Source organism: Panicum virgatum, chromosome 9N (assembly GCF_016808335.1).
Source record: "Panicum virgatum strain AP13 chromosome 9N, P.virgatum_v5, whole genome shotgun sequence".
Classification (NCBI taxonomy): Eukaryota; Viridiplantae; Streptophyta; class Magnoliopsida; order Poales; family Poaceae; genus Panicum; species Panicum virgatum.
The window spans coordinates 40808296-40880384 of NC_053153.1; the positions used below are offsets into that span (position 1 = coordinate 40808296).

General features: G+C 44.0%; 2 protein-coding genes, 2 long non-coding RNA genes and 2 pseudogenes across 4 annotated transcripts; 2 read left to right on the forward strand and 4 right to left on the reverse strand.

The window, feature by feature from the left end:
- Positions 1-14171: 14171 nt before the first annotated feature.
- Positions 14172-14935, reverse strand: LOC120692435. Its single transcript, XR_005682627.1, has 3 exons — positions 14831-14935; positions 14652-14757; positions 14172-14581 (listed from the first exon to the last, which is right to left on the reverse strand). It is a non-coding gene; the product is annotated as an uncharacterized LOC120692435 (long non-coding RNA).
- A 254-nt stretch (positions 14936-15189) lies between these two features.
- Positions 15190-16665, reverse strand: LOC120692436. The gene is made up of 4 exons (XR_005682628.1): positions 16485-16665; positions 16224-16300; positions 15583-16141; positions 15190-15496 (listed from the first exon to the last, which is right to left on the reverse strand). It is a non-coding gene; the product is annotated as an uncharacterized LOC120692436 (long non-coding RNA).
- A 2819-nt stretch (positions 16666-19484) lies between these two features.
- On the forward strand, positions 19485-22699 carry LOC120689012 (annotated as a pseudogene).
- A 4480-nt stretch (positions 22700-27179) lies between these two features.
- Positions 27180-29781, reverse strand: LOC120687643 (endo-1,4-beta-xylanase 4-like). Its single transcript, XM_039969674.1, has 4 exons — positions 29724-29781; positions 29541-29587; positions 28834-29083; positions 27180-28752 (listed from the first exon to the last, which is right to left on the reverse strand). Exons 1-4 carry the CDS (start codon positions 29779-29781, stop codon positions 27353-27355), a joined length of 1755 nt encoding a protein of 584 aa, XP_039825608.1. The 3' UTR covers positions 27180-27352.
- Positions 29782-37524: 7743 nt separating this feature from the next.
- LOC120692696 (endo-1,4-beta-xylanase 4-like) lies at positions 37525-40446 on the forward strand. The gene is made up of 4 exons (XM_039976070.1): positions 37525-37582; positions 37729-37775; positions 38505-38754; positions 38850-40446. Exons 1-4 carry the CDS (start codon positions 37525-37527, stop codon positions 40244-40246), a joined length of 1752 nt encoding a protein of 583 aa, XP_039832004.1. The 3' UTR covers positions 40247-40446.
- A 5926-nt stretch (positions 40447-46372) lies between these two features.
- On the reverse strand, positions 46373-49248 carry LOC120689013 (annotated as a pseudogene).
- Between the last annotated feature and the right edge of the window lie 22841 nt (positions 49249-72089).

A 72089-nucleotide genomic window follows, 5' to 3' on the forward strand; every position in this document is an offset into this window, starting at 1 on the left:
AAGTCTCTGGACAACTGTACCGACGTTAACTCAAAATAATCGTCGGTTTAACCGGTGAGTACAACTTCAGAAATTCCTGGAAAAACCATCTCACTGGTCAATTGCACCGACGTCTCAATTCAAACATCGTCGGTTTAACCGGTGTATAGAACCTTGAAACACCCTGGAAAAACCAACTCTGGACTAATGCAGCGATGTTCAATTCAAACGTGTCGGTTTAACCGGTGTATTGACTTGTCCAGACTCTGCTGACTTCGTTTAACCGACGTATAGAAAATTGGAGTCGTCGGTTAAACCGGTGTATAGACTTTTTCCTGATTTTGCCTTTTCTGATTTGAGTCTTGAATGAAATCCAAATATTCTTGAGATATAAGTCGAGAACCACTTATTTGAACTTCTGAAAACCTGAGTGACCATAGTGTGCATCCATTTTTGATTGATCATGTCCATGCTCAAGTTACTTGGCCTTAACCCCTCTTAATAGTGCGATCACTACAAAACTATAAAACCTATACTAACCTAAGTCCTTCTCAACCTTATGACACTTAGGACTAGAAAGATCCTTAGTCTTGACATATAATTGAGTTGAATACCGAGATCGCCTTTTTGAATAACGAAATTGAGGGGCCTCTTTTGACATATGACCAAATGAGCGATAATTATCTATTAAGCTGCACAAACTCATTAGTCACAATAATGGTTGTCATTAATCACCGAAACATACCTTGAGGGCCTAGATGCTTACACACCTGTCACGCCCGTGGCCGTCGGCACATTGCCGACGACGTGAGATAGCTGGGTGGATCGAGATCCGATAGGATTGCTTGGGGAAGAGGAAGATCCCCTCTGTTCCCGTCCGCGAGTTTGTTACAAACCAATTTCAACTTATCTCTCCCATTACAATAGATTGGCTTATATCAGCCGGTAACACTGCCCAGCGAGCCCCACTCCACTCTCCACGCGCAGGTGGCAACACACACACGTTTACGCATCCATGCCTCACATTTCCCACCTTCCTTGTGTTGTTGGCATGACAGTCCTCTTGCTCATGGTGGTGGTGGTAGTGGTGGCGGTGATTGTATTTTCCAAAATATAGAACACCCACACCAAGAACAGCTTGTTGATTGGGATACACTGCAAATTGTTGAGAGGCAAGATGAAGAAGAGGGATGGATGGAACTCATTGATGAAGACCAGGTGTATGTGCTTTTAGGTTTAAGGGATGAGGATGAGAAGGCCGAGCAGGCTGCTAAGGAGGCTGTCGCAGCAGCTTGTGCACATGGTGATAAAGGAAAAGCTCCTTCTATGGAAGATACACAAGCCTAGCATGGATCTGGGTACCGTTTACCCATCCATGGAGGAGTTTAGATTGGCAGTCAGACAATTTGCAATAAACGAGGAATTTGAATTAAAAATTGTTAAAACATGCCCCAAAAAATTTGTTGCTAATTGTAAAGTTCAAGGATGCCCATGGCATCTTATTGGGCACAGACAACCGGATGAGAAGACTGTAATGGTATTTATTTGCTGATTAAAATGTGCTTACTGTTTCGTTTTGAGTTATGAGATTTTGTTAATGGTTTTCATTTTATTAATGGTTGCAGGTGACAACTTTGATTGCTGGACACAATTGTACATCCAGTGCAAGGAGGCGGACTACTACACCAACAAGTGCTTGGGTAGCTTCAAAGGCTTTTGTCATCCTTAGAAAGCATACAAATATGGGACCTAAGGAGTTGAGGGACAAGCTACAAGAGGATCATAAATGTGTAATTCATCATGACACAGTTTGTAAGGGAAGACAAATAGCTCTGAAAAAGTTATATGGCAGTTGGGAGGACAGCTTTCAGGTGTTGTTTATTTGGAAGGCTGAGGTCATGAAGAGGTCACCAAGTAGTGTCATCGAGATCGGCATTCAATAGGTAGATGGAAACATGTATTTCCATAGGTTCTTTTGTGCATTAGGGCCTTGCATAGAGGGTTTCCGAAATGGATGCAAGCCATATCTTAGCATAGATTCAACAGCACTTAATGGTAGGTGGAATGGACATTTAGCTGCAGCCACTGCTATAGAGGGCCATAACTGGATGTATCCAGTTGCCTTTGGATTCATAGATGGTGAAACAACAGATAATTGGACTTGGTTCATGACACAGTTACATAATGCTTTAGGTGATATTCCTGTACTTGCTATTTGCACAGATGCAAGCAAAGGCCTGGAAAAGGCAGTTAAGGATGTGTTTCCTAATGCTGAACAAAGAGAATGCTTTAGACATCTAATGCAGAATTTTATAAAGAGGTGGGGTGGGGATGCTTACTCAAAGATGTATCCTGCAGCAAGAGCGTACAGAGTTGAAGTGTTTCAGTATTTCTTCAATTCCGTTGTAGAGTCTTCTACTGAAGTATTGAAGTGGCTGCAGGATCATCATAAGTTAAAGTGGATGAGGAGTGCCTTTGACTCTGCTATCAAATGTGATTATGTTACCAACAATCTTGCTGAATGTTTTAATAATTGGATTAAAGATTGAAAGGACCTTCATGTTGTTGAGCTTGCAGACAAGATTAGAGAGATGATAATGATTTTGTGGAACAAGAGGAGAAGGATTGCAGAAAAGCTTCATGGGAAAATACTACCCGGTGTCCTGCATCAACTGAAAATGAAGACAAGAGGATTAGGCCACTTGTATGTTGTGGAGGCTGATAGTTTGGTTGCTGAGGTATGGGACAGCAGCACAACTCATAATAGGCATGTTGTGAAGCCATATTTGAATGAGTGCACATGTCTCGAGTGGCAACACACTAGTAAGCCTTGTCAACATGCTTTAGCTTTGATTACTGCACAACAAGCTTTGGATGTGAAATTAGAGGATTTTGTGCATGAGTACTACTCAGTTCAGAGATTCAAGAATGCATACTATACAATAAATGAGCCGTTGCCTGAACGGACGCAATGGCCAAATGTGGATTTTCCTTTTGTGGTTGGGGCACCACTAGATAAAAAGACTGCAGGAAGGTACAGAAAACTGAGGATCAAAGGCTTCCTAGAGGGTGGAGGCAGCAAAGGAAAAAGGGATGCCAAGGAGGCTGCCAAGGAGGTTGACAAGGAGGCTGCTAATGAGGCTGACAAATTCTCTTGCAGAAATGCAGGGAAAGGCTGCGTACAAAAAGACCTAAGTGGTCGAACCCTTCCCCGGACCCTGCGCAAGCGGGAGCTACATGCACCGGGCTGCCAAAAAAATGATTAGGGGCAAGAGAAGGTGCAAGGGATGTGGAGAGTTGGGTCATGGTGAAACTTGCTACAAGTGCCGACTTAATGGCACAAAGAAAAGGCAAGTACACAATACATCTCTTTAATTTATTGTTGTGCCAAACTTGCTACAACCATTTTATTTTGATTTTGCAGGAAGAGAAAGCCAAGAAAGAACACCACCAAGTATGGTGAACATGCGAAAGTACCAAGCCAGAAAAAACAAAAGACCAAGACAAATATAGATGACAATGCAACCCCAAATGTCCATGAAAATGAAGCACCTATTGATGACAATGGTGCAGCCCCAAATGTTCAGGAAAACATTGTTGTTGTTCAAAGTCCATTAAAGCCAACTAAAGAGTCAATATTGCAAGACAGCCCCATCAGGGTGACTAGAAGGTTAGGAATACTATCAATTTATTGCTGTTGTGTTGATGTAATTAAAAGCTGAAAATGCCTCACAATATCACTTTTGCAGTTGACTTGCTATGCTAATCGGAGAAGGTGGAGGTGAGCAGGCAACCGTGCAAAATTCACCCCCAAGAGATCACCAGCATGTATCCGTATGTGAACAAGAATTGTGAACTGCACTGTCTATGTGAGAAATGAATTGAACAAGTATAATCTATGTTATTCGATGATAATTTGCAGCTGTATTAAAATCCGGGTTTTCATTCAATTAGAAAATTTGGCTTTGTGAGAACATGGGTCTGCGGCCAGCACTTGCAGGTATCCATGATGACACTACTTTTTTTTGTAATAAGCTGAGCACGTTTGTCCGCACATAACAACGTTCAATCTATTACAAATTGGCCAAGGGCAAAGTAGTAATGTTGTATGGTCATGTTGACTCAGACTGTGTAAATAAGGTTACATAATAGCTATAGTCCTTTCCAGCAGTTTGATCCCATTTGATGCACCCCTTCCAGCGAAGCCCACTCTAAAGGGGTCATTTCAGCGAAGCCCACGTTTGAGAGGCATCAAATACTAATTTTCTCAGCCCCGTGGGGGCAGGTACATCAAGTCTCGAGGCCGGCCGGCGAGGAGCAGCGAGGGCGCGAGGAAGCCGGCGGCGCGAGAAGCAGTGAGGGTGCGGGCGGCGAGGAACAGCGAGACTGGAGTAGTGAGGGCCAGAGAGGGGATAGCTAGAGTTGAGTAGTGAGGACACAGGCAATGCGTGTGCGAGGAGGCCGTCGGCGAGAGGAGTGGCGAGGGGACGCCGGCGAGGGCGCTGGCGGAATGGATGCGAGCAGGCCGTCGGTGTAAGGTGAAGTGAGGGGCGGCGATAGCCTGGCAAGGGTGCGAAAAGGCTGGCATGGCCAGGGCGCAGGAATGGCTGACTGAAGAGGACGACGCAAGGAGGCTGGCCGAGTGGCAGCGCAAGCAAGGATGGTCTTGACCAACGCAAGCTCAGGTAGGGATTGCAGGAATTTTTTTTTATTTTTTTCGATTTATAAAATATATATGCCGAATTTTTTTTTGCAAAAATGTCACCCAGCCGCCGGTTCATCCGGCGGAAGGTAGGTACCGGCGGATGAACCGGCGGTAAGTTCGTTGGCCCACGGCCCATGTAACATACCGCCGGTTCATCCGGCGGTAGCTACCTACCGCCGGATGAACTGGCGGTAGGCGCTACCGCCGCGCTACAGCTGACTATAGCCGTGCTATAGCCGGACTGTAGACCGATACTGTCTATCGCCGTTTCAAACGGCGGTAGGTCCTCCCATATTTTTTTTAATTATTTTGTATGCTTTCTGGGCTGTATTTATTTGTTTAATTATTTTATAGGCTCTCTGTGCTGTAATTATTTTCTTTACGCTTAGAGATATTTCAAAAAACAATAGAGATAGCAGAGGTTATGGGAATATTTTTTAAAATCTAATACAAATTAGATTTAACTCTAGGAGAATGTGAAAATATATTTTCATAAGATATTATCATGAGCTCCAATTATAATTTCGATGTCCTGTCACCTTGCATCGGATTCTTCTGCACCCCCACTCGTTCACTGTGTGTGGATGTGATGGTACGTCAATTGACAGCTGTGTGCTTTTCAGATTGTGTGAACCATGCTTATAGACCAAATACCTTCATATATAAATAGGGATGTTGCACCTCTTTTTTGGAATTCCTCGATATTCTTGCAGCACCAATACCTCTGTCCAAAAGTCTCGTAATCACGAGATATGTTCGGAACACAACGCATCTGGCAATAGCAATCGGGTGGCTCTACACCTTTAGGCCATACCTTGCAATCTGTAATACATCTATTGGGATCGTTAGGAGAGGGTCCTAAATTAGCCTCCATTTCCCGACGGAAAGCTGCTCGGGAGAATGAGGAGCTCATAGCTGTTTGTTTGGACTAACTAAAAATATATGGAACATGAATTGCAAGTCTGGGCTCTCGGCAACCACATGGTCGCCTTTTATACACGCAGGGCTGCCTGCATCGTCCAAGCACTTTAAACACAGATACGATCTCTCGCTGATCCTAACTTCTGCTCTTGCACGCTCCGCACCGCTCACTCCTCCCACTTTAAACAACGACACGACGCCTCACTGGTCATGACTTCAGCACTTGCACGGTCCACAGCGCTCACTGGTAGCACTTTAAACACCGACACGACCTCTCACTGCTATACGCCAGGACAGTAAAAGCTGTGTCCGTTCACTGTGGCACAGTACTGCACTCGCACGCCAGGACAGGCAAAGCAATCAATGAGCGTCCTTTGAACGTGACCTTATGTCACTTCACTTCATAGTCGAATCCAATGCACGAATAAATGAGCCCGACGCAACTGTGCAGCGGGAAATGACAAATGTATGCATCCTATGTCGGCCACAACGTTCAACACATTCATATTCGAATCCAATGCATGGCACCGGCCTAATTGTCATAATGTCACTACACGGATACATCCCATCGTCCATCATAGTCTACACAGGCCTACATAACATAGTCTGACGGAACAAAGTAATTAACAAGCTACAACTTGTACACTAAATGCGTCCGCGCTTGCCCCCTCTCCTCCTGCCACGAGAGTCCCACGTCCTCTGCACCCACGGCTCGTCCAGCACACGGCAAGCCTAGAAGCATCGCCACGTCCTGAAGAGTAGGAGTCATCTCACCGACCGGGAGGTGAAACTTGTGCGTCTCCGGACGCCAACGGTCGAGAAGTGCCGCGAGGAGGGACATGTCGAACTGAAACCGTGGAGCCCTATCCCTAGGTCGACGTGCAGGGTCGGCCATATCTCCCTCCACAAGTCGCGCAATCGGGAGAAGACCCGAAGCGCGTAGCTTGTATCACGAAAATGAAATATCAAGTTAGAACAAACAGTGACGGAAACAATTAAAATATGTGACAAATGTAACCCATACCTAGGAACCCAACGACGGTGTATCGGCATCGTCGACATGGGCACAGGAGACCGAAACGTCCCTAAGCTTATGCCACGGACCGCAGACATGTACGACCGGTGGCTCTTGTCGACGAGAGCATCAAGCAACTCAGGGGTGGCTCCTTCCTCGTGCGTCGTACCTGCATAATAGGATTTATTAAAAAGAAATTCAAAACATAAATAAGAATATTAAGCGTAATAACATTAAATAATACAATAAATACTAAATAAAATACTAAATGAAGCGTAACGTAATAAACTAATAAATGATGCACAACAAATTACATATCATATAACTTCAATTTCCAATTAGAGCAACAAAGTTCAACATACGATTGCGACACACATTACAACAAATATTCGTACGTCATCACAAATTAAGTTTATGACATAGTAGTTCTTAACATTACATAATTTAACATCGGACATGATTTAATAGCGAATCACACAGATGACAATCGTCATCGATCACACAAGTCCATCGTTGTTCGAATGGCGGCCACGACGATCCGTTGCCTGCGTTGCTAGATTTGGAGCAGCTTCAGATGGGCCCGATCCATCTGTGCGGCCACCATAACTCAATGCCGTACAATCTTTGTACGTATGACCCGTCTCATGGCACTTCGAGCAGAGGCGCACGTCTCGACCAGCCTCCGATCGATCCATGTTATTCCGAATGCGTTTCTTTTTGCGTCGGCCCACCCCTTGAAACATTTCTGGATCTGGATCCGGAATGTAAGTTGCATTGTGTCCAGGATCAGTTATGAAGTCTCCCAGGATGCGGAACCCATAAATCTCGTGCCTCCAAGTCATCCAAATGGTTTCCTTCATGAAGTAATTTGAGACATACATACGAGGCTGTAGTCCACCAGCTTCAAAACAAGCAGCAATGACATGTGTGCACGGCAGGTGCAGCAGCTTTGGCTTATGGCATGAGAAAATACAAGCATCGGGACGGAGAACACACTCCTGCACATGCTTCTCACGCTGGCCCCCCATTCGGGCTTTGTCCCTACACATCACTTTGTAATGGCATTCCATAGAGCCAACTGGAGTCACCCGGTGTAAACGGGCCTTTTTAAAAGCTGCCTCCATATACTCCGTAATCTTGTATCCGTAAACTTTGCGATTATCGATCATATCCTTCTGTGCCACAGCGTAACGGTCTCTAAAGTACTCGCAAGTGCGATACAAGAAGAACTCGACGATCCCAACAAGTGGCATTGATCTTACACCACGCAGCACCCAATTGTATACCTCGGCTAGGTTCGTAGTCATTAAACCGTACCTAGCACCTCCTTCATCAAATAGCAAAGCACATTTCTCTTTTGATTCGTGCTCAATCCACTCCGAGAATGTCTTAATTGCCATTCTCCTTTTGCGCCTGACATTCGGACCGTCCAAGCCCACGTCTTCAAGTGGGACCTGGTCGTCCTCCTCTGTATTGAATTTCCTTTCCTGATTCTGGCTGCATAACAGCTTAAACAACTTCATAAGAGTTTTGTTCTTGAATTGGCTATGAAAGTTTGCCCTCATATGCCTCATGCACCACCTACTCTTTAGGTCCGGCCAAAGTGCAGTCCTACGACGCTCAGTAGAACCATTCTATATGTCATCAATTGCTTGTAATATACCCTTGTGCCGATCATGAATTAAACACACATTCTCTACATCTATGACAATCATCTGCTTGACCCTCTGTAAAAACCAATACCAAGTATCCCCTGATTCTTTCTTCACGAAGGCAATTGCCAAAGGCAACAATTGCCTGTTGCCATCAGCTGCAACAGCTGTGAGGATTGTGCATTTATACCTTCCTGTCAAAAATGTCCCATCTATACAAATGACTGGCCGGCAGTGCGGAAACGCCTCAATGCAAGCGCCCAAACGCCTCAATATAAATTACTAATATTTCTATGCGACTAATATGTCTATTTCAAGTCATTAATATATATATAAACTAATATTCGTATTTAAACTAATAATTTTAATTTCATGTACTACAATTTATATCTAAAATAATTATATCCAAACCAATAATATTCATTAAAACTATTTCTACACCCAATACTCTACACATGCATATATTTCCTAGTACTAGGCTACCTACTATTATTCATAAAACTAGATTTTAAAGTGTACCTAAGACAAAACACGCCGGACCTCGCTTCTTTCTTGCGCAGGGGCGGGCGGGCGACCGAGGCGCGCCCCGGCGTCCGGCCTGGGCGAGCGGCGCCGCGCAGTGGTGGGCGGGGGACTGCCGACGCGCAAGGGAGCGGGCGACGCGGGTGAGCGGAGGAGCATGGCGGCGCTGGAAGTGCGAGCGGAGGCGCTAGCCGGAGCGCGGCCACTTTAAGAGAGGGGTCCTTCCGCCGGTTGGTTCGGCGGTAGCAGCCTACCACCGGATGGCTCAAAAACCGCCGTTTCAACCGGCGGTAGGTTCCCGGCCCGCCACGGCCCACCGACCCGGCCACATACCGCCGATTGAAACGGCGGTATGAACCTACCGCCGGTCCATCCAGCGGTACCTATCTTCCGCCGGATGAACCGGCGGCTGGGTCACATTTTTGCAAAAAAAAAATTCACCGTATATTTTTGATAAATCGAAAAAAAATAATATACAAATAAAAAAATTCGAATTGCAGGACCAGCTAGCGTTCTTTTATATACATGAGTGGGCAATTGTTGGGCCGCAATCTGTGGGCCAAAATTACACATACTAATGAATTTTGGGTCCTTGACAGAGCCCCGGGGGGCAATTTCAATCCCCATCTCCCGCTCCGCTATGATTTGGGGCCCCGCCCCGTTATCCCCACGGGGCAAAATCTGCACTCGTCCCCATTTTTAACGGGGCAGATCTCACGGATTCCCGCCCCCACATGGAATTCAGCCACCCTGACTCTAGCGGGTGTAGTTGCTGGACTTCTAGTTGAGGACGAGTGGACGAGAGAACAACCTGAGCTTGGAGATTGATGATGGGTCGATGGCGGCCACCTCATGAACCATTAGGGTGTGTCGAACGGTGTGAGCATTGGAAGCGTTGGAGTCAACGTCATCATCTACCTCAGCATGCTTGGGTGGGTTGGCATGCAACGACACGGTCGTGGGTGGCCCAGTCCAGGGCAGCACGAACGCAAGCTGTGGCGGCGACATTTTCCTTGGTGACCTTAGTCGCGTCATGCTCAGCTTGGAGCGCATGTGCGAGTGCTACCATGCAAGCGGCAGAACACGCCTTCCTGGCCTCGTGCTTAGTCGTGAGCCATGGCCTGAGCATCAGCTGTGGCCTTGGCGGTGCCTACCTCAGTGGGAGAGGGAGGCGTCGTCATTGCTCCAGCCATGTATGCAGCATGGGGGTACGTCGTGTGCAGGTGGCGGCATCTGGGATTCAGGATGCAGGCAGGCGCAGGTGGGCCTGCCAGCCTGCTAGACCCGCCCTGCGATAATAGCCTTTTTTTCTATTTTTATATTTTTTAAAAACATTTTTTATATAAATATATTTTTTATTTCACAATTTACAGTTCTATACCCCTACCGCCCGGCAGGGGGCGGCAGGCCGCCCCCTGCCGGGCGGTAGGGACCTATATGTAATTAAAATTTGAGTTCTATCGCATGGAGGCCCCTACCGCCCGGTGGAGAGGCGGCAGGCAGGCCGACCGCCCGGCAGGGGGGCGGCAGGCTCCCTCCCCAATATAAAAGCTGAGGTCCCCCCACACCTGCATTTGCAGCAAACAACATCCATAAAGGGAAAAAGGAGAGACGTGGGGTGAGGGAGGGAGTTGCAACAGCGAAGCCCTGCCGGATTTTAGATCCGAACCACAGATAACCAATATTTCTCAACTTTGTCATTCTAAATTTTTTATATTTTTAATTCTTTGATTAGAGTTTTTTTATAATTATAACCGCTTAGGGTTCGGATTAGTGGTTATAATTGAAGTCGTACCATGGTTTTAAAAACTGGTTTAATTAAAATTAATTTTTTGAATGGCCAGATATGTCGAGCAAGGTGGCGTTTCAAATTCATTACGGTGATTTCTATATAATTACTCATGATTCCTATGGAGTAAATCTATCAGCATTGGAACGAAGACAGTGCAGTCTATAAAACCCTAGAGAGGAGTTTCGGTTCCATACGCAAATGACTTCACGGGAAGTTCAATGTGAATCCAAAGACCCATTTGCTTACGGTTCATACCGTGACTTCCTGGGAAACAAATGGGGATTTCTAGGAGTTGACGCTTATAAGTAGTACGGAAGAATGGAAACATTACATGCACGCAGCTCTTCAAAGAGGGTGGCCTCTTGCAATGGTAATTCAGATTCACCAGAAGGTCGGTAATTTAGGTGAAGGATCAACACACACAACATATGACTGGAATGAAGAGTTGGAAGAGGATAAAGAAGAAGAGAACGTACAAGCTTCAGAACCAGAATCAGAACCACAAGGTTTAGCAGATGAAGGCGAGCGGATACCTAGAATTGTGGAGGACATGGAGAAAGAAGACCAGGATGCACAAATAATAGAGCAATGTGGGGACTCATCGGACGATGAGGACGATGAGCGCTTCCCAGTGCTAGGTGAATGGCGTGAATAGGGTTTTGGGAATCCAGTGGTACAAGATATTAGATGTCCGGAGTTTGAATACAGAGTGAATGAGGTCATACAAGGGGCAAAGTATCGTACCATTGAAGATGTGAAGGATGCTGTGAATGTCTGGGCTTTATCTCTGAGGAAGGAATTCAGAGTGTTGAAGTCTAGCAGCAAAGAATACGAGGTGAGGTGTGCAGATAGAGACTGTACATGGCGAGTGCATGCCTACAAAGGGAAGTTCAAAACACACTGGAAATATTCAATTGTTACACCACATACTTGTAGATTGACAGGTGTTGTGGGACATCACCGTAATATCACATCTACTTTCGTGGCCAAAAAGATGTATGGGGTGATTCTTGACAAAATGGATTACGAGCCTGCATTGATAATTAGGGACATTGAACAGAATTTCCAGTATGTGATCAGCTATGCAAAGATTTGGCGGGCTAAACAAAAAGTGTTTGAGATGCGGTTTGGCACTTATGAGGCTTCATATGACAAAGTTGAGAAATATTGGTTACTTGTGGTTCGGATCTAAAATCCAGCAGGACTTCGCTGTTGTAACTCCCTCCCTCACACCACGTCTCTCTTTTTTCCCTCTATGGATGTTGTTTGCTGCAAATGCAGGTGTGGGGGGACCTCAGCTTTTATATTGGGGGGAGCCTGCCGCCCCCCTGCGGGGCGGTCGGCCTGCCTGCCGCCCCTCCACCGGGCGGTAGGGGCCTCCATGCGATAGAACTCAAATTTTAATTACATATAGGTCCCTACCGCCCGGCAGGGGTATAGAACCGTAAATTGTGAAACAAAAATATATTTCTGTAAAAAAAATTCTAAAAAAATATAAAAATAGAAAAAACGCGCGATAATATCTGAGCAGGCCTCTGCAGGTGACCACATTTGGAAATGGGCTCAAGTAGGATCGGCCTGCAAAGCCTGCTGGGGTAAAGCAGGAAGCCGGCGACCACCAGCAGGATATATACGAGCCCCGCGAGAGTGCCTCCGTCGAGATCGAGGGGAGCTGCAGTAGTTGGACAGGGATGGATCAAGCTGCGGTTGCGCCGCCATCACCTCAGTGTCCTCCGCCTCATCCTCGTTGTCTACACCTCAGTGTCCTCTGCCTCGTCGTTGCCGCCGTCGCAACATGCCTCCTCCTCCTCCCCGGTCAGCCCTCAGCACATCCAAGAAGCCGTCTTCGGTTATGTTGGGCCTCTCTCGCCACCGCCGCTGCACTCTTGTTCGCCGACGACCCCGACGTGCTCCACAAGAAGCTAAATCGAGGGCCGTCTCCAGCGATGCTACTCCAAAATAGACAGTCGTCGCTACTACTCCTCCGATTTGACTCGTCCGTATCTAAACTAGGAAAAAAACCCCAAAAGGAGGGTCAGCTGGGCGGCCGGAGGCCAGCCGCCGGGAGGGAGCTTCACTACTACAGATCATATTGTAACACTGTCTTGGAACACATTCATCAATATGTTACAAAAAACACAGTAACACATAATGCTTATTCTATAAAATTGTGTTACAGTAAAAATTCTAGTAACACAAAAATAATGTTACACCTAAGATGTTACAAATATGGTAGTATTTTGTAACGCATATATACAAAATAATGTTACAACTAAAGTGTTACATAGAAACGTATATATTTCGTGGACATCTTGGGACCTATTCTTAACCGTGGACATATGTTTTTTCCTTATAAATTGGTAATGGTTGAGTGGGAATACTATTTAAATTGCTGAAACGACAAAACTTCCTAGAAGTAGAATATGAACCTAAGATATGTTATATGTAGACATTAGCTGAAAGCCTCCGTTGATATAATTATTCATGTTCGTTATTAGCATCAAATCAAATGCCATACAATATTTTTTGTTTGATTTGTTAATTTAATAATGAAAACAATGTACATTTGTTAGTCAAAGTCCTCCCTGAAAATAGTATGATTCACTCGGTTGCATTAATTTTGTGACATGTATTTATTTATCAAAATGTTAATACTAAAGAGTATAAATGTTATCGAGGGCACAAAGAACTGGAGGCTCCAAATTTCACCCGCTACACTAGAAAATATCACAATAAGACAATGATGAATATGGAGAACCAGTACTCTTTTAGTTTTCTACAAGATACATCAATAGATGATAGAGGATCTGCTAGACAGATGATAAAGCAAGGAGTACACGTGTAGAAAAGAAGTCTTTCCACAAACCATATTACATACAGTACAGAATACTAGCTTTTACACATGAAAATTTTGCACTATAGTGAAAGGAAACTATCACATATTTGCAAATTGATTTCAACTCCAAAGTCTGACTGTTCTGCAATAGGAAAAAGATATATTAGTAAATCCCAACGCAGCACATAAACATGAGGTTTTTTCAGCTAACAAGATCAACTGTACCATGTTGACTAAATAATTTTGTTAAATCTGTAAAAAAATTCCATTTTCTTAGAAAAATCTACATTCATTGATACAGTTGACTAGCAAGTAACAAGTCAAAGAAGAACCTCATATGCTACTTTTACTTTTATATGAAACAAAATCCAAGAATTGCAAAAAAAATAATTAATTCAGCTATACAAAACTTATCAAATTTCTATGGCATCATTAAGAATGAAAAGAACGTTTAAATAACTAAACATAGCAGAAAAAAGATAGGAAGTCGAACCATTTATGATTGGTCATTACTTCCACTAGTGCTAGCATCAACAGTTGTTCCCTCAATGTCTATTCTAACCCATTGATGCCTAATCTTTGCATTATTAAATATCTCTCCAAGGTGTGTGACATGGAATGGCTCAGTTTCAAGATCATCTTCCCATTCATCGGAACCAACATCATATATATCCCTTGGTTTCATTTTCATGACCACAGACCACCCAGGGTTTAGTTGATCAGCTTGGTTAGGAAAAATGAAAGGTTCATGCCCAATCTTTTCTCCTGTATGTATCAGGTGTGAGAAGTTGACAAGTGTGTATCCATACTTATCCTTTTTTATTCCTCTTCTAGAAAGAACATCAATCCATTCACATTTGAAAAGTACCACAGGAAAATTCCCAGAGTAGTTCAACTCAATAATATCAATTATCCTCCCATAGTAAGTGACATCACCTAAAACCGGTCTGGCATCACTTGCACTAGCATAACTGGATGTTTTTGCAGTAAGCACTACTCCACTATTTTGAGTCTCCCCATCCAACCGTTTCGGCCTAAATCGAAAACCTCGACTGTTGAAAGCACGATACCTTTTTGCTGCTTCAACTGGGCCACGAGCTAGCCATCTGATGCCATCTTTCAAGCTGTGAATGCCATCTGCCCCCTCAATCCGCATAATCTGTACAACTATACAAGTTTAGTTTCATACTTTAGTGTTAGATGTAAAGGACGTAGGATATGACACTTACATGACCTCTAAACCACAGATGGAACTTCTCATTTTGAATTTTCTCAACTTCTCTATGGCTCACTTGATGTCCAGTATGCTTAGCTGTGATCTCTTCAGCATGAGCTCTATAATATATCTTGTAAGAAAATGTATGATATTAAAAATATTAAATCTATATTTATAAGTTTGAGATATTACCTAAGGTATGGATTGACATCAGAACAATTGAATAACACATATCTATGTGCTTGTACTTTTGCCAGACCTCTTATAACATAACTTCGTGGCTTTCCAATAGGCATTTGATCTAGGGATAAGATACTTGTGTACATAAATAAGGATTGGATATGTATAGCCTACTTTTGCCTCACTTACATGGTACTTAAACTAGTAGAAATATTAGTCTCACTAGGATTGAATTTAATGTATTTGTCAAATGGTGATAAGTCCACTAATGTCTTCAACAAGTAATAGAATAATGCAGCAGCAAAAACAAAGTAACCAGCAAGATGTGTTGCCAACGGAGGATGAAGTACCCAAGTTTTCTTTTAATTACAGCTATTGTAATGTAGTCCTACTATGTAGTCTAAAAAAAAGGAAATCTACATACTTGATAAAAAAAATGTAGTTACATGTCATTTTTCTGCAAAGATGAGAAGATCCTCCTAGGCTCTGAAATTTCAGACTTCGATATGACATATGTGTTGTGATCAGATTGAATGCCTATGTTTTTCTATTGTGGCCATTGGAAAAGAAAAGTGCATACTTGGATCCGAAAAATAGTTTAATACCTGTAGTTTTTCTGCAAAGAAAAGGTGCTCCTGGGCCCTGAATTTTCAGACTTGATTCCAAAAGATGAAAATCCTAATAACATAAAAAAGAATCTTTAAATGAGACCGCAACATGACAAACCCATAACCCTTATTAGATTGGCTAAACGAGACCCTTACTGCATGTTTGCCTAGATCAGAAACAATAGAAGCCAAGATGACCGATGGATCGAGAAAGCATCAATCAAGTTGCAGTCGAAAGTGGTCTGAGATGACGATGGGAAATGAATATCAACTGAATTTTGGAGTATCACCTGGACTAAACATATGCATGTTTTACTTAGACTGAACACATACATGTGTTAGATGGTGAACAGTTCAGAGGTTTCTTAACAATATGCAACAAGTTTTGTTCTCTGAATTTTAAACTAGTCTAACTTGGACTGAACATATGCATGTGTCAGATGGTGAACAATTCATAGTTTGATCCACATATGCTGCAGCAAATATCAACTGAGTTTAAAAATTACAAGTGGATGTATTACTGCAAGAAATTGAGTACTTCTATTATTTCCATTCTCCAACAAAATTTAGAAAGGAAAGCAGCATTAGTGTTACCTTATTCTTTTGACGAGAGACCTGTAAAGAATGATGACCAGTACATCTCCACCCCACTAATCTCTATCACCAGGCAGAACTAATAATTTCTCTTTTCAATTTTCAGGCTGTCATAGTATGACTACATGGGCATTATAAAATAAAATATTGTCACAATATGCAAGCAGGAAGAGCAGTGACCAATCAGCCACAACGTTACCTACCTAATTTGTACAAAGAGGATCATCAGGTCTTGAACTTTTCAGACTTGCATCAAAAGATCAAAACCCTAATGGGATGTCTGAACATCAAAAGATAAAAACTTTCAGACTTGGATCAAAAGATTAAAATGATTACTTACGTGTGTCCCAGCAAGATAACCTGATAACCTACTTGGATGCCTGAACATTATCTTGGGACGTGGTGTGGCTGAGATGAGTAACGAGAGAAGCCAAAGATAACAGGGAAAGAGAAGAGGAATGTACCAGTTGTGGATCGAGGATGAAGTCCTTCCAAACCCTAGCCGCCTTTGGGGTGGTATAGCTCTAATTTGTGATGGGAATCAGGACCTGGGAGGGCGTTGGAGAAAGGTTTGCTGATCTTGTTTCATGGTTAGGGCATCGGCGGCATGGCAAAGCAGGAAGGCTGATATGGACCTCTAACTCTAGCTCGAACTCCAACTTAGATACACGCAAACCAGGTTCGACTCGAGCTCTATAATGTGTCCGACTCAAAGACTCTGTCTGACTCGAACTCAACTTACGTGTTCGAGTGAAGAGCCTGTCTACTCGAGCTCAAATAACGTGTTCGACTCAAAGAACCTGTCCAAGTCGAGCTCAAATAACGTGTTCGAGTCAAAGAACTCAAATAATTTACGTGTCCAACTAGAGCTCTGTACAAATAAGTCAATCAAGGTCACACACGGGTTGGAAAAACTAGAAGCTTACTCACATATATATACATAGGGAATTGATATAGTTTCTAGTTTGAATATGTTTTCTGAATGTGTCTCGTTCAGTGTTATTCAATGCAAAGCTCCAGATTTTGGGCTCTTGATTCTTCAAATTCTAACAGTGAATCTTGAAATCGACCAAAATGAAAGATGTAGCCCTTACATTCCTCTGTACTTTCTCTTTCAGGCACATCCCTTGATTTGGAATCTAAGTTGATCAAAACTCGAACTGAACGCATTGGGTTCAGGCTGTTTTCAGTCAAGCTTTCTCAAACCAGCTGATTGGAATCTATTTTTCTCATGATTCTTTTCATAAAATCCAAAACCTCCCAACAGAAAAATTGTTGAACTAACATTTGGTTACAATTATGCTTTTAGGCACAGGTTCAAATTCAGCCTCTATCATTGCCAAAACTGCTCTGAATTTTACTGTTTGCATTGAGTTGAAGCTGAATGTTTCTGAACCTGAACTTGTATTGCATTTTCCTCCAAATTCTCTCACTGAACTTCAAAATATACAAAAATCAAAGTTGTAGTTTTGAAAATTATCTACAACTTTTGTTTCAGTAACTTTTGCTGGTTTGGCCTCTAAACATTTCAAAACTTGCTCCGAACAGGTCGACTTAAACTGAAATTCAGAGTTTCAATTCTTATTCCTATTAGGTGACTTTGAATTTAATCAAGTACCTTAACCACTCTTTCATGGAAAACAAATAACACATTAGAAAACCCCAAACATCCATCTATATGATTGGGAACTTGTCATCCAATTCCCACATTTAAATATTATTTTATAAGATCCTAAATATTGATGTTTCAACTTCTTTCAGCAAGCAGTTCAGAGTTTCAGCTCTCTTATTCAAACTGACCATCATTTGCAGGTGCTGAATTTTGTGTTCATTTTGTGAAATTTTCTCTTGCTTTTGAATTTATCCATTCATCATTTTCGATGAATTTTAAATGTTTTGTCCAGCCTCTGAGAAAAAGATAAAACAAATAGAAGCCATATTGTGTATGACATACGACAATTATCAGGAGCACTATCACATAACAACAACTTTTCTAGATAGTGCCTTTCGGTTTTGGTACATAATTTTCTCGTCATTGGCACCTAACTTTTGGCACGAGTGTTTCCCTCCAACTTTTTACTGAGATTGGTTTCCCTCCAAATCTTCCCACCGAAAAATGTTCAGCCCACCGCACCTCCCGAGACAAACCCGGCAGTTCAGTTGCATTTCTCCTTCCGATCTCCCTCTATTCGACTCTATCACGACCTCCCCTCTATCCGAGCTCCCACCAATATCATCCTCACCTCCGACCCCAAGTGTGATTAATTCTGCTCTGGACGATGCTCACCTCCTGATTATCCTCACCTCCGATCCCAAGTAGCAGCTCTGGATCTTCTCGTCAATTTGACCCTGCAGCACTTGAACCACACCATCTGAGGAATTCACGGCGCAGAACAGAGAACGACTCCATTATCCCCTACGGTATGCCATCTCTCATCCAATCCCTCTCATCCTCATGACAATTCAACTGGATCTTAATTTATAGCTGTTCCGAATTTGAAGAATCATCTTCTAATACTTCTATACATGTGCAATCAAAGGGTCATCTTCGCCTCTCTCCTGTTAACCCTAGCAATTTCGATTCAGTTTACTTATCATAATGTTGTCAAAATTCTGATCCACTGTCATCTAAAATTGTGCATGGCATGAGGCCTCCATATAACCCTACTGATTTTGATGCTTTCGGTGTAGTCGCCTTCTGACATTGTTGAAGTATCTGATTCTGAAGCACTTTCCCTGCTAATGCCTTTCTTGTTTCTTAGGATATATTTTAGACAAGGATTTATTTCAATACCATGATATGTTCTGTTAACAATAATATTCAGTTGATACTCTTAATATTTTTCTAACCATATTATCTTCTCCCATGGTGCTCATTTGAGATTAGATTGTGCTGTCATGGCTGAGGATATTTGGACCCTGGAACTTGAATGCCATGGAACAGCTGCAGGACAGGAATATGTGCAAAGGGAAATGGACAGAGATGAGATAAGTTATTTCAGCTTAATTGAGTAAATTGAGGAATATGGGTTCACAACAATTGACTATTTATACTATAAGAGAAGAGATAGTTTGGTTCAAATACAGTTGGATGCTGATGTGATGGAAATGCTTAACGAAAATGAGAGGACGAAGAATGTTAGCTTATTTGTGACAAGACAGAGAATGGCCATCATTTCACCAACCAAATCTGCACGAAATAAGACTAAAGGTAGCTTGACCTGTGTATGTTTGAGCATCTAAATAAAACTTATGCATGGTACTCATTCTGTTTTTTTTTTCAACTATCATCTCCTTTGAAATTACTATGTTCTCCATACAGGGAATCAATGACATGGACATCATACTGAACATGTTTTGATTTTTCCAACATTTGATTATAGGTAAAAGGGGTACAAAGAAAAAGCAGAGCATAAATATAATTCAAACAAATGCGGAATATGTCAATGAAATTGACCACCAGCATGATGAACCACCAGGTAAAGATGTGAAACACCATTGTACTTGGATTATTCTAATACATGTGGACTGCATTACTAATGTCAGCTAACTTATAGGTGATGGCAATGACGTAACCATTTGAAAGAAAACCGTTTTGGCACATGTTTGGAATCTACCTGAGGAAAAGTGAATACTAGTAAAGTGCAACCAGCTTGGGCAACCTATTGGAAAAGAAGGTGGTCTTTTAGGGCAATTTTTAGGGACCATAGCACGAAATGGTGGGTATTGTCCTATAGATGTCAATGATTGGAGAAAGGTCAAGAAGGATAGTGCTGAAACAATACTTCAATGCATCCAGGTATGCTCCATTTTACAACTTAGCATGCTAAAACTATACTTCAGTTCATCCTTTGCTCATAGAATGGCTGGAACTTCAAGTATCCTTGTTTGAGCTCATAGTACACTACATTCAGGTGGAGCTGCCAAATAGTTAACTTTACTCATTATATCTATCTGATTTTAGACAAAGTTCTTGTATCCTCACTCGTGTGAGAAGTGGATACTAAAATCAATTGGGAGAGATTGGAGAAAGTACAAGGCAACATTAAAAAAGAAGCTATTTAATCCAAAGAAGAAAAAATCAACTTTGTACAAGCTATGTCCAAATGATATTGATAAAGATCAGTGGAAAGCCCTAATAAGATATTGGAAGTCAACAAAAGCAAAGGTAACTACTGCATAATAATTTGTGATATTCTTTTTTCTTTATAAACATGTTCAATATTTATAAATTCACTATGCTGCAGGACCTTAGTGACAAGAACAAAAGAAGTCGTGAAATGAAGAAGACAACACATACAGTAGGCACAAAGAGTTATGCTCGTTGGTTTGAGGACTTGGTGAGCCCCTATTATATATTCAATATGTTGCTCAATTTTCTCTTATCATTTTGTTCTTATCATCTTTTTAGAGGCAATCTGATCCGGCAAAAAAACCACCACATAGAGCAAAAGTTTACCTAGCTACTCACAGAAAAAGGGTCAAGGGGACAAATGAGGCTACGGTATGATATTTACCACAGACAAACATATGTAAATATCAAGTTCATGTCCTTTAGTAATAGCAGTATTGGTTTATGCATTTCCAATTATAGATGCAGTTGGAAAATATCATAGATAAACAACCAGAGTTAGCACAAAATAGCGAGGGAAGAGTTGCATGGGAAGGTGATGCATTACATCAAATATTAGGAGAAGAGAAACCTGGGCAAGTTCATGGCATGGGATTGCTTCCGGTTCCTAAATAAGTTTATGGCCGAACAACAAGCCATTTAAAGGATATTGATATAGCTACAATAGATGGGTCATCATCTGGCGTAGAGACTCATATGTTGGAGGAAATAAAGCAACTCAAAGAGCATGCAAGAAACCAAGACAAACTTATTGAAGAACTCATAGACAAGAAGAGACACCAGGATGATGATGGACCAACAACAAAGGTACCACTATCTTTCCTCTAACTCTATATTCAGTGGAGGGAACCAAGAAATAAATTTAGGGGGGGGAGGGGATGCAGCTTAACAATTTAGACATCTAGAACTTTGTGTATATGCCCAAAAATAGAGCGTTTACTGATGCAAAAAAATATAGGGACTAGATGTATGTGTAATCAAAATTTCACTATTTATACCATCCTATCAGAATAATCTTATGATGCTACTTGTCTTTGGAGGACATGACAACTTTACCCATGCTAGTTAGGCCAATTGTTGGCCCTACTGTTTCAGCCACTATCCATATTGAAATTGTACTAAAACTCAATATCCTTTCTAGGCCAATTGCATATCAATTGATCATGGCAACTTTCAGCAACCTGCAGTTCATAGAAAGGTATACTTTTCCATTTTTCATGTTTTGACATTCACATAGTATAATCTATCTTGGCTTTAAGATTGTTACAATTTTGCAGAGAGTTCAGTGTGCTCAACCAAACCATGGAGATGAATTATTTCACCAGAGGGAAGGATTGGTAAAATTTACTCCTAGCATTGTGATTTAAGTGCATTCAACTCTTAGATGATTGTATCTCAATATGTTGGAACCAGTGTCAAGATGTTGCTAATTACAAGGTATTATCCAATCACCAGGAAGTAGAGCCCTCATCCCCACAGTGCTCCACTAATTATCCGACACAAAAGGAGGTACATTGCTCCTGCTGATTCATTGAAAAATGATATAATAGTCATGCAATGTTTCATTCATTCCAGAATTTAATAATTGGACTCCCTACCATTGTATAAATGCATTGGTTTCCACTTGCTTTCAGATTCATAGATATACTCAGAATTCAAGTGATGTTAGAAAAATAAGAAACATAAAGGTATGTAATAATCACTATTCTCCTTTCATTACAGCAATATTTTTAGCAAAAACATTGCATGATTTACCGTATGATTTTGTATCTTACTTCAAATGACTAAGAATCAACATGGAGCAGTGACACAACATGCTGCAGCTCATGATAAGGCCACAAGCCATAAGCGTTCAAAATATACACCAACTCTTTCAATTAAGGTGAGCAAACATAAAGAAAATTGTTCAAACCTGTTCCTTTTGTGCAACTCATGCTTGATGGTCAGCAACTGATCAGTTGGTGACTTTGTTAATTCAATGTAGGTTGGATCCACAGTATTGCTTAAGACTGCAAACTATCCAAAGAAGACAACTGTGGCATATGCAACCATTTTGAGCTCTAGTCCAAAAGCAAATGTTGGTGGAGTTGAGATTGGAAATCAGTTCTACAAAGTGCATATCAATCATCCAACTGTACAAGATGAGCCATTAGTAAGGCCCATGACTGGCTGCGAAACCATTGGTGATGCCCATGCCAAAGGAACACCAATTGCTTGGCCATCAATTTGTGTATGTTAAGACTACATTTCGAAATATGTACTGTTACCACTACATTTACTAGGCATACTGAAATTATTAATGTCACAATTCTCTATGCAGGTTGAAATGATCAATGGTTGAAGTCATACATTTCAATGAGCAAAAGAATGGATCAAAAGCAGTGAAGTTCCAGAATAATGCATATTTCTATTTAGATTTCATTTCTACTACTACAAACTTGTAGCATCCACAGCTATGAACATTTGTTGTCTAGGATGTTTTGTAAATATACCACTACACGATGTGAACAAGTACTGTTTTCCCTTCCTAAAATCAATGCAGCTTCCTCTGATTATTGAAAATTGTGTGTTTGTGTGATTCTACAGTATGTCATGCTTCCTCCCAAAATTACATTATATGACATATTGAAGTGTATAATAGTTTATTATTTTAAATAATGGATGTGTTACAATAGGTAAAGCATGTGTTACAAACCATATGTTCTGAAATTTCATAACTTTGTTCACAAAAAGTGTTACTACCATATGTATAAGTGTTGCTATAGCTCAAAAAATGTGTTACACAAGAGAATCGTTGTAACCCATACTAATGTTCTACCATATCAATAATTGTGTTACAAAGTAGTAACAATTTTTCTATGAAAAAGGAACACATTTCTTGTGTTCCAATAGATCATAGTGTTGTAACATCAAACATAGGAACTCATACAATATGTGTTCCTAGGCGACCTAGTAACACATTTATTAAGCTATAGTAACATAAGCTGGTGTTACTAAAGACATGTTATGTACTAGTGCTTGCAGTTGTAGCACACGCCCTTGGATCTCCCTGCCTTCGATTATCTCTGCTAGATCAATTTATCAAGCCCAAAACACAACCGAAGGTATGGGTGTCACTCAACTTACCATCTTTGGACACAAGAAATGGAGAGCTATCGAGTTATAGGGCGCGGAGTGGGTTAAAGTTCATTATTATATCATGCAGGGGAACCTGCTGGTGGGGAAATTGCTACTTAGAACTGCCAATTGATGTAGATTTCTACTGTAGACCCTGATGATTGATGTTGTACACGAGTATTATAACGTCGCAAGCTGAAATCGTGCGGTCGGTGTGGTAGAAATTAGTTCAGAGAGATGAAACATGGTGTGTAGCTATGGATCCTAGTGCTTTATACTACACCTTTCATTTTCCTTTTCCTAGATGTTTGGAACACATGAAACTGAAACTGTTTCACAGTAATTCAGTAGGAACTTACTATGGTTTCGAAAAAGGAGACTAAGAACCTTACTGTGTTGTCTAGATTTGTTTCACACACTATAAATTGTTTTTTGTCAATGTATGTAGATTGCTCGTCATATAAAACTGCACTAATTTAGTATTGGTTTCCTCATTTCAGCTTACAATGGGAGTGATGCCCTCACCATCTGAACTAGCACTACCAGAAACTGCTTATAAACCGTGTGCCCCATCATTTGTCGTGTGCCATTTTTCGGGCACACAGCAAAATACACTTTTGCCGAGTGTCTACAAAGATATAATACACGACAAAACGAAGCTTTGCCATGTGCTATTTCTTGGCACACGGCAAAGACATACTTTGCCATGTGCTTTTTCTTGGTACATGGCAAAGACATACTTTGCCTCTGCTTTTTTCTGGCACATGGCAATTTAATATAATTGCCGTGTGTATTTTTTGCACACGGCAACGTAATAAAAAAATTTCTCTTCTCACCTCGAAACTATCACATACAACATGTGGTAATCTATGTTAATTTTTGGTACATTTTTTATTTATTTGCTATATTTAACTAATTAATTGCATTTCAAGCAATTTTTTGAATCAAGTCAAATTTGAACGACAAGTGATTCAAATAATATAATAAAATGAGTGGAAAAATAATATTCATGTTATTTAACCTAGTTTGAGGCCTTACCTATCAAATGAAATGAAACTTCGAACATCTTGACCAGGAAATATGACCAGGAATGTGTGTTCGAATAATTTTAAAATTCTAAAAAAAGCAAATGAAGTCTGAAAATTATGAGATTTGTCAATGTCTCATTATATCATACGTGGAGGTTGTGGTAAAAATTGGAGTGTGTTTTACAATTTTTTCATATACGAGGCTTACAAATGGAAACATCTTTCATATAGTTTACTGAAACTAGAAGAGAGATATATAAGATTTGTGAATATTGTTACTACCACTATTTCGGATGAACAAATGATCAAAATAAAAGTTCCAGATCTTCAGAAGTTATACAACTTTCTAGTTGAAATTTTTTCTATTTGAATTAATTTACTGCTTCAAAATGTGCTTTAAATTTGTCATTACCTATTTTTAGGTGACGGACTGTCCGCCCCCAATGGCGGACCGTCCCTAGGTCAAGACGTTCAGATGTCTGAACATCTTGAACGGCGGACGGTTCGCCCATTGGTAGAGGATGGTCCACCACCTAAAAATGGGTTATTTGAATTCTGAAATTCTCTTTGCCATGTGCCAGATCCACAGCACACGGCAAATAACCAGGCTTTTGTGTGTGCTCTTGATCTGGCACATGGCAAAGTGAATTTTAAATTATGTAAATGACCTCAGATGGGGAAACAACCGAAATGAAAGTTGTAGATCTCAAAAAGTTATGAAACTTTCTAGTTGATAACTTTTTAATTTGAATTCGTTTAGGGCTTCAAACAACCAATTTACACTCGGTTTGGTATAATATGTGGGGAAAGAAAACGGAGTATAGACACAAGTGAGAGTGTGATGCAGTGGTAGAGGAGGTCAAGCGCGGGCTGGAGGTCGCGGATTTGAATCCCGCTAGCCGCGTAGCCCGTGAATATTACGCGAAAAATATTTATGTTATGTGCATAGTGGGCCTGGGTCTAACAACTTTCGAGCAATCTTTCTTGTATCAAGGCATGGGCCAATTAAACCGGATACATGACAAAAGAAGCCAACTATATATGATTTCTCGAGTTACAAAGTGAAATGTTATGTATCCACTTTAATATTTTGGATAAGTAAAGTTTAAACATGGACTATAATATTATTAAGTGTGTAATTTATGTGATTACTAACAAATATACCTACGGGTACTTCCTTCTCAAGGTAAGTCACGCCTATCCCCGTCCTTCCCCTTTCTCATGTTGCTGAGTTTCTATCTAGCTCGCTTAGTATTTACAAGAGGGAGATAAGACGACCTCGATACCACATCCGATGAGAAGTATAATGAACTAAAGTCAATAATGAACTGATGAGTAAACAATCCTCTCTTTAGAAATAGGTAGAGCTTGGTGCCAATGCGAATTCTATATATTGGTGCAATGAGTAGGTTGTGCAAATATGTGATTCGAATGTGTCTATGTGAATGAACTATATATGCCGCCCCCACTTTTGTTCAATAAATGTAGTTAAGCTCTCCAAGTAACAAATAATTTTGGACCAAAAATGGCTTATTAGTCATTTTGGAGAACTTATTTTGTTGGACTAGAGAAGGGCGGTGGAGGCCTGTAGGAAAAAACTACTGTTGGTTCATGGTTTCAACCGTAGTGATTGTATATATGGTGTACATATGACAACATGTTTCTAAGAAAGCTTTCCTTCCCTGGATCAATCGAGAACAGGGAGTGATATGCCCACTAGCATACTCCTGGTTAAATTTTTCAGAGTGGAGGGGCTAGTGAAAGGTGCTACGGACCGTGTGCGAGGCCCTCTTTAGTTGTGTTGTTTTGCTTCTTGATGCTACACTATAATACTATACAATATTGATTTTTGTTGTGGCATAAGATATTTTATACCAACGACAAAATGCCGGGCGAACACTCCAATTTTCACTAATACAAAAACGATATTTAGGGGTGGGTAAAAATCTATTTTTAGAGGCGGATGTGATACCCGTTCTTAGTTTTTGCAGCTAAAAATCGGATTTGGAGGGACGGATACTATGACCACCCCAGGTCATTGGCTCACCCGTCCCTACATATTATTTTCCAGAACATGAAAAAATAGAAAAACCTCAAAAACAGAAAAATAAAAAATAAAAAATATGCATACTAACCGGTCACCACCACAAGCCCCTCTCTTATCGAGATACAATTTTTTTAATGAGATATGCACACTTGCATAAATCGGGATTCGGACAGGCTATCTCAAGCCTCACGCGTACCTTTCTTACCACCACACTACACAATAACTTGTGACTCTATAGGGTATGCTATTGTTTTATATTAATTCTGAAATTGGTTTGTAGAGGCAGGTGATGCCACCACCAGCCCCTATAAATATTTTTCTATTTTATCTAAAAATTCATTTAATTATTTACATATAGCAAAACAAATTAAAAAAATATGGAAGTTCTACGCTATGGTTATTGTGAACTATAGAAACATAAAAAAATATGCCTAGTATATTTGAGTAAGATTGTGGAAACTTCAAAGTATGACTTGAGTTATATGAGATACTATATAGTTATAACTATTAGAGAACTTATAGTAATTTTTTGGACCATTATATGACCTTAAATGAAAAAGTTGCCAACTACAGAGTTTTAAATGTCATCATTCTCTACAATTTTAGTATAAAGTTTGACTTCGTCAGATCATATGTAAAAGTTATGAATTTTTTTGTGTGGGACCATTTGTAGAGGCGGTCATGCCATCACCTGTCCCTAAAAATGGATTTGTAGAAACGGGTGAGAACATGACCCGCCCCTACAAATGTCACTCATTTTTAGAAGCGAGTGAGGAGGTGACCCGCCCCTAAAAATGTTTTTCTAGGAGTGGGTCGGATGCTACAGTAATTCCGCTCTATTTGTAGCAACGGGTGAAATTTTGGAGCGTTCCCGTTTTTTTATTAGTGTTCGGAGGATCTCCATTGGACCATTCTCTGGTCAATCTCAGCTCTTCAAGTCCAATTATTTACAAAGAGGCAAAAAAAAAGAAAAAAGAATCACTAAATATCACACGGACGTCGAAATTCCTACACTCTGACGGTGATAGTGTGTTCCGACGCGGAGGAAGCAGCATCAACCGTCATGGTGCGGATGGTGGCGCCCATGACCGACGGGTGTGTCACGGTGAAGTTGTACTCGCCGTGCGGGAGGTTAAGCTCAACGATGCCGTTCTCATCTGTGGTGGCAGCCTTGCTATGCGTCTTCCACTCGGCGATGAGCTTGTCGACGACGTTGCCGACGGGGAGGTTCTTGAAGTTGTTGTCCGTCAAGCACATGACATAGCATCCGTTGGCGTGCCACGCCGCCCACATGATCATGCCGTTGACGCTCGGGTGGCCGTACCCTTCCCTGAGCACCTGCTCCAGGAACTTCACCTGGTTGGGGCCCTTGACGACGTCCACCTCGGTGAGCCACATGGGCAGCTTCAGCTTGGCGAGCGTGTCCAGCGCGCTCCTCATGTAAGGGAAGTTGGGCGTGGAGAAGTGGCTCTCCAGGCCGACGCCGAGCTTGAGGCCGCCGTTGCCGGGGTAGCTGCGGATCTGGGTCATCTTGTCCACGTACTTGCTGGGCACCGGGTTGGGGTCGCCGGGTTGCTCCAGCGTGTTGAACTCGTTCATGAAGAGGATGGCGCTGTGGTCGATCTGTCCGACCTGGTTGTAGATCTGCGCCGACGCGGTGGGGCCAAACTTGCCCTCGAAGAAGTTGAAGTGGAGGTTCTCGTTGACCACGTCCCAGTGGATGACCTTGCCGGCGTAGCGCGACACGACGGACTTGAGCCGCTTCTGCATGGCGGCCTTGAGCTGGTCCGTGTTCATGGGCCTCACCCACCGGATTTGGGAGTTCTGGTCGTCCCAGAACACGTTGTGCCCGCGCACCCTGATGCCGTGCTTGTTGGCGAGCTTGAGCATGGCGTCCGGGATGCGGTAGTCCTCCTGGTTCTGGTTCCACTCGGTGCTGTACCACTTCATCTCGTTCTCGAAGGTGGCCACGGTGAAGCGCGACGTGAACCACTTCTCATAGGCGGGGAGGTTGAGGATCTCCTTGGTCATCGTGTTGCCGAACGGGAAGCCGGCCCGGAGGAGCTCGATGATCACGGTGGCGTTCGCCATCGGCTTGTCGTCGTGGGCGCTCTTGGCCACGAACCGGATGGTGCTCCTCCGCGTCGCGTTGGCGGAGCGGCGGGCGTGGGCGTCCCACTCGTCGAAGCTGAAGGGCTGCAGCGAGACGCTGTCCACCCAGATGTCCACGGGGGCGTCGCTCTCGAAATAGATCTCTCCGTGTCCGGAAGAGGAGGCGGTCATGCCTCCCTTGAGCATGCTCCAGCAGCCGGATTGCGCGACGACGGAGCCTGCGATGATGCGCTCTCCATGCGGGGCCTTGACCACTGCCTTCACGTGGGCCGAGCCGGCGTGCACCTGCAGCCATGCTGCGCGCAAGATGCTCACGCATCAGGAAGAGATGAGTAACTAATGCATGCACGCTCGCAGCCTGGTATAAATGCACGTACCGGACAGCGAGTAGTGGGTGTCGCGCTGCATCCGGACCCTCTGGTAGACGCTCTGGGACGGCAGAACGTTGCCGCTGCTGGACAGCGTGCCGCCTGCGCCACGCACCACGGCGAATTTGTTGCCGGACGGCGAGCTGCGCACGCCGGTCTTGATGTTCCGGTGCGTCGACCAGCCCATCAGGCCGCTGTTGAACTCGGCGTTCTGGATGATGCCGCCGTTGTACAGGGGCTTCATCGGGTCGCCAAGGCACTGCAATGCGTGGGGGCCGAAACAAGAACGAGTTATGTTCACTTGACAATTTCAACGGGATTCTTAAGGCCATTTCTCTAGTAGAGATCTAGGAACTTAATTAATTAATAAAGAGGGAACGCATGAATTTATTTACTTCCCTGAGACTAACTGGATCTATATAAATGGGCTGATTTGTTAAGTCTTGTAATGAGTTGATGAACTTCGAACTGTGATCTAGCTATTAACTGAACGTACATTCAACTGAAAGTTAACACAACAACCATTTAGTATGTTTCAGATTGTCTAATAATGCAGGAGTTTCTCACAACAGAAGTTAACGCTGTTTACGATTTTTCCTTGCCAGTAGGATTCAAAAGATAATATAATCTGTATATATATCCTGCCACATGGCACCATTGACAGTTTTCTTAATTATTCTTGGAGGAGATGAGTAGTTTAGGGAGAGGGGAGTTGCCTCGATGCTTGCTGTATGATCATATTCAACGGAGTGGACCATACATCCTGCATCAAAGAGACAAACATGCATCTACTGCGTTACACGTGGACATATCATATGAGAAAATGGAAAATGTGACACTATTTGGACCTGATTTTCTCTCGGATCTGCAACAAAATTAAATAAGTTAGATCGACGAACCCTGTAAGGAAGCAACGCATAATAGAGAAAGCACCAGTTTCTCCCTCTGAACCTTCATTTTGAATCTCCCTGACACAGTTACTGGAGAGGCGAACGAGTATATATAGGCACGAAAACTGGCTTAGTCCTTGGCAGAGAGTGGTGTGGCTATTACTTTGAATCGGTAGTGTTGTACTCCCCGGAAGAAGAGGTAACGAGTGGACGCAAATAATCTCAGGTTATTTATAGGCTTCTGCTGTTGTGTAGTATCACCGAGGAGATTCCCACCCAAATATGTGACTGTCACTTATTAGTTATACCAACACAAAAAAAAATACAAAGCCACAAACATGGAAGGTGATCCAAGGATACAGCACACATGCAAGTTCTGGCGTTCTGCGTACCACGAAAATAGATCCAGATACTGCAATGGGCATGTTTGGATACTAACTGCCCTAACTTGCTAAGCCAAAATTTGGTCATAGCCAATTCAGGGCATGATAAACTTTTGGTAGCACTAGACATTATATATTTTTTTCTTTATTGTTGTTTTGTATATAAAATTTTAAGGAGTTCAATGGTGAAACAAATCATCAATATAATTAGATATACAATTTGGTACATATTAGCATTTGAAGAGCGACAATCTAAGTATTGAAGTAAGGGCAAGCACAATGGTTGCCTGACACCTCACCCGTGGAAGTTTTGGCAGCTCGTCAGCCAAATCGGGGGCAACGATTTGCTTGCCTGAGCTCGCCCCATGCAGCGCCCGCTTTTGACTGTGGTCGGCCACTGCAATTATTTTTGAGCTGTCTGAAATTTAACTACAACCAAACAACGGCCAAATATATGGGCAAGCCAAAATTTGGCCTGGCTGACCGAAACCAGACACGCCCAATATGTATACTCCCATCCTTCTAAAAAACCATTCCAATTTTATCCTATGTCAAACATTTTTATGTTTGATCAAATTTATAGAAAAAAATTTAACATTGCAATAGAAAATAGATAAATTCGAAAGTATATTTTATAATGAATCTAAAGATACTATTTTAATCCAATAATTTTAATAGTTTTCGTATAAGCTTGGTTGAAACTGAAGGCATTTGTTTGAGCTGCAGCTTTTGAGATTTTCTAAAAAGTGCCTTTTTGGTTCTGAAAAACTAAAACTAGTTTTTAGAAGATGTGTTTAGCTTTTGAGCTCAAAGGGCTACGAAAAACTTATAAATCTGAGCTTTCCAGCTTTCCATATGAACTTAGCTTTTCTAGCTTCAGATTTCTAAAAGTTGCACAAAAGGTTTGATGTTTGTTTGAGCTTCTAGTTTTTCATGATGAGAAACTACCAGGAAGCTCAAAATATAATGCCATAAGCCTCACCACCTCCCGCACCTTGAACCCATCAGTCCCACCTCCTCCTGCACCCATCTCACCTTGCGCTTACTCTCACATCACTCACCCTGATGTTGCTCCCGCACCCACCTGATGAGGACATCCTCCACTATTAACCATTAGCAAAGATGCAACAAAGGGGCCAAGTGGCCCAGTTGTAGTCGGGCGGTGACCGTATGAGCTTCTGAATAATCTCACTCTGCTTAGCTTGGGAGGAGGAAACCATCTTAAAAGGGAGAGCCACTCTTCCTCTATTTGACTAGTCTTTTAGGGAGATTGGGCCTTCCCTCGAGTGGGTGCGCCTAAGAACTGTTGGGGTCCGGGTAACTTTAATTTAATGGGCCTCGGCCAACTGCACCTGGACCAGATTCATCATTTAGTATCAGAGCTGGGCCCTTATTTAAGGGGGTAGAAATGATGATAACATCCTCCAATATTAACTGTTGACAAAGACGCAACAAAGGGGCCAAGTGGCCCAGCTGTAGTCAGGCGGTGACTAAGTTAGCCTTCTAATAATTCCACCCTACTTAGCTTGGGAGAAGGAAGCCACCTTAAAATGGAGAGTCACCCTTCCCCTATTGGACTAGTCTTTTAGGGAGATTGGGCCTTTCCTCGAGTGGGTGTGCCTAAGAACTGTTAGGGTCTGGGAAACCTTAATTTATTGGACCTCGGCCAACCCCACCTAAGCCGGATTCATCACCACCTCACCCTACGCATCGTCCCGCACCCCTAGCGATGCCGCCTTCCTTGTCGTGTCCACCGCTCTGCCCTTGTCCTCATTGTCACTGACTTCCTCGCCATGTCTGTGTTGTATGTCTGCCCCTTTCCTCCCCTGTCATGGCATCAATATCCTCATCTCGATCCCAACAGTGCCTGGCAGGTTGGTGACGGAGGATGAGGGGAGCGGCTATGGGCTCTGGGCCTAGCACTAGAAGGTAATTCAACCATCGATGCTCCCTCCCATTGTGCATGGCCCCTTGTTCCCTCCACCAAGGCCCCGACGACCTCTCCAACTGCACCGCCATCCCTAGCAACTACATGAAGGATTCAGCCAACCGCCGACGAGTAGGATGTTAGAAGCGACAGTGAAGAAATGATAGAGAACAACAAGATCAAACCACAAGAGACACGAGGATTTAATGTGGAAAACCCCTCCAGTGCGGAAGGAAAAAAACCATGGGCGCCGGCTAGCAAATCTTCACTATATCGGGGTGAGTGTTTACAATGCCTAGCGGCGGCTTACAAGAGGAATAATACAGCGAGGAGCAAACCCTAAAGGGTATATGAATCGGACAAGCCGAAGCCTCCCAGCGACGGGCCTCAGCTTCACTCTGTCGAAAGTCGACCTTTTCTTGTGCAATGAATTTGGATCACAATATAACATAGGATTCAGCTACCACGGCGACGGCCCTAGGCTATTCCCCCGCGACTTCGAGGATATCAAGCTCCACTCCCATGGAAACACCACAATGACGAGTTCCATGAAGTTCATTCCCCAATGCATATTGTTGCTTATTCTTGCTTGTTCCTGTCTCTGCTTGTTTCTTATACAATAGTTAATTTTGTACAAATAGATGCATTAGTAATTTTTATACTTAGATGCAAAGCATTTCTCCTTGCCTTGTTCATTTGCAGTAGTAACAACTATGTTTAGGTGTACTGGTGCTATCTAGTATTCAATGATTATTCTAGTGCAGCAAAACATGGATGTTCTTCTAGTACTGTACTGCAGAGCCTCAAGGTTGTTTGAATTGTACTGTCTCTGCTGCAAAAATCCACTAGAGTGGTTTGCGGTCATCGGAGAGATTGTGAGATGTTTTTTTATTGATTTCGCTTGTGACCCAACCGGCATGGTGGCATAGAAAAATGTTCATGCAATTATCAAGCTCTATTTTAGTCAACTTCTAATTGTTTGATTTACTGCTTATGTTGTAAGAAACATGGCCCCATTAGACAATAGTTTGTGATTTTCGTGATTGTGTAACAACATAATCAATGGGACTAACAATGTTTGTGAGCTCTAGTTTGTGGGATTTCTAGGTCCAATGGATGAAGTCCAATCCATAGTCAACATGTCCAATTCACTATCAAGATGTCTAAACCATAGTGAAAAAGAATATATTTGAGGTGTCCAAATGACAGCCGAGACAAGTTGGACATATGTCAGCAGGAATACATGCGCTAGTTGAACCGACGGCCTTGAAAATGAATGGGTCGGTGCATCTAGGAGTTGCAACGGCAATCAAGTGAAGAAATGATAGAGCCACCGGTTAAACTGTTGGTGCATAAGAAGGCGTCGGTGCATTGGTAGTTGTATTATCTAGAAAGCACGTCAAGCAGTAAGGATCAAAGTCTTCAAAACTGGTTGAACTGACGGGCATCGATGCAATGATGTTAGCAAACAGGGGTAGGTGGAATTCAATGGTCAGCTCAATGGTGCCTCACCATGGGTCATTTGAGGTTGCTGGAGTCCAAGGAAGTTGCATACACACCAGAGAACACCTCCAAGCCACCATTGAGCTTAATGATCACATCCATAGGCCTTAGCACATCTTTGAGAGTTTTAGCGATATTTTAGTTCATGAGAGAGTGAGAAAGAGCAAGGTGTTATCCCTTGTGTGTAGGTTCTACAGTGAACTAAACTTGTATAGTGAGCCGGCCTTTGAAGTCTTGGAGACTCGCCGACATGTCTTCGGCTCTTCGGTTTGGTGTGGAGTGGCATCGAGGATCGTATGAAAGGGATGTGGAGACCCCAACCCTTCTGGAGAAGCTCCTTAGTGGAAAGCGGGATCAAGGTGACTAGGGGACTTGGCGTGAGCCATTGTGGCAAGTCCAGGGGTCCCCGAAAAAGACTTGGTGGTTGGGAAGTGGTACTCTTGTTGAGTTTTTCAACAACGTGGACAAGAGGTGGCTTAATGCCTACCGTTATCACAAGATAAATCCTTGTGTCAAGAGTTTGCTTTTCCTCATCCCCTTCTTTACGTTTCCGCATTTCATACTTGCAACTTGTGTACTTTACTTTCTTAGAGTAGCATCAAGCTAGACTAACTATAGGTTGCAAAACTAGTTTTGGGATGATGATTTCACACTAGTTGAACCATAGTTGCACATCTAGATAGCATGATCTAGTTTATATTTTGTGCAAATCTAGTTGGAGCCATATGTTAAGGCTTTAAGTTTGCCTAATTTACCACCTCCCCCTATTAGGCTACAGGCTCGGATTCATTTCATATGTTCTTGTATTGTTCAAGTTCAACAACTTCTAGATCAGCCTCCTAGCCTGCCAACAATTGCCTCATAAAAATGGTAAGATTACACATCACGTGTAAGTATATAAAATATTTATTCCTATTGGTATATTATTTGTAGATTTATGTTGAATAGATTTTGTTTATATATTATGGGTATATTATCTATCAATTGGAGTAGCTTAACAATATATGTCGTTGTTTAGATTTTGCTTGTAATATTATGTTGCTGTTGATTTGTTAGGATTGGATATGGTCTCTATTAATGTTTCAAGTTGTCTAGTTAGTAACTCTCTTATAATACATGATTATTAGGTGCCTTCCAATGAATCTTCATCATCTGGCAATGACCAAGCAAGTCAAGAGGATTCTCAACAGGAGCAATATATGACTGATGATGAGTATTAGCAGAATGGGACTGATGGTGAACAACAACTGGATGGGGCTGTTGATGGACAACACTTTACACATCAAATTTGAAATTCAAGGACATCAACTAAGTGGCCAGTGGACAAGATGATTGTCACATGAATTGACATAGGGGAGTTGCCCATAGCTAGAAGGCAAAAATTGAGGTTGCGGAGGCTTGCAAGTCTTATTGCTAGAGAGAGAGGCTCTCATTAGTTATGCCAAAATTCTATTCCCTCATCTATGTGCAGAAGTAGAGTTTGTTCAATTAATATGTCATGCCTTTCTTGAAGGTTTGGGTAGAGATGAAGCCTTTGGGGTTTAAGCATATCATGAAGAGGACAACCAAAAGTTGAAGAGCACACAAGAGGAGCCTTGTTTCCAATTTATCGCAAAAGGAGCTGAACCATTTATGCAGCACTCGTACATGGAGCCAGAGGATGGGATAAGTTCATTTGTGCAGTTGAAGGCATCTGAGATGTGATCAAGTCAACAGTGATGGGAACGCAAGGGTGAATAATCTTCCATTAGGAGGATTACTATCAATTTATTGACCACATGATACAAGCAATCTGGCTTCCAATCCACAAGACCCGAGCCTACAATCGAAGCACAATGTCATCTCTTGGTTATCAACTATGCGCTGCCCGGTTGACTTCACTATGAAGGCTAATCCTTGCTTGTGAATCAAATAAAACAAAAAAAGAATGTAAAAATTATAGATGAATGATTAAGCTCACAAAGTTGGGGTGTCACAAACAAATGATGATGAACTTTTCAAGATAGAATTGATATGAGAAAAATCCAAACCCTAAGGTGGATGAATACTAGAGTTTATAAAGACCTAGGCCAAGGGCCCTTGGACACATCCTTAATGGACTCCAACAAGTTACATGAGCCAATGGCCCAAAATAGGCAGCGTAACACCTAAATAGATTCTGGATGTCAACTTGTTTTGAAGATTCTTATTGATATGGACATGATAATGAGGTAGGACCGGTGCCTAGAAAGATTATCTCTTTAAATTTCCATACATATGTAGAACATCAAATTTGGACTGCGTTTGCGACCTAGGTGTCATTTTACTACATGGTGCTCCTAGCCTCGGAGGTAGATTCGAACTCGGGATGTTGTGGCAATCTGGCTTGACTTGGACGCCCCGTCTGATCTTTTTCTCCTCCAAGTCTTACTCCAAACATTTCCTAGTCCTCCCCATTATTCCTTAGTACAATAACATCATTAGGTAGCATACCATTCTCATAATTACAAAATATATATAGGAATGAGCTCTCCTGTAGATTTGGGCGTTGTGCACGAGCTCTAGTGATCGGTCCTTGCATATCCATGTGAGGAACCTCCATGATAAATTTGAATGGGGAATCATTAGGTAGCATACCATTCTCATAATTACAAAATATATATAGGAATGAGCTCTCCTGTAGATTTGGGCATTGTGCACGAGCTCTAGTGATCGGTCCTTGCATATCCATGTGAGGAACCTCCATGATAAATTTGAATGGGGAATGGTACTAAAATGAAGGAAAAAACTAATTACGATCAATTCATCGCAATATACACGATTAGTCCTAAGATAAAGGGTATGAATCCAATGGATTGCTACTCACTAACATTACACTGAAACAACAAAAAGAGGAGCCTCGGCGATGAATTTTAATGAGAAATGTTCCTAAAATGAAGAAAAAAGCTCTCATGATCAATTCATCACGAAATGTAAAATTAATGTAAAACAAATGGTAGGAATCCAATGCATTGATAGTCAACAACATTAGAACAAGTTGGGGAGTCCATACATCAAGAATGGGAAGGTTTCATGAGGATTTACGATTCGACTTTGATCATTATGGATTGGTACCAAGATCAAGTCCTAGGCAAACGGATCTATTTCCCAAACTTTCAAAGATTCACCTATTGGGTGGGGTGTGTTTAAGTTGGCAAAAACCGGATGTAACAATGGAGGAGAGGAGTGTGGCCATCGGAGTGTAGAAGAAAGGTGGTGGGAGTTTTATACTGTACAGGCTCATGATATGAACCAGCGGTGACGTGCCTCAACATCGCCAGTTCGTGGCTTTAACCGGCAATAATGGACGGCAAAACCATCACTGCTGAGGCCCATCACTGCCGATTCCAACGGCCACTTCAAGCAGCCATAAACTTTGGAACCAGCAGTGATGAAGCATCACCTCCGCTACGGTTTCAACGGCGGTGAAATAATCATCACCCTGTTTTCAAAGACCAATTATGTAGTAGTGAATAAGGCCCAAATGAAAAGTTTGAGGACTAAATAGACCTATTTGATTGTTGAGGGACGAATTTGAACCTTGAAAGTAAGTTGAGGGATGAAAGTGGTTATTTTGCTATTTTTTATTTAGCCCTATGGTTTTATTATGCTTTGGATAGTAGATCGAAGTCATGGAATTTCTAATAATATAATTTAGTCTATAGGAAATCAGCTACATGATGACAGATCTTAGTGTAGATGTACGTCTCTCTCTTACATACATACATGGACGTAATCGTTTTACTAATACAAGTTTTCATGCACTACAAAGCCTATAAATATCTTGACTAAGCTTCGTCCACTCATTTAGCAAGACTGTCTCTCTGTGTTTTACCACTTCTGTCGCTAAGTACTACCGATTCAAAGTAACAGGCAGACCACTCTCTACCACTCACTAACACCACTCCCATGGCTATATATATTCCTCGCTTCTCCTCCCAATAGTCATATCGTCCCTAGCACCTGAGATTAACACAAAATGAGGGTTCCCATGGAGAAGCTTGTGCTCTCATTCGTTTTGATAGCTCTGTTTCAAGGTTAGTTTCTGGACTGCATGCGCGCTGTCCTTCGTCTTGGTGCAAAATGTTTCCTACAATGCGAATTGGTGTTTCCGTCTTCTTTTTATTTGGTGTAATTTCGGGGCAACCTGCTGATGTTTGTCTTCCTTTTTTTTATGTCATAGGGTGCATGGTCCTTTCTGTAGAATATGATCACACGGCAAGCATCGAGGCAAGTTGTGTTGTTTGTTTTCCTACACCCATGTATTACATTTCCCTCTTACGTACCCACATTATGGATTCCATACATCTAAACATCTAACAATTTTCACATTATGGATTTTACGTTATGAGTTGGATGAGGTTGAGAAATATTAAAGATGGTATTTTTCTAGTAAATCTGTGTATAATTTAGTGATGAGAGAATCTCTTGAGAAGAATTAACAAATGAGAAAGTGTCAATCGTAAGGCTTGGAGATGGTCAATTTTGTCACCAAATCAGGCCTGTCTAACAAATTTTTATTGGAGCAGTTTCGCCAACTTCTTATTTTTTTAAAAAATAGAGCACCTCATCAGATCCTTTTTCGCCGGACAAAAATTAAAAGTAAAAACACAACCATGCAAAGCTACGTTCTTAGAAGGTGGGGCACTAACTTTTCAAATACGTATTTTAGATTAAAACATATTGGCTTATCAAGCAAAGCTATTTGATATGCAGTCATATCCAGAAAAATCATTTTGTCCTCCAATCAGTTACTCCAGTAATTTTTCTTCCGCCCTCTCCATAAAGTTTTGCGTTAACTATGTTTACTTTAATTTTTTGCGACTGCTAAGTCCTTAAGGAAAGAAAAAGAAAGCATGAGATGGCGACACAAAATTATGTGACTGTCCATAAATTTTGCTCGAATCAAAAGCAAATAGAACTTATTGTTCTTACCTGTGGCAAAAAAAATATCTCCAGTGCCTTCGCGATCCTATGAGGCCCTTGTACAGCGGTGGCGTCATCCAGAACAGCGAGTTCAACAGCGGACTGATGGGCTGGTCGACGTTCCGGAACATCAAGGCCGGCGTGAGCAGCTCGCCGTCCGGCAACAAGTTCGCGGTGGTGCATGGCGCGGGCAGCTACCTATCCAGCAGCGGCAAGTTGCTGCCTTCCCACAGCGTCTACCAGAGAGTTCAGATGACGGGCGACATGCACTACTCTCTATCAGGTACTCCTCTGCAGCATGGCTTGTTTGAAGTGTTCATCATCATCTTCTCCTGATCGGCCGTGTTACGTGCTTCGTGCGTGCGTGCGAAAATGCAGCGTGGTTGCAGGTGTCCAATGGCACAGCCCATGTGAAGGCGGTGATCAAGGACCCCAACGGCGAGCGCGTCGTCGCCGGTTCCATCATCGCGCAGTCCAGCTGCTGGAGCATGCTCAAGGGAGGCATGACCGCCTACTCTTCCGGACACGGAGAGATCTACTTCGAGAGCGACGCCCCTGTGGACATCTGGGTGGACAGCGTCTCGCTGCAGCCCTTCACCTTCGACGAGTGGGACGCCCACGCCCGCCGCTCCGCCAACGCGACGCGGAGGCGCACCATCCGGTTGGTGGCCAAGGGCGCCGACGACAAGCCGATGGCGCACGCCAACGTCAGCATCGACCTCCTCCGGCTCGGCTTCCCCTTCGGCAACGCCATCACCAAGGAGATCCTGGACCTCCCGGCGTACGAGAAGTGGTTCTCGGCGCGCTTCACCGTGGCCACCTTCGAGAACGAGATGAAGTGGTACAGCACCGAGTGGAGCCAGAACCAGGAGGACTACCGCGTCCCCGACGCCATGCTCAAGCTGATGCAGAAGTACGGCATCAAGGTGCGCGGGCACAACGTGTTCTGGGACGACCAGAACTCGCAGATGAAGTGGGTGACGCCCATGAACCTCGCGCAGCTCAAGGCCGCGATGCAGAAGCGGCTCAAGTCCGTCGTGTCGCGCTACGCCGGCAAGGTCATCCACTGGGACGTGGTCAACGAGAACCTCCACTTCAGCTTCTTCGAGAACAAGCTCGGCCCCACCGCGTCGGCCCAGATCTTCCAGCAGGTCGGGCAGATCGACCACAGCGCCATCCTCTTCATGAACGAGTTCAACACGCTGGAGCAGCCCGGGGACCCAAACCCGGTGCCCAGCAAGTACGTGGCCAAGATGACCCAGATCCGCAGCTACCCCGGCAACGGCGGCCTCAAGCTCGGCGTCGGCCTGGAGAGCCACTTCGCCACGCCCAACCTCCCCTACATGAGGAGCGCGCTGGACACGCTCGCCAAGCTGAAGATGCCCATGTGGCTCACCGAGGTGGACGTGGTCAAGAGCCCCAACCAGGTGAAGTTCCTGGAGCAGGTGCTCAGGGAAGGGTTCTCGCACCCCAATGTGGACGGCATCGTGATGTGGGCGGCGTGGCACGCGAAGGGCTGCTACGTCATGTGCCTCACGGACAACAACTTCAAGAACCTCCCCGTCGGCGACCTCGTCGACAAGCTCATCGCCGAGTGGAAGACGCACCGCGCGTCCGCCACTACCGACGACGACGGGGCTGTGGAGCTCGACCTGCCCCTCGGCGAGTACAAGTTCATGGTGACGCACCCGTCGCTAAAAGGCCCCGCCGTCCACACAATGACCGTGGACACCTCCTCGTCGGCGTCGGAGCACACAATCAACATCAAGTCGTAGGAAATGTTGCGCAGCAGCTCACTAGTCCATTCTATTTTTTTCTTTGTTGTGAATAATCGGAGAGGAGACCATAGATGTGGATCAATGGCTCCAAGTCCAGTTCACAACTGGTGAGCTATTAGCAATTTCATAAGGCTTGACTTTTTGTAAGCTAATGGTAATATAAGCACTAATAAATCAGAGTGAGCAATGGTTTTCGTATCCCATATGTTTGTCTGATACTGCCTTGCGCACTCGGCTTGTTTGTGTCAAGGTAGACATGGTCTGATGACAATATAGTTAGCATAGTCTTTAACCATCAGATTAATGTCAGACTACAAAATTTTATTTTTTATAGGAAGCGCCAAATTAGACTCTATTAATATGTAACTGAGTGGCTGTAAGGATCACCGGGGTGTCCGACCCTAGAGGGGAGGGGTGAATAGGGTTGCTAATCGCTTTTTAACCTAGGGCTCAATCTAATTGCATAAGATAAACCTAACACGTCCTACACATGCTAGTTATGACTAAGGTTTATCTATGCTATCCTCCACTTACCCCAAAAGACTTGCAACCTATAGCCAATCCTAATCAAACTAACTAGGAAAGTAAAGGTAAGCAAGAAAGAGTAAATGCGGAAACGTAATGCGGTAAGTAAAGCGGTAAGGGAGAGGATATGCAAACTCCCGTGAAGACACCAAGACACACGATTTAACGTGGTTCGGTTAGGACACCAAAGTCCCTCCCTACGTCCACGGCCACTTGTCCAACACGAACAAGTGTGATGCCGAGTCTCTTCGCTTAATCACCGTCTTGCCACGCCTCCAAGGCTCCCGACAAGCAAAGGCTAAGTGACGCCAAGTCACAAAGACGAGGTCACCGCCACCGTCTATCTCGAAGCGTCACCACGGCACCGTCTTCACTATCTTGGAGTTTTAACACCAAGTAGGGGCCTCCTTCCTCGCACAAAGTGTCGTTGCCACTCCACACCAAGTCGGAGGGTCACACGACGAGTACACAAGGTGCTTGCCGCAGCAAGGCTTTCTCTCAAGCTAGTTCTCTCAAGAACTAAGCCTAAACAAGCACTAAGAACTCTCACAAGTGTGCTTAAGCCTATATGATGTACAATGAAGCTCTATGGTGGTTGGAGATGATCTTTAGCTCTTGTATACTTCCTTGAACTCCAGCACTTTCAAATGACCCGGCCTTGGGGTATATATAGGCAGCACAAGCAAATATAGCCGTTGGAGAAAAGCTGCCCGAAATGTGCTTAACGCCGGTTAATCCGACGTGCCCCAAAAAGCCATCATCGGTTCAACCGGTGTATGTAAACTGCTACTTGAAAAACTAGCCGTTATCAATCAACCGGTGTATCGCCGGTTTAACCGATGTAATCAACCGGTGTATTTAATATTAGCGTCGGTTTAACCGGTGAGTGTAACTTCTTCACGTTCCTCCAAAAACCACCTCTCTGGACAACTGAACCGATGCAATTGACCGATGCATCGTCGGTTCAACCGGTGTAGGTATTTTCATCGGTCTTCGTTTGGCAATGCACCGACGTATGCATTTTCTTCAACGTCGGTTAATCCGGTGAGTGTATCTTCAGTTTCCAGCTTCTGGACAATTACACCGGCGTGTGTCTTTTCCTTAACATTGGTTCAACCGGTGTATTGAATTTCTTCACAGTCTCTTTGATTCTTGTCCTTTGGACCGAAGAGGTTTCAGGGCGCTGCCCTGAGACCCGCGAGGGGCGGAACCCCCCGTAGGGCGGCCCTTCGGGCCTAGCTACGCCTATCTTCTCTTTGTCATCACTTGAACCTAAAAGCCTGAGAATGATCATCTTAATACTCACATTAGTCCAAGTGTTGTGTTGTCTATATCAATCACCAAAACATTATATTGAAATATGGCATGAGATGCCATTTTTGCTACAGTGGCACTACTAAAAAATAATTTGTAGCAACGTCTCGTTTTTTTTTCTAGAGGCAAATTAAAATGTAACTCGTTCCAATAAAATAGAAGGGTGTAGATCCGTATCTAGAAATGTATTTTTTGGGGCAGGTGACCCCTTCTCTCACCCCGAAAAATGGGGCTCATTTTCAGTGGAAGGTGTGGGTCACCAGCCCCTAAGAAAATAAAAAAATAGTGGCAGGTGGCAGCTCTTGCTTATGTAGAAAGACAACAACACAGCACATGCACAGCTCTCCTCTCTCTTCATTATGTCCTCGGTTTCTCCCCCATCTCTTCATTATCATATTTGACAAAAATTGATTGAAATCCCATCCAATTTTAACATTCATCACATTTCATTTGTTACTCACAGAGATTATTGCAATAACCAGCAAACCAAATGAATGCATCGAACCTGTCTAAAAGTTTTTGCAATCTATCAACGAAGAAAGTTATCAAACAAGTATCCTTGAAGCCCTGTTATCCTATAATTTTGTAGATATGTTAATGCTCTGTTTACCCCAGTAGCAGGTCTACTTTTATCCTTGCATGCCGGTGCCATCTATGGCGCTGCAGCTCTTGTCGGCCATCATCACCTACATAGAGGCTAGAACCAGCAGCAATAGATCGAGTTGACGGATCCAAGAGCACCAGGAATTGGAAAGGAAATAGAGGGGAATGAGTGGACATTGTAATGCCAAAGGAGAGAAGAACAGGAGCGGACTAAGAGGAGGCCAATGGGGAGATCCGTGGACTGCTGCTGGTGGCTTGCTTGAACAGCCGCCGACACCAGTGAAGATGGGAGGAGAAAAAATGAAACTTCTAGGGTTTCTAGATGTATTTCATAGTTTTATACCCATGGGAGGTACTAGTGGACTAGTTTGAATGTTGGGTTGGGCCAAAAATTCAAATGGAACCGGAATTTTTTGACCGGTTTATATTTTTCTCGGGCTGGGCTGAAATGGACGAATTTCACCGAATTTCAGCCCATCTGGCCCGAATCCTTGAACCATGCGTCACCGATCTATAGAAATCCATTTCTAGGGGCGGGCACCTTACCCGCCTCTACTAATAGGATTTGTAGCTACAAAAAGTAGGGGTGGGTACCGCATCTATCCCTAGAAATATGTTTTTACCCGCCCCTACCAACAGTTTTCATAGCAGTGTGGTACATAACGATGCTATTTGCCGAATTGAGAAACCATGTACAGTATGTCGGGCTACAAAATCATAGAACGCGCTCCTGGCCAAGCTATGTGTTGTGAAGCAATATATTAGTGATAAAGTTATTAATTAATTATGTACTTAATCATTCTAAGGTCCAAGCTAGCCCCGAAGGGTGTGTCCCTCGGTGGTTTGGCCCCTTGGGCATGTATATAAACAGTGGTCTCCTCTCAATGAATACACATCCATTCACTTTCATCTCTAACTTTTACTCTGCAAAACGTCATTAATACCTGCGTCTGGTGGTGTTCGTCATCGTTGAGGACTATGCTTAAGGGTTACCCTCATCGTTGTTCTTAGCACGTTGTTGATCTGTGCAGTCTATGTTGTTGGTCTTTTCACGTGATGTAAATAACTCCAGAAAATAATAAACTTTTATAAGAATTGTAGAGAATTTAGATACCATTCCAAAGCCATAAAGAACTCCTCCAATTGGATTTAATATCTGGGAGATTTCAAAGTTTCTTTATGGCAGTTTGTCTGCCTCAGAATATGTTATTTTCATGTTTAGGCACACTAACACAACATAATTGGATATTTTTGAACTAATACACTGTTGTAGAGAAATTCATAAGGTTTCCATATTGAGAAAGTACACTTCCATAGAAATTTCAGAGCTCCAGTTATGTCAGTTCTTTTCCAGCTCTTCTGGATATTTGAACTAATGCACAGTTTTTAGATATTTTGAACTAATACACAGTTGTAGAGAAATTCATAATAACTATTCCTTTTCTTTCTGGAAAACAGTAAGGTCGTATTAGTTGAAGTTAAATTTCATATGCCAGAAGATGAGAATTTTTGTCCACCAGAATTATAGAGTCAAAGAAAAGAAGCAACAATGCTGTTTTCACTAGACTTGCATGTGGTGATGTGAGGACGTAGGGTTTGGGGGTAGAAATGCTTTACTTGATGCCTTTATTTTGAAGGGTGTTTGTTTTGGTGGAAAGCTATGTTTGTGAATAGGTGGTGCACCTTCAGATCAGTGTTTAGCTCACGTTCGTGATCTTCGGGAAAGTCAAGTAAACGTAGCAATGTGGTCGCCTCGCTTTAACATTGTTATTTGAATTGCCTCCATTAAATTTCAGAAGTTCACAATAGCAAGAAAAAAAATCTGAATTTTGGCTTTATTTTGAATTATATGTTTATCTACTTTGTGGCATTGTTCTTGTAGTTATAAATTTCGGAAAGGTATATGAAGTTCATGCATTGCAAACATACATTTGCACTCTCATATTAATATGCATATGGAGAAACCATAGCCATATTGCTGCAGTAAGTATCGATACAACAACGCATATTGAGATATAGCAATGTGGTTGCAGCTTGCACTTCCTTCCTTAGAATTTGTGGGTAGAAGTGAAGTCATGCATTGCATTGCACCATTTGCATGTGCATTGAAGCATTCATATGAAATTTTTATATATCTCTCTAGCTGAAGTTATATATTGTCTCAATATGATATCTTTTATATCAAATTATCAATCCAATATTTAACCAAATTGTGATTTAAAAGTTTGGTTAAAGTTGATTGCTTGCCGAGGTTTTCCACAAACCTCATACATTTTCCTCCTTCGCGGGTTCTTGAGTTTGAGGGTGCAGCGTTGGATGTGTGTAGCAGCACGTGTGCACACACTTATCTATGTATGTTGAACAAAAGTTTTGTAATAAAATATTTGAATGTGGAGACTCTGATATTTTAAATTCTCTTATGTGGTTCAGTTTGTGAAATGTTTATTTCACTCCAGTAAAATTTTATCAATCTATCTGAACCATTTATGTTGCTTCTGCATGCTTTGTTCTAATCTATATATGTGCTTGTTGTAGCTGTGGCGTAGTGTGGTAAGGCTTAAAAGCTCATTTTACATATAAAGTATGCTTTCTGATATCGAATCTCAATGAAACTAATTGATATTAATCAATTTAATCTTTTTTAGGATTTAGGTGCTTCGAATGAACAAACTTTGCTGAGCAATAAAAGTTGGGTCGGAGAGGCAACAGAAATTGGAGCAAGGCAACTGTCCTTGATCGTGGGCTCGTGGTGCTCATTGCTTCAATCTATATACCATTGCTGTGGTTTCGTTTGAGTACAGACCATTGGTCCCATCAGATCGAAGTGGGTTGAAATTCTGTAGCAATTGACATTCAGACGCAGCCTTAAGATTTGTGGACTAGGATCTTTAAAACACGTGCGGACTCTACTAATAATGCATGCTTCTGGCTAATTATTAATTAGTTCATTATGTTGCCTGCTCTTTGTTCCAAACCGGAGATTAAAAGCAGTTTGCGATGGAAGCATACAAAGTGTCTTCGCATGTGATCGAAGCACAAATCAAGGGTGCTTTGGTTGGGCTTCCAACCTGTTTTTGCTTTTTGCAAAAGCCAAAAGCTCAACCAAAGAGTTCAAAAGCCACATCTACTTTTACTCAAAGCCAGCTTTTACCTAGTACAAATCCAAAAGCACCATTCCCCCCTGCTTTTACTGGCTTTTGGGCATAAAAATTACCCACCTGCCGCTGATTATGTACATACCGTTTCGTTTTTTTGTTCTATTCCTCCTCTCGCGATACTGCTTCCTCCTCGTCGATGCCCATCCGCCTCCTCGCGGGCGGCCCTCCGCCTCCTCACCGGCGTCCCTCCGGCGGCCCTCCGCCTCTCCTCCGGCGGACCCAGCCCCTCCGCATCCTTCCCGCGTGGACCTGGCGTGCAGCGCCAGCCACGGGGCCTCCTAGGCGCCGCCGGCCGCGGCCCTCTAGCTGCAACAACCACCGCCACTGCGCGGGCCGGACAGAGGAAGAGGAGGAGGGGCGTGGCCGCGTGCGGGAGGGTGAGCCCCACCGCCGCTGGCATGTGCAAGGAAGGTGGGTGTGCGGCTAGGTGCGGGAGCACGACCTTCGCCGCCGGCGGCGTGCGGGAAGATGAGAGGGGGCACAGCCGGCGCGAGGGAGGAGGAGAGGGGGGGCGCGGTCAGGAGCAGGAGTGCTAGCTCCACCGCCATCGGAGGAGAGCGGGCCGGAGGCTCGCCATGGCTGGTGACCTGCTCACGGGAGGAAGAAGGGGCTGACGAGCGGGGTCCGCTCATCAGTGAGAGAGTTAAAGAGTTGAGTGGGGATGACCATGTATGATATGTGGGTTCTCTTAGCATTTTTCTCAAAAGTCATAGCCACCCAACCAAACGGTCTTTTGCTTTTCCCACGACTGTTTTTCCACAGCTGCTTTTTCACAGCCCACAGCCCACAACAGCTTTTTCAAAAGCCACAGCCCAACCAAACACACCCCCGGTTCACCACGTACGACAAGCATGAAGAGTCATGTCAAAGTAAAACACTAGAAAGCAAGCTCTCAGCACGCAGCGCTCCCTTCCGCAATGCTGGGCAGGGCGGGCCTCCACGGGCAAATCTATTCATCGCATATGCGAAACCGCACCGACGCATCGCAGAAGAGGGGCTGCAGTCGCTGCAGGTGGGCCCGCGCGCACTGTGCTTCTTCCTCCTCTAGATCTCGCGATGGTGGTGGCTGCCGGGTTACGGGAGGGGGGTTGGCCGGGGTCTGGGGGTGGTAGGTGGGAGGAGCGGCCGCCGGCGAGGTCGCCGGCGGCCGGGGTGGTGGCGGGCGGCAGCGGCCTTTAGGTTCGGGTTGTCGGGATCCGGGGCGGCTCCATGGCCTCTGGCTATAGAAGAGGAGGGGGCCGGGGGCGGCGGCGGCCAGGCGGTGGCGGCGGTTCGCCGGCGGAGGGTGCGGCGGCACAGGAGCGCTGCCGGCCGGGCGGGGCCGGACTCCCGGTGGGCGGTGCCGGCAGCGGGGACAAGAAGAAGGCGGCGCGGCGGCGGCTGGACGGCGTGACGGCGAGCTCGGTTGGCGTTGGCGGCGGTGGAGGGTGGCGGCGGAGGCGCCGGTGGCGGCGCCATAGCCGGGGAGGCGGGGGATGGCGGGGGAGCAGAGCCGGCGGAGTAGCAGAGCCAGCGGAAGAAGAGAGCCGCAGCTGCGATTGGATCCGTTCCAATCGCAGCTGCGATGAATAGACGTCCCCAGCCTCCACTGCCCGTGCCGAGTGAGGCCCAACCGGCCGCCGAGCATGACGAGCACAGCGCCCGAGTCTGGCTCGGGATCCAACGGACGGTGGCCGTTCGCCGTCGGATCGGGTGGGCCGGACGTGGCCTCCTGAAAATGAAAGCAGCTTTTATTAACTGGGAATAGACCTGCTATCCATACCTATATATGTACGCGTAGATAGATCAGGATTTATTTCTTCATGATGGATCTTCAGTTTTTTTAAAAAATTTTTTATGTCGGCAATAGATAGGAGATGTTTTCGCCTGTCTCGAAAGTCGTCTATTTCAACCATTCCAGTCAAAGAAAAGGTCATCTATTTCTTTCTTTGATTTGGTGAAGCGAGACGTATGCAATCTATTTCGAGCGGCATGTATAACGTGGAGTGTTCATCATGTTTTACGGCCGGGTGAACCAACCATTGATCAGTCATGTCTGACGGACCACATGATCGATTTTCCAGAGATCTAGCACTATATAAATATGCAATCTAGATTACCTTCATTGCCATGCTCTGCAAATCCGTACCCTGTTTGCTGTTCAAGCGACCCATCTCCTCTTTGTGTCGACGTTGCAGAATTGCGCGTCTACCTAGGGGACGTTTGGGTATAGCTGTCTCTTCCCCTTGCTGATGGTCTTCCTCCTCCTACTTACACTACCGGCTGGCCCTTGGCACACGGCGAAAAGTAAGGTTCCCGTGTGTTTTTTGTTTGCCGTGTGTTCTTCTGGCGACACACGGCAAAGGATGTCTTCGTCGTGTGCCCGAAATAATGCGCACGGCGAAGATTCTGGCACACGGCAAAATACGGTTTTCCGGTAGTGTTAATTAATCAGCACAAGCACGAAAGGACCACCTTTGATTAAGCTGACAAGTCCCAACCCAACCTATGTGTATAAAGGGGAAACTTGGTTGTTGCGCATAGTACTAGTATCTTATGCAAAGACCTCTCTCTCGGAATAATCACGCTATTTATATCCGCAAAACAAATGAGCATAGTAGTGTTTCAAAAACTCATGTTATTTGCTATTAGCATAAGACTATGACAATAAATAGCACTACTTATGAGGAGTTTTTTCAAATAAAACGTTGAAGGGCTATGACAATAAATAACACTACTAACAAAAAAAAATTGTGTTGCATTTATTATATGATAAATAAGGTTATTTTTTCTAGTCATTATATTAAATGAAAATATAGCAAATGGAGACAGCCACAAACATATACCTTCTGCTTGTCAGCAAGCGAGCGGTCCGACGACTCCGGCCGGCGATCGTAGTCGGCAGCAGCGGTGGCGACGACGACCACGCGGCTCAGCGTGGTGTGGCGTCTGGACACGAATTCCCTCGGCACCTCTGCGAATGGTCGCCGCCCATGCATGAACACAAATCAATCTCTGTGTGTTTTGCTGAAATGCACGGTCATTTATACTTATTATATATGTACCTTCGAAGCTGACGAGGCGGTAGACGCCGCCGAGCGCGAGCGTGTCGTCGGGCCGGAGCAGCTTCAGCCGCCGCTTCTTCACCTCCCTGCTGCGGCTTGCCGCCGCCGCGGCGTCAGCGGGGATGACCGCCGCGACGTAGTGGCCGGGGTTCGAGGCCATGACGGCCGCCGCCGAGAGGGCGCCGTGCGCGCGCCGCGCTCCACCTCGACGCGGCCAACCCCGTCGCCTCCGGGTGGGTGCTGGATGACCACGGCCGCCGCCTCGGCCGTCTGGCAATTGCCCATGCCCGGCACGTACGTTTGGGTATCCTGTGGAAGGCCTCGATGACCGCGGGAGGAGGACGAGGGTGGTTGGCGTTTGCTCGCTCGTGGCCTCACGACTGGACACAGTGTGGTTTTTATATACTGTATATGCAACTAACACGAGGTCGAGGGTTTCGATAGCTCTCTCAGCGCGGCCGGCCGGTGAAGAAGAAGGTGAGCAACTCGATCGATCGTGAGAGATGTTGATGTACGTACGCGTGTGGGTCAGTGGTTGTGTAGGGGGTAGAGGGTAGTAGGTTGACGGTATAGATGGACAAATGTGCAGTACGACACTGCACTTCATGAATACGGTCATAGCACGGCATGTTCAAGCACGACACTATTAGCACGAAGGCTTAATTCGTGACGGCTCGGCCCAAGCACGATATGTTTAGGGTTTAGTGCAGGCCCGCTGCCTGACAGATCCACCGTCGCCGTAGTTGAAGGTTAAGGGGGTAGCGGGCACGGGGAGGCCGCACCCCCACAGCCGAGGCAAGAGGCGGGGAGGCCATGACTGCGGTCGTAACGGTGAGAGGTGGGAAAGGCTGCGGCAGAGGCGACAAGGCAGTTAGGGACTGGGAAGGCTACAATGTCGGTTGCTGGTACGCCTGTGCGAGAAAACCACGGCGGCGGCTGGGATTGCAACGGTGCGGGGGGGGGGGGGGGGGGGGGGGGGGGGGGGGGGGGGGGGGGGGGACAGTGGTGGCATACGACTGGAGGCCAGGCCACCAATCGGGGAGAGCTAGAGGGGAGGGCGGAGCGCATACAGGGAAGGGAGGTGTGCTGCGTGAGAGAGCTAGAGAGGATGGGAGGTGGCGGCCGGCTGCAAGGAAGAGAGGGAGGAAGGTTTTGGAGAAAGACTGGAGGGAAGTATATGTATGAGGTTGTTGATTGGATCTCTGCTAGATTGTGTCGGTCATTAATCATATCGTGTATGTCAGAAACAGTACTGCCTGCTACTATTTTGACCCACGCAACACTACAGTCGTGCTATACTAGCACTAGCACTAGCACTATATCCACCGGATCATAATCATATAGTGTTTTTTAGTGTCCATTATATTGCTACTGTTTTGACCCACGCAACACTACAGTCGTGCTATACTAGCACTAGCACTGTATCCACCATATCAGATCATATTTATATAGTGTTTTTAGGCCAATCCCAACCCATAGTGTCCATGAGTAGTGCCTATGTTGCCATATTATCAAGACATTACTTTTAGAAACTACACTCTACAACCCATGATTTTTTGGTGTAGATTCCTATTAAACTCTCTCTTTTTTTCTCCACCTTTCATATTTGTTCTTCATTTATTATGAAAACATATTGGTTTGTGTGTTGAAAATGGGTCTTGCATGAGACCCAATTTCTTCCTCTTTTCACTCTATCTCTCATTTATTATGGTGTCATATAAATAAAAAGTCTTATGTGACAGTATATTTAATGTTGTGGACACCATCATACGTGGAGGGTTGGGGTTAGTGTCGTGTCGCATGCGGCTCGGTTTGGCCATAGTCGACAGCGCGACGGCCGACGACCCAACCTTAAATTTTGTGGGCACGTGTTACAAGGCGGGCTAGGGCTCGGATGGTACGTGGTCGCCTGCGCTTAGGCTTTCTCCAACCATTCCCCCCATCCAACTCTATCAAACGTACTATTTACTATATTTTACTACCCCCATCCAAAAAATTTCTCCCCCTATAACTTTTTCTCTCCAACTATTCCCCCATATCTATTCCCCATATATACTATCACTCATTAACTAACTATTTATTTAACGTTTTTGAATTTTAAAAAAATTATACAGTATTTGTACTGTCATAATACGCATTATCATCATGTTACGGGACTCAAACGGGATTAATATCACGAAGAAACGGTGTGATTAGAGATATAGGAAGAGTTGAAACTCACCCTATACGTGGGGGGGTTTCAGCTCCCCCGTATATAGAGGGAGCTGTGGGGGAGCGAGTGTTCCAACTCGCTCCCGTTAGAGCACTCGCTCCCCCCAAAGCCCCCCTACCTAGGGTGTGGGCGTTATATGGTGTGCCCTTGGAAAGCCTTAAGGCCCCCGCAACAGTCCTAGCCAGTGCTAGCGACGTCGCCGCCTCAAACGAGCTCGGCACAGTGCCGGCGGGGCGCGGGCGAGCGTGCTGAGAGAGGAGACGGCATCGGCAACCGTGCGCGCTAGCGCCGAGAGAGTCGCTAGCTCGGCACTGTGCGCCACTGTTCACCGATTAAAAAACCAAATCGCCAGGCAAATCGCCCACTACTGCAGACGCCCTTATCTCCGATCGACCTTCAACCACGGTGGTAGGAGGTGGAGCTTCAATTCACTCTATCTTTAATGCCGGCGGCCATCGCGTCCTGTCGGGGATCGAAATCCAATAGCACTGCACGTTCCGACTTCCGAGATAATTAAACCATCTAGCTCCTGGCTCTTGCACGCATTCTAAAATTTCTAAAATACTCCCTCCATATCGAATTTAAATATCATTTAGAACATGAGTTAGCATATCAAGGAGTGATAATTGAGGAGTTAGTTTTCCATATTTGTCCTTATTAAAAATAGAGTGAAGGGTGCCTCGTAACCATAAGTCTAGCGCAGCTTGACTGGTGATGGCAGCAAGTCCCAAGGCCAAGGGTCCCTGGTTCGACCCCCCACATGCTCTCCCCCCCGCACCCAAACAACATCTAAACCACAACTCTCTCTTCTCCACAGAACCTAAACCACAACTCTCTCTTCTCCACAGAACGACATCTAAATCCTATATGGAGGGAGTACGTCTTCTAAATTCCGCATGAAGTACTAAATGAAGTCTTTCTGTAAAATTTTTTTAGAGATATGTGTAATTTTTCGCGATGAATTTAATTACCGAAACAAAATAATTGCAATGAAAAGGGCATGGAGCCAATCAAATATTTATTTTCTAGTTTCAATGCATTTGCATTTATTGAGGACATAGGGAATCAAATAAATAGTATGGTTTTCAATCACAACTACTATGGTTAATTAGGGGTAACATGGTCATCTTCCACTACTAGTAATATATATCTGAAATTTTCTAAACAAATAGTTTTTGGGGATGGAGGGAGTATGTGCTAATTAAAGTAGCATATCCTTTTTCATGCACCTCCCCCATATGCACCTCCTCATACATATATAGGGGGTGTTTGGTTCATAGGACTTATGCAAAAGTCCCTGGTATTTTAGTCCCTAGCCAAACAGGAGGGACTAGGCTAAAGTGCTAGTTGGGGAATCTAATGTTCCTCTTGAGGAGTTTTTTGGGACTAAAAGCCTACATGAGACATACTATTCCACCCCCTACCCCCAGTCCCCACCTCTTGGATGCATGCAGATTAGAGGTAATATGGTACTTTGTGCACTCATTTAATGACCTTTACTCCATTTTAGTCCCTAGAACAAACAGGTAGAGACTAAAAAATTTAGTCCAGAGACTAAAATTAGTCTAGGGACTTTTGGCACCAAACACCACCATAACTGCATGCACGTCTTGCTGTCGGGAAAGACTCGAAAACAATGCACAATTAAGATAGTTGGGTCCACTATCAACCCAGGATGCCTTATATTTGTACACAAATTTTGAATCTCAGAATGCATTACATTTCAGGATGGAGGGAGTAGTGCACACTTCTCTCATATATTGCGTGCCCTGCAGGAATTATTTTGCACCCCTAACTATGTACTCCCTCTGATTCAAATCGTAAATCATTCCATCTTTTTTTTGAAGAGTCAAACTATTTTTATATTTAATCAAAGTTATAGTAAAGATTATAAAGATTTGTAGCACCAAATAGATATATTATAAAAGTATATTTAATAAAAAATCTAATATTATTTATTTAGTATAATAATTGTTATTACTTTATTATATAAATGTGGTCAAACATGAATATTTTGACACTTCAAGAAAGTTGAAATAACTTAGACCCTAGTTAGTTACCATAAGTCAGGTGGCTAAAAACCAATGACTTATAAGTCAGGTCTGTTTGGCTAAAAACCAATGACCCTGTTTACCCCACCTCCCCTCCTTCGCTTCTCGCGCGTTTTCTCCCTTCCCGCGCGCCTTCCCTTTCCTTCCGGAGTGCCCTCCCTTCCCACCGACCATCTCATTTTTATTCATATGAATCAAATCCATAAAAATTATCCATACATGTCCACTCTCAGAAATACAAATTACATGATTCAGCATTGAAACAAATACAAACTACCTCCTCTATAAAATTCTTCCGCTATCCAATCATGAAAATTGTTCATGTTATGGTCATCACTATTGTGTTTCCCTTGTGCTTGACTTGCATGACTTCAACGTTGACGTCGGCGTCATGCCCTACTGGGCTCATCCACCATTGGAATGAAGTCCTCATCATCATCACACTCTTCGAAATCTGTATCTTGCAGTCTACTTTCTCTGATGAAATTACGTAAAGCCATGCGTGCTAAAATAATTTTACTTTGCTTTGGTGATGGATAAGAGGGCATGTGTAATAAAATCCTCTACTTATTCTTTAGTACACCAAAGGAACGCTCTATTGCATTGTGAACTTGGGAATGTCTATGATTAAAGGTATGTTTTTTACCTCTTGGCGGACCTTGATTGTACTCCTAAAAATGATACTTTGTACCTTTGTACGGTGCAAGATAACCCAGCCGGTTAGGGAAACTCTGAGTCCACCACATAAAACTTCCCTAGAATGTTACATTAACGGTTAGAAAAGTGGCAAACATCGAATTGGTCAAAGTAATATTTAGCAAAACCCAAATGTACCTTGGGGAGGTTGTGGGAAGAGGCTTCCAAATTTATCAAGTGTTGCCTTGAAACACATCAAAGTCGTCTTCCTCGCCATCAGAGTCAGGGACCATATTGGAGCCCCGGGCTGCCATTGAGCTGCTCCCATAGAACCACTAGTCGCCGTCGTTGACATCAAAGCGGCTTACACTCTATGCGCGTTCGCCATTCGTCAGGGACCTGGCCTGTGGAACACCCCCACCACCGCGCATAGCCCCTGACCTCATTGGACGAGGAGGGACGCCGACGCTGGACGTGGATCCACGGCCACCTGCAACTCGGCTTGCAGATCTGTTGCAAGGCTTCGCCGTCACCAAATGTGTGCCACTATGTTGACGGGGAGCGGCCTCTTCAGACTGCACCACGCGCTGGTACTTGCCGAGGCCGGGAAAGGCCGCCGCCTGGGAGTTGAGGTCGAGGCCATCTGTTGCCGGTGTGGGCGGAGCCATGAAGGGAGGAGCGGGCGGCGCGATGAATCCACCCACGCGCGGAGCAACGAATCTAGTCATGGTTGAAGTGAAGAAACCGGCCGCACGTGGAGGAATGAATCCACCCGCCGGCCGGGAGCACATAACAACCTGTGGCCCCTCACCGAAGAACTCGTTTCCCTCTTCGCGCGGCCTGGGAATCGTCCACCCGGTCGAAAACGTCGAGCAAGTACCTTGAAGTGCCGACCATGGTGGCAACGGGCGGTGGCGGCACCGAGATCTGAAACGATGTGGCGCTAGGTAAATGGGAAATGTCGATGCTCCTTAGCGCCCCAATTTATGTACCAGCAAGCGCACGGATCATGGTAGCTTTTCCCTTAGAGTACTCCCCCAAGGTTTATCAATCCGTGGATCGACAAAGAACTACCTAAGGTTTTCCATCTAATCTAACAGATCTATCCTAACATGAAGCATGAATTGCACATATGGAGTAACCCTTTAATAGATATGAGTGTTGTGTAAAGGTTGATCTCATCCATGAACATAGGCGTAACCATAGCAAAACCAAAGACAAGACTAGACCTATCTGTCATCTAGTTGTAGTTCAAGCTAACGAGCAAATAAATCATGCATCTCAATCAATAGCATCCTTAAATCAAAACCTCCAATCCAACCCCTCGGGAACCCCCCTACTCAGGCCACACCCTGTCACGACGCTCTCTTTGGACAAAAGCACCCCGAAGCACGCTAGACATGTCGAACCCCCTTGGGTAGATCCGGTATGAACTCCTAGCCTCCATAGCTACAAGAACACCCCGTGCAATCTATCTCGAGAATAGATCTAGGAATAAGCGTACCCAAGGCAAGAACGAAATAAAAAAGGAGAGACATGATCACTAATAGATTCGGAAAACATGATTATCATTACTCACATAATAGATGTGTTTGGATCATCACCTGCCGTGTGCACACCATCGATGAATCCAACTAGCTCATGAACTCCGCCATGGCACAACCACGCAGGGAGGCCATGGCGGCTAGGGGTGGCCTAAGCCATCTCCTAGACAACTTCGAAGACTTGCGGTGGCCGTCGTCTTCCCTTCGATCTTGGCCCTAGGTTTTCGTCGAGTTCTGGGTGGATGGATGCCGCGAGTTAAATAAGGTGCGAGCTATTTATGAGCCGAGGAAGCCACCGGTCGAAGGGGAGGCCGAACCGCCTCGGAAACAGGCTAGGCCGGCCGGTTCATGGGCCTAGGCCGGCCGGCCTACCCTCTTTCGGGCCCGCCTCGATCTCATCTTTCGTGTGTAGACTCCTCGCATCTTCTAGAGTTTATGTCCTTCACGATTGTACCCTTTTGGACGTCGTTATCTTGGAGATATCTTCGAGGAAAGGATAGGATCGGGAATCCTTCCTTAAATCTTCATTTGCTTTTCTTAATCCCGAAGTATCTTGATCTCATCTTCGTGGGCTTGGTCCTTTGGGCTCTCTTGGAGGATGGATGTGCATGAATGGGCTTCGAATCAACTTACGGGTAGATTCTACAAAGTTTGTTGGCCAATCATCAAGGGAGATTTAATGGCAGCCATTCACAGTGTGTGGGGAAAAAATTTCAGGAACTTATGGATGTTGAATTCAGCCTACATCACACTTCTTCCAAAAATGCCAGATGCAGAACATGTAAAAGATTATAGGCCCATCAGCCTTGTGCATAGTTTTGCTAAGTTGATCACTAAAATCTTAGCCAATAGATTGGCAGGAAGGCTTGATGGGATGGTATCTCCTAACCAAAGTGCCTTTATAAAAGGGCGCTTTATCCAAGATAATTTCATGATGGTCTAGCAAACTGTGCGCTTCCTTCATTCTCAAAAACAGCCCAGAATCCTCCTCAAGTTGGATATAACAAAAGCCTTCGACTCCGTGTCTTGGCCTTTTTTGTTGGAGGTGCTGCACAAATTGGGATTTGGCCCCTGGTGGCGGGATCTCTTATGTGGCCTGCTTGTGACCTCTTCCACCCAAGTCCTTCTAAATGGAACACCCGGGGAGAGAATACAGTATCGTCGAGGACTTCGACAGGGAGACCCCCTCTCTCCAATGCTGTTTATTTTGGTCATGGATGTGCTTAATAGTATGGTCTCTAGAGCTGCGACGGAGGGTCTCCTGCAGCCACTATCTCGCAGACCGATTCAGCATAGAATTTCTTTATTTGCGGACGATGTGGCCCTTTTTCTCCAACCTGCTGCTGAGGACATCAATCTGACTTTGGACATTTTAAGCCTTTTTGGAGAGGCTTCCGGGCTCAAGACTAATGTTCAGAAGAGTAATGTGTTACCTATTCAGTGCTCAGATGAGGATCTGGAAATCATAACCAGCTTGCTGCCTTGTGAGGTTCTCAGTTTTCCCTGCAAGTATCTTGGGCTGCCTCTGTCTTTAAGGAAGCTTACAAAAGATCAAGTTCAGCCCATTATAGATAGAATTGCTGATCAGCTGCTGGCCTGGAAAGCTGATCTGATGACGAAAGCAGGTAGAGTTGTCCAAGTTCAATTTGTCCTCACTGCAATGCTCATTTATCTTCTTATGGCAACGGATCTTCCGGCCTGGGCTTTCAAAGCTATTGACAAAATCAGAAGAGGGTTTGTCTGGCGAGGGCGCAAGGAAGCTAAAGGGGGTCACTGTCTTATAGCTTGGCCTAAGGTGTGCCGTGCTAAAGAGCTGGGAGGACTTGGAATCTCTGATTTAAAATCATTGAGCTGTTCGCTGCGGGTTCGATGGCCGTGGCTGATGAAAACAGAGCCCAATAAGCCTTGGGCAAGTTTGTCCTTGCAAGTCAGTAAGGAAGTTGAAGATCTTTTAGCAATGGCTGTCTGCTCTGAAGTAGGCAATGGTGCGAACACCTTGTTCTGGCGGGACAAGTGGCTGGATGGCAGAAGCATCAAGGATTTGGCTCCTGGTTTGTTTGCATTGGTCCCTAAATGAAAAAGCAACAGGCGTACGGTTTTTGAAGCTCTCACTGATGACAAATGGATAGATGATTTACATGGAGATATTTCGGTGGAAGCCTTGATGGAGTATCTATATGTGTGGGATTTAGTACAAGAAGTGGAGCTGCAACTTGAAACTCCTGACAGGCACATTTGGAAAATTTCTCCAACTGGTGTGTATACAGCAAGATCTGCCTATGATGCCTTGTTCCAAATAGCAGTTCTATTTGAGCCGTTTGAGCGTATTTGGAAGTCTTGGGCACCATCAAAGTGTCAGTTTTTCATGTGGTTAGTGGCACATCAGAGATGCTGGACGGCAGGTCAGCTGGCTAAGCATGGGTTACCTCACCCAAACCGCTGCCCCTTATGTGATCAAGATGAGGAAAATATCCAAGATCTGCTGGTCGGCTGTGTCTTTGTACGAGATTTTTGGTTTCAGCTTCTGCACTTCGGCGGTCTTGCGGCACTCTCGCCTCAGCCTACGGACTTCTCCTTTGCTGAGTGGTGGGAGAAGGTTGAGAGACAGGTTTGCGACGAAATGAGGTCTGGTCTTAATTCTCTTATCATTTTGGGCAGTTGGACTATTTCGAAGCACCGAAATGATTGTGTCTTCAATGGGGCTTCTCCGAGAGTAGCTACGGCGCTGACCCTAGCAAAGGAAGAAGTCCAGATGTGGTGCTCTGCTGGTGCAAAAGGCCTCTCCTTGCTCACTATCAGGGGCGTGGGATGAACAACAGGGGAGGCTGTGTGGTCAGGTCCTCTTGCTTGTAGGCTTGTTATGAGCTCAGGAATTGGTGGTCAGGTCCTGGCTCCGTGGGACATTTCTGTCCAGCTGGAGTAAGGTGTGTGGTTTGGGTAGGTGTGTGTCTGGGCATAGTGGCCTGGGAGTGTTGGTGTGAGTTTTGTGTGAGTGTGTTTTCTCTTTGTATAAGTCTATATTAGACTTTTTCTTCTCCTATAAATACAATGGTACGCAGTTCTCCTGCGTGTTCGAGAAAAAAAACAAAAAAAACATGGGCTTTGGTCCTTCCTTTGGGCTTTGGCCTTCATCTTTCTCCGTGTTAGCGCTCGATCATGGGCCTCGTCATTTCATGCTCCAAAATAGGCCAAAAACCTGCAAAAATGAAGTTCCTCCAAAATATATGTGCAAATGTGAAAATGACCAATAATTAGGCCGGAGTTAGGACGGTTAGTGATTTTGATATTAAATTCATGCCATTATCAAGAATAAACAAGGGATAAAATGGGTACTTAAGGAGCACTAACATTCCCCCATGCTTAAACCTTGCTCATCCTCGAGTAAGTCCAGGAGCTTTGCTTATAAAGAAATCAGTGTTGCCCCTCAATGTCCTCTCTGCACTTAGTCATACATAACAAGACATATTGCTCTCTTAAGTATTTAGCATTTAAGTTCATATTGTGACCGGCTACTTTTTCATTATGGAAGATAGACTAGCAATTAAAGAACAAGCCACAATAATAAATAAATGCAATGCTCTCAAACTTAAGCGAACTTCAAACTTTTATCTTATTTCATCGTGAAGAGTTTTCAAAAGAATGCCTATCAAACATAAGTGAGGTTCTCTTGCAAAAAAATCATGAAAACACTCATCTCATCAAGTCGCTCAAGCCTACATTAGATTGTCCTCAACCTATTCTACTCATATATAAAAGTGGAAGGCTTATGTGGAGCTTGGTAGGTAAAAACAATCCTAGCAAAATATTATACTTGAAATATTATCAAACTAAGAGAGAGATCTAATGGAATTACCGAGACTAGTCAAAAAGGCCATTGGAAAATAATGTTGGAGAGGGAAAAAGATGAAACACACACATTTAGATAGGTGGACATGTGCAAGTGGCAAATGGATGATCCCGAGACACAAATGAAGTTCTCGTTATCGGATTGCACATGGTTGGAAGATTTGAGTATGGAATAATTCTTCAAAGTAACTTGGAAAATTAATGAAGCCAAAAAGAGCTAAGGCGCATTTTATTCTTCTCTTTTTTCTTTCATTTTCTTTTCTTTTCTCCTTTTTTTCATTTTTCTATTTTTCTCTTTCTTTCTTTTTTTCTTTCTTTTTGCTCCTTAGAACTTTTGATAACATAGAATACTTACCCAGTCATCCCCCCATATTTGAACGAATACTCGTCCTCGAGTATGAATAGTGGGGAGAACCAACTAGTTAGGGTAAGTATCTCAAATTTACCTTCTTCTTCGTAGAACCTCTTGAATCTCCGGGGAGCCTTGTCTCCCAATTTTTTCTTTATATGGTGCCCATGATTCTTTTGATTCCGTCGAAATGATAATCCATACTCAAATTGGGTTGTGGTCAAGGAGGTAATTACAAAAAAGATATTTTCGGTTTAGGGTGGATATCCAGCGAGGTTTGCGAAATTCCCAAGTAGAAACTCAAAATGCATGGACAAATAGGCTAGCAAAAAGAAGGTTACACAAAAAAATGGAATGACCAGCTTCTTAGTCTCATACCTAAGAAATCAATCTTAATCCAACTCATCAAAATATAAGTTTGCAATCTAAAAGTTTCATCATGAAAGAATATGTATGTATAGGCTTTGGTAGGTAGAACTTTGCAAAAGATTCACAAATGTAGATAGCATATGAATTAAGTTTTCAAATTAAACAACACAAGGTGTAAGGTCATCGGTAGACTTAAATCAAAGAGCAACATAGAATATGTGGGTCTAGAATTTATTCATTTAACCTCCACAAATAAAAAAGCCGGTATTTAATCATTTTAATTCCATTTAATTGAGAGCAAATGGTCAAGTCATATACAACATAGCATAGGTAAAACAAAGCAGCAATTTCATCATTTTTCCATAAGCAAAAGGCATTGCCATAATGTATCAATGTGGTGAGCACAAATTATGGTGATCCTACAAAAACAAAACTATGTTGTCCTCCTAGAAGCCATGTGATAGGTTGAGAGATATATACAAAGGTTGCATCTATGGTTGAGGGCATATATGTACGAGTATTTAGAAAAAGAGAGAGTTGAGGAAGAATTACCATCCTTCTCGATGCTCGTAATGAACTGTAGCGCGGCCTCCCCCATACTTAAGCATTGTGCTAAGTATGGAAGAAGAATCATGAGCATCTTGTGGCAACCGTGATTATCTTACTGCATGAGATCTTTCTTCCTTGTCCACGAAATCCTCCCCCATGCTTAGCATGATGCTAGGCGTGGAAGGAGAAGATGGACCATCTTGCAATTTTGAAGTCCTTCCCTCATGTGTATGAATATCATCTTCAATGTGTCTTCACCTTTGTTGCCTCAATTTCCTTCAACTTCTTCTTGTACTAAGTCATGGTCCCAATCATTGCTTCACATCGTCGTCGCCTCCTTCAATTCCTCGTTGTCTCATTGCTGCCTCAACTTCACGAATTTTTTTTCAATTTCCAGAACAGAACATGTACTGAAACATTACTCCATTACAAAGTGCATGAATTTTCCTTTCCAACGAGTCCTCATTCATCCAAAATTGATTCCGAACAAGAGAGTTATGTCCATTTCCTCCCAGCGCTGCAATCTGTCCCGACGAATTTCAGAACTCGCAACGTCCAATGTTCTTGCCATATCTCCTTGTACGGGTCTTCAAATTCATTGATCTTGGATGCGTTGGAACGGGAATTTCATGGAGCTTCTGAATATCAACTTTTTCTTCCTTGTACGTCTCTATTCATGTGCAAAATTGTGATGAAAACAGCGGGGTTTGCTCTCGAACTTTGGAGATGTTGACGAATTTGATTTCTTTGATCACGAATTCATGGGAACGCTTTGTCATGCCTGTAAAATAATCAAGTGCACACACTACTGTAACACCCTAATTTAAATTTCAGCATTTAGTAATAAATTTAATTGGCTTTAATTAATATTCTAAGGTTTTATATGCTTAGACTTGCATTTAAATTAATCTTCTCTCACAAGTAATTAAAATTTTTCTAGGTTTAAACTTGTTTGTGCATTCATGCTGGTGCATAATTTTATTTATTGAGTGTGGATTGAATTCAAATAGGTTTAGTTTGGTTTGTATTAGAAATAGAATAGCAAAGGAAATAGAAAAAAAAAGGGAACAGCCCAACAGCCAACCCAACTCGGCCCGCTGCCTTTCCCTCCCGCACCGGCCCACTCCCTCTTCCCCCGCACGCGGCCTAGCACGCGCCCTTCGCGCACAGCCCTGCCCCGCCCGTCAGCCGTGCGCCCCACGCGTGGCCCGACCCCACCTGTCCCTGCCGACCCGGGGCCCACTTGTCGGTCCTGTCCCCTTCCTCCCGAGTCCCCGCGCCGAGCTCCTCTGCACCGACCCCCGCTCACCCCGCTCTGGGCCGTGGACCGACCCCCAATCTCGTGTCCCCCTAGTCAGCCTCCCTCGGCCTTCTAGAAGACGTGCCCTGAGTCCGGGATCACGCCGAGCCGGATCACGCCGATTCGGTTGCGCAATCCATTTCCTCCGCGCAGAGCCACGCCCGAGCTCGCCGCCACAATCTCCACGATTTGCTTTCCATAGCACGCACGCCAAGATCTCGCCCACCTCCTTTAAACGCACCCCGGCCTTTCCCTGCATCCCACCTCACCACACCGCCGCCGTCTCTACACCCTAGCACCACCTCCGCACCCTCTGCGCCGGAGCAGTGTGCCGTGCTGTCGTGGACTCGCCACTCTGCCGCACCATAGCCTCTCCAACCCGTGCAACAGCTCCGCCCCGTGCCCCGGAACCTCCCCGAGCACGCAACCCCGACCCCGGCCCTCTGTGCGAACCGAAATTTCGCCGTACGCCGCCGTATGTGAGTTCGATGCGCCGCCGCGATTACTCACCGCCGGCGATCCCCGGCCACGCTGACCCCTTGTACACCTCCGCAGCAACACACCGCATCGATTCGAGGAGATCCAATGTCCGGAGCACCCCTGCACCGCCCTGTCCGCGAGCGCAGCACCGAGCTTCACCGCCGTCCTCGACGCCAGTGACCCTGCGCAGCCACACCACCCGATCCTGACCCACTGTAAGCACCCCAGTGCATCCCTTGTTCTTTTGCGCTAGGTAGCTTAGCCCGTAGGCCGTTCACGGCATTGGAACACCACAAGACCGGCGCTCCGCCGCCGCGCAGCTGCGGTCCCGCTGTGGCGGGCACCCCGCAGCGCAGCACAGCCCCCGCGCAGGCCTTGCCTGCACTTGCTTTAGCACTGCGCCCATTCATAGACTTGTTTGCACCTAGACTCGAGTCCCAGAGACGCGTGAGTGCGCGTGCCATCGAGCACCGCCGCGCAGACCAGCCGCCGCCCATGCCCGCGTCGCCCAGAGCCCCTCCCGAGCTCAACTGAGTGTCCAGGTGAATCACGCGTAACGTGCTGAGCATCCCAGATCCAAGCCCGGGTCGATTTAACCCATGGAACCCATGGAGCACCGGAATTGGTGAACTCCGGTGAGCTCCAGCCACGCGACGCCGCGGGAACTCATCCCCGGCGACCCAGCGCCGCCGCCTGCGTCCCAATCCATCCAGAGCCGCCCGATCTGAAACGAGGGTCCCAGATTAGATCTAGAATCCATCAAACCCGAGCCCTCAGATCGCGATCCAACGGCCCTGATTCAAAGATACCGCTTCAGCCTGGCAGTTTTGCTAAAGAGCCCCTGCAGTTTCCTGTAATCAACCCGCAGTCCTGGTTAGTTCAACAATATTTCCAAAAAGACCCAGTTTTTAACGTTTAGACCCCTGAGCTCTTTAGAAATAGGACCCGCAGTCCAGAGCTGTAGTTTTTGCGCGTTAGACCCTAGATCTATACTTTAATTACATTTAGGTCCCTGGTTTTTGCGCAGAAGCCCCTAGAACTCTGTTTTTCTTATAGTTTAGCCCCTAGATCTTGTTTTAGGCCTAGTTTTGCGTTCTAGCTCCGTTTTAGGTGTTCTTTATGTCCACGCGATCGTTGTAACGCATAGAATAGTTCTAGCTTAGTTTTTTTTGCTATTTTTATGTATTGTTGTACTGTTTCTTAGTGTTTGCCTTTGTTTGCATGTATGTGTATGTGCTAGACTTGTTTTGGCGTTGCGATCGTGAGTAGATGTCGATCCTTCGGATGAGTACCAGTACCCGGAGCCGCCACCATCTTCAGAGCAGTTTGAGCAGCAGGAGAACTTTGAGGAAGGCAAGTATAACATGAACAACACCTATCACTTTAAATACAATTTCATACTGCTTTTTAATACTGTATGCCTATAAGGACTTTCCTAGCCACTTTATATCCTTTATATATATCCCTTGGGTTGCATCTTGGTTAGTTATACTAGGTGCCGCGCTATAACACACTTGGTCCTTTTTAATTAATTTGATTAATGGTATATGCAACTTAATACTGGGAGTGGCCCGCTTGAGTGGCTCACGTCTCGTTAAAAATTGGTTTTTGTTAGAAACATTGTTTAGGGAGCCAGCACGGTGCTTAGTGCTTGGTTGGCCACTCTCCATAAGGACCGGTTCATAGAGCGACAACTTGGGACAACAGCGCTACCACAAGACTGGAATGGGACGGTCTTGGCGTAATAATTAGGTCTTTTTGGTTTGGAGTAACTTACCTACGGGGCAGGGGAGGTAAGCTTCAATGGTCCCTGCTCCTCCGGCTTGGTCTATGCACCTGTGTCTTGTACCCCCGTGAGGTGGGCCCCATCATCGCCGATCCACCCTCGCGGTTACTCCTTACCAACGAGATTCTTTGTAAGGCCTCGTAGTGTGCTTGCTAGCCATCTCACCTACGGAAGTGTGATGAACAACTAGCGTAGCTCACGACTTGTGGGTAAAGATGTGCAACCTCTGCAGAGTGTAAAACTGGTATACTAGCCATGCTCACGGTCATGAGCGGCCCAGATCCTCCTTTTGATTAGTGGGGTTATCTTCATTTGATTACGGGGGTTTCCCCGGGTGGCTTGGTTTGGTTTGGATGTCAGTAGTTCATAATTAATTTGATTAATTACTATGTAACTGGGTTTATGGTAATTCATCAACTTGTAGTAATTAGTTCTAATAAAATTTTGCCAAGATTAAAAGCTAATGCAGTTGAGTCAGCCAACCTTAGAGCCTCATAGTTTGTGTTATACTTGTTGAGTATAAGTTGTATACTCACCCTTGCCTTCTCTACACTTTTTCCTCCTGTTCTCTTGGGGATACTCTTCTGCTACTCAGTTCCTGCCGACGCGAGGGAGTTCACTCAGAGCTACCAGGAGTACGAGGACATCTAGGCGTTCGTCTCCCAGTCGACGTCCCTGTGGCGCCATGCTTCCGAGAGTTTATCGTATATGTTTTTACACTTCCACTGTATCAGACATGTTGTCATTAATGTAATAAATAACATTCGTACTCGCTTTATTATATCTTTTTATGTGATATGTGCTGTGATATATTGTTCATTCTGTTGTATATACGTGTGACTTGATCCTGGCACGTATATGATTGCTCGGTTTATGTCCTTTTATAAACCGGGTGTTACAACTACCCCCCGTGGTGATGGCCGGGAGTAGAGACAAATGCCAACAAACCAACCATCCCTAGAATCTCAACTTGTGGGATAGCTAGCTTAGCGAAATCTGATGAGTGTACGTGTGTGCAAGAGTAAATGCATATGAAAGGAAGATATATAAACAATGACAATATTTGCACCAAGTTATAAACACCATGTTTACAACTAGGTTGATTAATTTTCTATATAACCATAAAGATATAACTGAGGTCAAAACACCATGTTCATTTCAAGGTTAAAAATTCTTCACGGCGCAAGAAAGGTAAAGTGCATTGCAAAGCTTATAAATCAACCTAAAGCAATATGAGAACAAAATGGATTGCTATCTTGGTCAAAAGAGCTTAAAGATGGAGGTCCGCAAACAAGTTTAAACACCATGTTTACACAAGATTGCAAAATGTAAATGATATCATGATAAGCATTACATGGATAGGAAAGCATACATCAATAAGATTGAGACCAAGTTAGCAAAATGAGGGCACGGACAATGGAATGGATGCAAAGTGCAAATGCAAAGTTAGCAAAAACAAGTGTAAGCAAGGTTGAAAGGACCTTTCGATGTTGTTCCGCAACTAGCTTATTCAAAAACAATTGCTAAGAGTGACAAAAAGCCTCGCGAAACTTCATAAGAAGTGAGGTTTTTGTCAATGAAAAGGTTATTTATCGAAAAGGACCAAGCAACTGAGCTAACAAGGTTTTAGAAGTAGGTTTATGGGTTTCCTATATTTTTGGCTTAAAACAAAAAAAATTGAAGAGAGAGTGTTGGGTATAGAAATTCTATCTAAGGTGGTTTTAAAAAAACTAGAGAGAAATAGAAGTTAGATTTTTTTTGAATGAAAAACATAACCTATGGTTTTAGGATTGCTCTACGAGTGGTTTTCCTAAGGGTTTTAGGATCTCAAAAGCGAGGCTAGTCAATGTTTTTAGAAAAAAGTTTTTTTTTTAAATGCAATATGCAATGCAATGCAAGGGTGAGACGAACAACATGGTATGCAATGCAACACGGGGTGGGTGAACAAAATGATATGACATGATGAGGTGGTCTAAAACAAAACAAAAAGTTAGCCTAAGTTAACTAGCCACAAGTTTAGAATCAAAGGGTGGTGCAATGCTTCATAGATCTCTCTAAAAAGACACAAAGAAAAAGACTCAAAACACTAATAGGCACACAAAAAGGTCTACAAGTTTCCCAAAATCAAATAACAAAGTGCTCCCTCAATAACATTTAGAATGAACATCATGAAGTTGTGGTTTTTGTTAGAGCAATGGTACAATGTTACTTGATATTCCAATTATAGAGTGCAATGTAGACGGTCCTATTAATATATATAAAATAAAAGATCGGGTTGCCTCCCGCAAAACGCTTCATTTAAAGTCATAGAGCTCGACTTTCTTACCTTCAAATTGATGCGAAGCCATGGTCCTTCATGCAAGAGGTGAAGATGTTCCATGCAGCTCTTATTCTACTTCCCATGTTGGACATGATCAATCACGCTTAATGGAAAACTTGCCCAATCGTTTCTCACATCATCGTCACCTCCTTCTTTGTTGTCCTTCGTCGCTACCTTTCTTTTCACGAATTTTCCTCTTTGTCCAGATTGGGAGTTGCACCAACCAATTGATCCAATGCAAGGTGCACGAAATCTTCTTTCTAGCAAGTCTTCATTTGCCCAAAACGCATTCCAATTGAGGGAGTTATGCACCTTTTTGCCTGTCACTGCAATCTGCCCCGTGCTGATTTCAGCACGTGCATCTCCGATGTTGGAGACCTAGCTCCTCCCATGGGTCTTCAATTGTATCGATCATGGATGCGTTGAACCGATGACTTGATGGAGATCCTGAATATTCAACTTTCTTGCATTGTAAATCTCTAGACTTGTGCACAAAATTGATGAGGCTTAGCGACGTCCGTTCCTGAAACTTGAAGATGTTGATGATGGTGTTCAAAATTTTGGGCACAGTTTCCCTCCTCATCATTTGAGTTTCATGTCCTGCATGGTTAGTGAAATTCGAGGTTTCTCCTGACATGTGCTCTTTTAGGGTCATGAGCTTGACCAAGCGCAAAGCAAGATCGAGATTTGCAATTATTTGTAAACATATGCAACATAATCACATCCTCAATTAAATTTCATCAACAAGGCATGGTGTAATTAAATGCAGCATGTGTTTCTTGCATAGCACAGAGCTCATTATTAGGCAGAGGTTCTTTAAGCATGAAATCAACTTTCTCAAGAAACTCTAGCCTATCATCAAAAGAACAAGGCATAGAATTTAAACTTTCATTCCGACTATCGGTTCGAGCATGAGATTTTTAAAGATTATCAACTAAAACCATTAGAAGCTTGAGAATTCAATGTATACCTTAGCCTCAGAGCTTTTTCATACTCATTGGAGTCATGGTGCTTTGTGCGAGATGTCATCTTGATGCACTCTTCGTGGTTCGTCGTGGCTTGCTTCTCACGTCTCCATGTGTTGAATGTCGCGCTCTTGTAATCCATCGTGGTTTGTTTGCAACATCTTCGTTTGTCGAAGGTCGACCTCTTGTGCCTTCATTTGCCAATGTCATTGGGGTTCTTCCTCTGCTCCAAGCCTCTGAATTTATCATGTATGCTTGATGAAAGCATCGCCCAAGCTCCTCTTCATTGTTTTCATCGTCATCTTCTCTATCTTGTTCTCATCGCGTTGCTCCTGCCTCTTCTTCGTGGAATCTCTCCTGTATACTCAACAGAACATATACCAAAATATAGATCTATTGAAATATTTATGAAATTAAATTTCCAACGAGTGATCATTTATCTTAAACCGAGTCCAAACGAGGGAGTTATGCCCGTTTCACTTTTGGCGCTGCATGCTGTCCAGAAATTTTCAGAGTGCACAACCTCAATGTTTTGACCATACCCGCTCGTAGGAATCTCCGATTGACTTGGTTCTTGATTCGTTGGAACGGGAACTTCGTGGAGCTTTTGAATATCCAAAAATATGCTGCTATTTGCTTCTGAGGTCGAGCTGGACATTGATGAGAACAATATCTTCTTGTGAATTCATCCGTAGATGTCAATGATCTCGGTCATGTGGTCTTTGCAGCGTAGTGTCGTGCGTCCCTAGGCTTCAAGGTCATCACCATTGATTACCAGCAAATATCACGGCTTCAATAATGTGTCTTCTCCATTATTCTTGCTCTACCCAAGGTGTCGGGATTGGAAGATGCTCATGTGCTTCGTGTTGATGATCCGAACGGTTTCCTTCCTTGATAGCATCACTCGATTAGAAGTATATCGAGCATCCCACTGGAGAAGATAGGTGGTGTCGTGGTTCTTTTAATCTTGTTGCCTCTAGCTTTGGTCAACTTCAAATCATCATCTTTTGCGTACACAGCCTTCCAATCATCCTTTGACATCGTCACCACCTTCTTCGTCAGTTGCTACTGCCTCTATCCTCATTAAATTCTCCTTCATCCAATGCAGAACATGTACCAAACTTCTAGTCCATTTCAAGGTGCATCAAATTATCTTTCCAACAAGTGGTCATTCGCCCCAATTGGACTCCGGATAAAGAAGTTATGCTTGTTTTATTACGGCACTGCAATCTGTCCAGAGGGATTTTAGATCGCGCAGCATTGAAAGACTTGATGGAGCTTCAAAATAGTCTATTATTTGCTCATGGTACTTCTCTGATCTTGGATGAAAAAACTCATCACAACATTAACACTTCATAGATGATGATAATCGCATGATTTTCTTCGCGGGCATGCTTCATACCTATTGCTTGAACAAACAATCTTCCCAAAAATATTAGTCTTTAAAATTAATTGACACAGCGGCATACCTTATTTATCATCTTTGCTTTGGGGAGTGGGGACTCGATAGCGGATGCTGGGCCACTAACAAAAGTTAGCACCTACCATTAAAGAGCCAATCTTGATGTTGTTGCCGTCATGTCAATGTGGACGTTGTCGATGTTCCATGTCAAGGCTCCTCGATCATCTTGTTGCCAATTGTTGAAGTTTGGTGTCTAGCCTTTCCACCTGCTTTCAAGGACACAAACAAGAAACAAGGGTATATGCAATAATAAAAATTAGGGTTAGTCCAAAAAAACTAGATAGATCGCCTTAGGGTTCGAGTTGGTGATCCCCCGGTAACAGCGCCAGAAAAGCTTGTTGACGCTCCTTAGCGCCCCAATTTATGTACCATAAGCACACGGATCATGATAGCTTTTCCCTTAGAGTACTCCCCCAAGGTTTATCAATCCGTGGATCGACAAAGAACTACCTAAGGTTTTTCCATCTAATCTAACAGATCTATCCTAACATGAAGCATGAATTGCACATATAGAGTAACCCTTTAATAGATATGAGTGTTGTGTAAAGGTTGATCTCATCCATGAACATAGGTGTAACCATAGCAAAACCAAAGACATGACTATACCTATCGTCATCTAATTGTAGTTCAAGCTAACGAGCAAATAAATCAAGCATCTCAATCAATAGCATCCTTAAATCAAAACCTCCAATCCAACCCCTCGGGAACCCCTACAAAGGCCCACGCCCTGTCACGACACTCTCTTTGGACAAAAGCACCCCGAAGCACGCTAGACGTGTCAAAACCCCTTGGGTAGATCCGGTATGAACTCCTAGCCTCCATAGCTACAAGAACACCCCATGCAATCTATCTCGAGAATAGATCTAGGAATAAGCGTACCCAAGGCAAGAACGAAATCAAAAAGGAGAGACATGATCGCTAATAGATTCAGAAAACATGATTATCATTACTCACATAATAGATGTGTTTGGATCATCACCGCCGTGTGCACACCATCGATGAATCCAACTAGCTCATGAACTCCGCCATGGCACAACCATGCAGGGAGGGCCATGGCGGCTAGGGGCGGCCTAAGCCATCTCCTAGACAACTTCGAAGACTTGCGGTGGCCGTCGTCTCCCTCTGGTCTTGGCCCTAGGTTTCGTCGAGTTTCTGGGTGGATGGATGCCCGCGAGTTAAATAAGTGCTAGCTATTTATGAGCCGAAGAAGCCACTGGTCGAAGGGGAGGCCGAACCGCCTAGGAAATGGGCTAGGCCGGCCGGCTCATGGGCCTAGGCCGGCCGGCCTACCCTCTTTCGGGCCAGCCTCGATCTCATCTTTCGTGTGTAGACTCCTCGCATCTTCTATAGTTTATGTCCTTCACGATTGTACCCCTTTGGACGTCGGTATCTTGAGATATCTTCGAGGAAAGGATAGGATAAGGGAATCCTTCCTTAAATCTTCATTTGCTTTGCTTAATCCCTGAAGTATCTTGATCTCATCTTCGTGGCTTGGTCCTTTCGGCTCTCTTGGAGGATGGATGTGCATGAATTGGGCTTCGAAACAACATGGGCTTTGGGTCCTTCCTTTGGCTTTGGCCTTCGTCTTTCTCCGTTTAGTGCTCGATCATGGGCCTCATCATTTCATGCTCCAAAATAGGGCCAAAACCTGCAAAAATGAAGTTCCCTCCAAAATATATGTGCAAATGTGAAAATGACCAATAATTAGGCCGGAGTTTAGGACGATTAGTGATTTGATATTAAATTCATGCCATTATCAAGGATAAAACAAGGGATAAAATGGGTACTTAAGGAGCGCCAACAGGGAACAGTGGTGAGGGGCGGCAGCGGCAGCGGTGGCGACGATTGTCGAGGGGTGGTGGCGGCGAGATCTTGAAGGAGGCGGTGCGGAGAGCATAGGAGGGATGCGGCGGTGGCGATACGGGATGGAGGTAGGCGATGGGAAGGAGTGGAGAGCAGGGTGCGAGGGGCGCATAGGCTCGAGTGCCAATAGGGTTCGGTGTGGGTCCTACGTGGAAAAGGGGGAAAGGGGGTGACTTATAAGATAAGCAGGGGTGTACCAACTTATGGCTTATAAGAAACATGACTTAATAAGCTAGTCCTGTTTAGCAAAATAAGTCACTTATTTCACTTTATAGCTTATAAGTAGGTGACTTAAGAGGAACCAAACAGTGCCTTACAATTTGGAACGGAGGGAAGCAGCTGGCTAGATAAGGCTGGTCCTATGGATATGCGATTCACATCCATCCTATATGTGTGTGGATGATGGGTATGCTCGCAACTCTCTCGGTCAGCCCGCCCTACTCCCCGGTTCTCTAAATCACTCCCATATACCGTTCTATAGCTAGCCACGGTAAGATGTGTTTGATTTGAAGAATGGAGTGGTCCAGCATCTTCTTAATACTCTTTTTTTCGAATTGGAATGGATTGATCCTTGGCCCTAAAAAAGTTGTTCTTAGTTCCTTGGTCCTTCTCTTGAACTTGACTATTGACCCCAAAATGAGTTAGTGATTTATTAATAACAATATCTACTTTTCAATACCTCAATGTCAGTTAGTGATTTTTGCTGGATCTAGCATGCTTAGATATGACTCCAGTGAATTTTTCACTGTTTCCCATGTTCCTATTATTTTTGTGATTTAGAAACTAGAAACATATTTATAAATGCCTAGAAATTATTTTACTAGTGGAAAATACAAAAAATCATGAAATTTACTTTGTGTTATCATTTTTCTAGTTAAAAATCTAAACTGGAGCGTTGGAATATAATAAAACTATAGACCTACACTTCATATGACCAAAGGGCCAAGAAACTCTAAATAGCCAAGTTCAAGAGAAATGGGTCTAGATATTCAAGCACAACTTTTTTAGGACCAACAAAATAATTCTCTCATCTTATAGAAATGGTTCATCCCACTAAAATCTACGGAATGGACTCATGGTGGGACCACCTAATTATGACTTAGTAGTTCCTCAAACCAAACAATCACTAGGACTAGGCATAATTAACCGAGGGACGAAGACCGAACCGAAAAAAACCAGGACCGAGACCGAAAAGACTGAGACCGAAATGTTCGGTCAGCAGTTCGGTCCTGGCCTCCAGGTAACCGAACTTTCTACGGTTAGTTCGGTCTTTGGGCTCGGTTAACCGAACTGACCGAACTATGCATAAGACAATTACGTGGCCCAAAATAGCCCATCTCAATAGAAGTGTTAACCCGAGATATACCCTAGATATATAAACAACTGTAATTCTATGTTGGTATTTTCATCTATTATGTACTGCTTGTGATTTACGCTTTGAAAGAGGAAAAATGCTGTCAAAAT

Coding starts and splice junctions, on each gene's coding strand:
- LOC120687643 (XM_039969674.1), bottom strand. CDS start 29,781: ATGAAGGTTCAGAGGGAGAAACTGGTGCTTTCTCTATTATGCGTTGCT. Junction 29,588..29,723: donor ATGCGTTGCTTCCTTACAGG/GTTCGTCGATCT, acceptor TCTTTGATGCAG/GATGTATGGTCCACTCCGTT. Junction 29,084..29,540: donor ATCATACAGCAAGCATCGAG/GCAACTCCCCTC, acceptor CACGCATTGCAG/TGCCTTGGCGACCCGATGAA.
- LOC120692696 (XM_039976070.1), top strand. CDS start 37,525: ATGAGGGTTCCCATGGAGAAGCTTGTGCTCTCATTCGTTTTGATAGCT. Junction 37,583..37,728: donor TTTGATAGCTCTGTTTCAAG/GTTAGTTTCTGG, acceptor TTTATGTCATAG/GGTGCATGGTCCTTTCTGTA. Junction 37,776..38,504: donor ATCACACGGCAAGCATCGAG/GCAAGTTGTGTT, acceptor AAATATCTCCAG/TGCCTTCGCGATCCTATGAG.